Source organism: Leopardus geoffroyi, chromosome C2 (assembly GCF_018350155.1).
Source record: "Leopardus geoffroyi isolate Oge1 chromosome C2, O.geoffroyi_Oge1_pat1.0, whole genome shotgun sequence".
Lineage (NCBI taxonomy): Eukaryota > Metazoa > Chordata > Mammalia > Carnivora > Felidae > Leopardus > Leopardus geoffroyi.
Window position 1 is genome coordinate 158850953 of NC_059333.1, and position 71877 is coordinate 158922829.

At 41.9% G+C, this 71877-nt stretch overlaps 2 protein-coding genes and 1 pseudogene across 22 annotated transcripts in view; all 3 read left to right on the forward strand.

Annotated features, from left to right (window-relative positions):
* The first annotated feature begins 7850 nt into the window (after window positions 1-7850).
* Window positions 7851-41458, forward strand: LOC123575886 (zinc finger protein 660). 13 transcript variants are annotated; one of them, XM_045436816.1, is made up of 8 exons: window positions 7851-7961; window positions 8506-8587; window positions 9747-10287; window positions 14875-15043; window positions 16509-16600; window positions 16890-17016; window positions 19330-20742; window positions 36598-41458. In XM_045436816.1, exons 3-8 carry the CDS (start codon window positions 9865-9867, stop codon window positions 37446-37448), a joined length of 3075 nt encoding a protein of 1024 aa, XP_045292772.1. In that variant the 5' UTR covers window positions 7851-7961; window positions 8506-8587; window positions 9747-9864; the 3' UTR covers window positions 37449-41458. The 13 variants fall into 13 exon arrangements, with proteins under 13 accessions (XP_045292772.1, XP_045292761.1, XP_045292771.1 ...); XM_045436805.1 differs by lacking the exon at window positions 36598-41458 and having other exon boundaries at window positions 19330-19557; window positions 19881-19990; XM_045436815.1 differs by lacking the exons at window positions 19330-20742; window positions 36598-41458 and adding an exon at window positions 18119-18227.
* A 12207-nt stretch (window positions 41459-53665) lies between these two features.
* On the forward strand, window positions 53666-53780 carry LOC123576343 (annotated as a pseudogene).
* Window positions 53781-62004: 8224 nt separating this feature from the next.
* Window positions 62005-71877, forward strand: part of LOC123575887 (zinc finger protein 197) — a 23965-nt gene continuing 14092 nt past the window's right edge. The window contains exons 1-5 of one of the 9 annotated variants that reach the window (XM_045436822.1): window positions 62005-62149; window positions 69150-69628; window positions 70833-70989; window positions 71400-71491; window positions 71728-71854. In XM_045436822.1, coding sequence (XP_045292778.1) covers window positions 69230-69628; window positions 70833-70989; window positions 71400-71491; window positions 71728-71854 — 775 coding nt within the window. In that variant the 5' untranslated portion in view covers window positions 62005-62149; window positions 69150-69229. Of the gene's footprint in view, window positions 62159-69149; window positions 69629-70832; window positions 70990-71381; window positions 71492-71727; window positions 71855-71877 lie in introns of all 9 variants that reach the window. The other 8 variants (XM_045436821.1, XM_045436817.1, XM_045436818.1 and 5 more) reach the window with 8 other exon arrangements.

Below are 71877 nucleotides of genomic sequence, written 5' to 3' on the forward strand. Positions count from 1 at the left end.
TGAAAAATCTATACACTGAAAACTATAGAAACCTTATGAAAGAAATTGAAGAAGACACGCAAAAAAGGAAAAATATTCTATGCTCCTAGATAGTAAGAACAAATATTGTGAAAATGTCAATACTACCCAAAGCAATCTACATATTCAATGCAATCCCTATCAAAGTAACACCAGCATTCTTCACAGAGCTAGAACCAACTATCCTAAAATTTGTATGGAGCCACAAAAGACCCCTAATAGCCAAAGGAAACTTGAAAAAGAAAACCAAAGCAGGAGGCATCACAATCCCAAACTTCAAGCTGTATTACAAAGCTGTGATCATCAAGACAGTATGGTATTGGCACAAGAACAGACACCCAGATCAATGGAACAGAATAGAGAACCCAGAAATGGGCCCAGAAACGTATGGCCAACTAATTTTTGACAAAGCAGGAAAAAATATCCAATGGAATGAAGATAGTCTCTTCAGCAAGTGGTGCTAGGAAAACTGGACAGCGACATGCAGAAAAATGAACCTGGACCACTTTCTTACATCATACAGAAAAATAAACTCAAAATGGATGAAAGACCTCAATGTAAGACAGGAATCCATCAAAATCCTCGAGGAGAAAGCAGGCAAAAACCTCTTTGACCTCAGCTGCAGCAACTTCTAACTGAACACGTCTCCAGAGGCAAAGAAAACAAAAGCAAAAATGAAGTATTGGGACTTCGTCAAGATAAAAAAGTTTCTGCACAGTGAAGGAAACAATCAGCAAAACTAAAAGGCAACCAATGGAATGGGAGAAGATATTTGCAAATGACATATCAGATAAAGGGTTAGTACACAAAATCTAGAAAGAACTTACCAAACTCAACACCCAAAAAACAAATAATCCAGTGTAGAATTGGGCAAAAGACATGAATAGACACTTCTCTAAACAAGACATCCAGTAGGTGAACAGACACATGAAAAAATGCTCAAAATCACTCATCATCAGGAAAATATAAATCAAAACCACAATGAGATAACCACCTCACACCAGTCAGAATGGCTGAACTTAACAACTCAGGCAACAACAGATGGTGAGGATGCAGAGAAAGAGGATCTCTTTCGCACTGCTGGTGGGAATGCAAACTGGTATAGCTACTCTGGAAAACAATATGGAGGTTCCTAAAAAAATTAAAAATAGAACTACCCTACAACTCAGCAATTGCACTACTAGGTATTTATCCAAGGGATATAGGTGTGCTGTTTCAAAGGGGCACATGCACCTCAATGTTTATAGCAGCGCTATCGACAATAGCCAAAGTATGTAAAGAGTGCAAGTGTCCACTGACAGATGAATGGATAAAGAAGATGTGGTATATATATAGAATGGAGTATTACTCAGCAATCAAAAGGAATGAAAACTTGCCATTTGCAACTACCTGGATGGAACTAGAGGGTGTTATGTTAAGTGAAATTAGTCAGAGAAAGACAAATATCATAGGACTTCACTCATATGTGGAATTTAAGATATAAAACAGATGAACATAAGGGAAGGGAAGCAAAAATAATATAAAAACAAGGAGGGGGAGAAAACATAAGAGACTCTTAAATACAGAAAACAAACTAAGGGTTACTGCAGGGGTTGTGGGTGGGGGGATGGGCTAAATGGGTAAGGGGCATTAAGGAAGACAGTTGTTGGGATAAGAATTGTTTGTTATACATAGGGGATGAATCATTGGAATCTACTCCTAAAATCATTATTGCACTATATGCTAAGTAACTTGGATGTAAATTAAAAAATAAATAAACAAAAATTTAAAAATTAAAAAATATATTAAAAATAAATAAATATTAAGATATGTTTGGGCTACTGGGAACATAAACTCAGACAAAAGGGAAAATTTTGATCCAACATGTCTTTCTATTCTCAAAGGAAAAAAAAAGTGCTCTTATTGTGGTGAGCCCTCAGCAATGTATAGAAATGTTGAATCTTATATTGCATACCTGAAACTAATATAGCACTGTATGTTAATTATACTTTAATTTAAAAAAAAACTCAAAAATATTTTTTTTTAATTTTTTTTTCAACGTTTATTTATTTTTGGGACAGAGAGAGACAGAGCATGAACGGGGTAGGGGCAGAGAGAGAGGGAGACACAGAATCGGAAACAGGCTCCAGGCTCTGAGCCATCAGCCCAGAGCCCGACGCGGGGCTTGAACTCACGGACCGCGAGATCGTGACCTGGCTGAAGTCGGACGCTTAACCGACTGCGCCACCCAGGCGCCCCTCAAAAATATTTTTAAAAATATTTTTTTTTAAAAAAGAACAGGATCAAGAGACATTATATTATGGTGGTTTAGGGGCACAGAGATTTTACACATAAAAACTAGAGATTGCATCAGTTTTTTGTTAATTTTCTACAGCTTATAACAGGAAATAACCTGAATGAAAATAATGATTACCCCCCTCCTTAAAATGTGTCTCTCTCAACATTTGATCATGTTGTCTCCTCTCCCTCAACATCTGTCCAAATCCAACTTCAAGGCTCAACTCAATGCTGTTTCCTTTGAGGCTGTCTGTGATCCCTTTCAAGATCAAACCTTCCCTTGGCTCTCTGCATTTCTCCTACGTTGGGTTTCACATATTGCCTTTTGCTAGTCATCTCTATCTGCCTTGATATTTTCAAGGTCCAGTCTTACTCCCCTATCTCCCTCCTAGAATCTGACGTTTCTTACATAGATGTTTGTATAGGACATGCCAAAGCTCACAACTTACCTCGCTTAATCCTCCTAACTTGGAGATGTCAGCAGTCATCGATTTTTTTTTCCATTTCACACATAGAGACTTAAGACTAAATGGATACATAAGTTGTCACAAATCCCGGATGGTAAGTGGCAGAGCTTAGGTCCGTCATACTCACAGGGCTGGAAAGAAATTCCAGTCTATGCTTGAGACACTTCTGGAAGAACTTGGATTTCAAATCTGAGGTCCAACAAACTCAGAAACTGAAATATTATAACCAACAGTGTCAAGTTTATTATTTCCAAGACCAAATGGTGCTTCAGGAGAATCAAGGTCATGGACATTGGCTCAGAAAAAGAGACATCTTTGGAATGAGAGGCAGGAAATTTTGGCTCATATCGCTTGTGGTCCCATTTCCCCACCTGTAAAATAAGAAGGTGGTGGCCACACCCAAAAAACAAATAATCCAGTGAAGAAATGGGCAGAAAACATAGACACTTTTCCAAAGAAGACATCCAGATAGCCAACAGACACATGAAAAGATGCTGAACGTCACTGATCATCAGGGAAATACAAATAAAACCACACTGCTATACCACCTCACGCCAGTCAGAGTGGCTAAAATGAACAAATCAGGAGACAATAGATACTAGAGAGGATGTGGAGAAACAGGAACCCTCTTGCACCATTGGTGGGAATGCAAACTGGTGCAGCCACTCTGGAAAACAGTGTGGAGGTTCTTCATAAAATTAAAAATAGAACTATCTTATGACCCAGCAATAGCACTGCTAGGAATGTATCCAGGGGACACAGGAGTGCTGATGCATAGGGGCACATGTACCCCAATGTTTATAGCAGCACTTTTCAATAATAGCGAAATTATGGAAAGGGCCCAAATGTCCATCAACTGATGATTGGATAAAGAAGATGTGGTTTATATATACAATGGAATACTACTTGGCAATGAGAAAAAATGAAATCTGGCCATCTGCAGCAATGTGGATGGAACTGGAGGGTATTATGCTGAGTGAAATAAGTTGGTCGGAGAAAGACAGACACCATATGTTTTCACTCATATATGGATCTTAACAGAAGATCATGGGGGAGAGGAAGGGGAAAAAAAAGTTACAGAGAGGGAGGGAGGCAAACCGTAAGAGACTCTTAAATACTGAGAACAAACTGAGGGATGGGGGAGAGGGGAAAGTGGGTGATGGGCATTGGGGAGGGCACTTGTTGGGATGAGCACTGGGTGTTGTATGGAAACCAATTTGACAATAAATTATATTTTAAAAAACCCCACCTTTTTAATAGGGGAAAAAAAAAAAAAAAAGGTGGTGGCCAGACTACCGACTCTAAGGATCCTTCGTGCAATCCATTGGTCCTTGCCAACAACCTTGGTGGCTGGGAGCTGTGGGTAGGATGAGACCTGAAAATGCTCTTTGCACTTTGCAGATTTGCAGCAGGAAGGGCCAGAGGGTGAGCCGGAGGTAGGCTGAGAAGGCTGAGGTCAGAATGACAGGCCTGGAGCAGGGATTTAGCCAGAACAGAGTACAGGGGGTATAGCCCCTGCTCTCCTAAGACTACTGGGTTGGATTCCCAGAAAGGAAACACAGTGAGTTGGGATGGTACCAGGCATGGAGGCAGAGGTCAGCATTCCCATTAAATGCCTTTGCTAATGTGCTGGGATCCCTGGATCGTCCCCACCGCTTTCTGGGTGGGTATCCCCATCTATGTCAGTTGTGAGGGTCAATATCAGCACCAAAAATGGCGGACACAATCCAAGACTGCAGCTCCCACTGCAGGGCTCCGAAATGGCACACCCAGCCCAGCCCAGCCCAGCCCAGCCCAACCACCACACTACCAGCAGTCACCTGGTTAGAGTCCTGAACCAAGGAAGCACCGGGAAGTGATCCCTTCATGTTCTTCGGGCCCCTGAAGCAACTTCCAGTTCCATGTAGGCAGCTCAGAGACCTGCTCATCTCCTTGGTCTTCCTGCCTGGGATTTGCTTCCAGTAAGTAGGACTGTGGGCCTCCCTGAGGCCTCTACTCGAGGAAAACAGTTCATGCAGCGCCCCTGTGTCTACCTCAAAGCTATGTTTTGTTACTGTCACTGCCCCCCCGCCCCCCACCATGCTCCTAACAGGACCTGGAACTCCATTAGCAGGAAGGAATAGAGTAATAAAGAACAGGAATGAATGAGGGTCAGAGAAAGATAGCATCTTGCAATAGAAATAGGAGGGGGTGTCTATAGACCTGAATTCAAAGTCTTCCTTGCCCTTTTTAGCCGGTAAAATATTTCCCAGATAGCAGGATGTTTGCCAAGCCTCACCTGCAAACTAACGATTCTATCTTACAAAGGCACTGGAATTGCAAAGCAGATATAAGGGATGTTCCTGTCTCTTTCCCTCTAAGCCTCTCAGTATAGCTGGCAATCACAACCCAGTCCTATGATTTTCCTTCTCTGATTAAAAAGTCTTCCACAGCAAGCCAGATCAAGGACATATTTCTTAGTGGTTAGATCAGGCTCTGTGCTGGACACCGGGGAAACAAAGGTGGCCTGACCTTTTCTTCCAACCAAGAAGACAAATACTAAAACCAGCCAAGCCTGGAGTTTGTGCCTGGGGACTCAACTGTGAACATGGTATCAGCTCACATAGGGCTTACTGTACAGTGCAGGAGGCTGACAAGTAAACAGTGTTAACACAGTGTTACAAATATATGGCAGGCCATCACAGGAACACAAAGGAAGGGGCACCTAATCCAGGTGGAGAGATGGGATATAGGGGAGTCTTCCTGGAGAAAGGGACTTCTCGGGTAAGTCTTGAAGAACAAGTAGAAGTTTTCAAGGTAATAGGAGAGTCTCTCTGCTCTTGGGCCCCGTCCACTCCCATTCAAGCACAGTAGCTGGATGTTCCTGCCCATATTTCTAGGGACACACCTTATTTTTAAGATGTATAAGAGTTCTTGGCTATTGAAAAGGAGACTGTCCACATAGATAATGTGACAAGGTCTGAGCAGTTTAGGGACAGAGAATCTCCAGACCTGACTGTGCTCCTCTTTTTGTGGTCTCCTTAAATCAAAAGGTTGTTATTGTCATCGCTGTTGTTGTTGTTGTTGTTACATACAAATGGGTCAAAGACTCAGCAGGCCTTGGCAGTAATCTGGATACAGTGGATGAAGAAGTGGGAGGAAACATACTAGAAAACACCTATTATACCTACAATCTGCCAGGCACCATTCTAAGTGCTTTTTATATATTATCTCATCCAGTCCTCTTATTAACTCTATGATTTAGCTACTGTTATCTTTATTTTACAGATGAGGAAGATGCAGCACTGTAGCACAGAAAGGCTAAGTAACTTGGCTATGGTCACCCAACCCATGGTATGGCATCCAGGGTTCTGGTTTGGGGTTCTGGGTGAATGACAGTGTCTTTCACAGTGATGGGAACATGCGTGGAGCTTCAGAGATGATGAGTTCTGCTTCAAGCATCTAGAATTTGGGTTACATTTTCTGTTAGCTCTCATAACAAAGATAGTGTGATGGTTTCTCAAAGAGGTCAGGGTAGCGTTCCCTCAGATCTCCTGAGTTTTTTGGCCCAAATGCCAGTGTCCAAGATGCTACATGGGAGGCAGCATGGAGATGTCTTCCTCACTGGGATTCAATCCAGTCATGGTATATCAGTTCCACACTGCTGGCTACAGAGGGGCCTATGAAGTTTAGACACACTGCCCTGATAAAGCTGACTAGGAAAGCCAACCACCTGGGCATGAAACAGCTCTGAGGAATAAAAGAACTCAATCTTGTTTTCCAGATTCTTGAGTCTCCTACACACTCCTAAGCAGCCAGAACTGCAGGACAACACATGGTCAGGGAAACCTGAAAACTGAAGCTGACGCATTTGGTCTGGAATTAAGAAATTTCTTGTTTAAGAACCCTGAGTCTCTGAGGACTTAATGGACCAATGGGCCACATCCAATGGCAATGCCAGGCAGAAGCTAGGATGAGATGGCCAAGTCCTCCCTGTGAGGTTTCCAAATGTAGAGGATGATCTTGCTATCAGAAGGCCACTCTAGGCCAAGTGGGCAAAGACTACTTCAAAAGACTCCTTTAGACTTTGCAAAAACTCTGCAGTAGGTCTTCTGATGTCTTTTTCTGTCCTGGCTTGTTCATGGAACTGAGGGACTCATATCAAGTCCAGACATGGGCCCAGAAACTCTTGAGATATTGGTGACGCTTGGATAGCCCAGGAGCCTGTTACTTTGCACCCTGTAAATGTTACTTTGCACCTGTTGGGCTACAATAAGCTACATAAGATATAGCTAACTATATGGGAAAGGGCCTGATCTTATCTTCTGCCCCTCACCCATGGCCATTACACCTAGAGATTGTGGCTTCAGGGCCTACTCAATCATGTTAGCAGCAGGACCTGTTCACAACCTGCTTCTATATGCAAACCATTCTTCCATGTGAAGACCACCTGGGTAACTCCTGCCTCCCAGATACTAGACTAGAGAAATGCATCTATATTATGTTGTCTCCATACCTTTCCATCTTTTACCTGCTGCTCCACACTCCCTAAGGACCTTTCCATGGACATAGATTGCCAGGACTGTTTCAGGAAAGATTAACCACATCCATAGACCAAAATATCATTCACTGGGCCTGTTTCCTCATTAGTAAGATGGAGATGCCCTGTTGCTCACTTCAGTGAAACTCAGATTGGATGAAAATGCCCTGGGTATCACATATAATGTAATAATAACTGAACGCTCAGGATACGCCAGGCCGTTTGCTATGTAGTATCTGTATGTTACTCCCGTCAGCACTCCTAGCCCAGTGAGGCACACTTTACGCTCTACATTTTTCGGATGACAAAAAGTCTCAGAAGTTGGGTCTATTTCCCAAGGTCAGCAGAAGGGGAAGGGGCAGACCCGGGATGAATACTCTGAGAGGAGCAAGTGCGCAGCCTGAGCCCTCATTTGAGTCTCCGCCCTCTCTCCCTTCTAAGGTGGCCCGGCCTGGCCCGGGAGCAGCTTGTACTGGCGACCACGGTCCCGCCACGCCTCCCCCCCTCCCAGCCCCCCTTCTCCGAGGGCAGGGAAGCGGGCCCACCTTCGCCACAGAGATTTCCGGGATCCTGGAGGGGCCGGAAGTGGGCCTTGTTCTCGCTTCCGGCTCTGCCATTGTTTTCGCTTCTGCGGGCCACGGTTGTGTCCCGCACCCAGGGGTCACCGCTACACTACCCCGGTGAGCGGACCAGGGACGGGGAGGGAGGTGCTGCCCGGGCCGGGGTCGCTGGGTTGGAGCCGCGGCCGCCCGCAGCACTGATCGGCGACGCCGGCCCGGCCCACGCTTCGCCCCCGCGGCCGGCGGCGGGTCCCTGTGACGGGAAGCCGCCGGTTATAGAGCCTCCTCTTTGTCCAGTGCCCTTGATCAGCCGTGCCTGGCCAGGAGCCGGGCACCTGCCGGTACAGCGGTTGAAAAGGGCAGACGTGGCCAGGTGAGCGGCGCCGCAGAAGCCCTGGTTTAACGCGAAATGTAGGTGGATGTTTTCCCAACCCTGCATTGAAAGACAATAGGAAGCGTCAGAAGTGAGAGACAGTCTCGAAATTTCAAACGTCAAGTGACACTTGGAGACTCAAAAGTGCAGATGAGATTAGCTGCTGAGCATTCGGAACTGTTAGAGAAGGAGGAAAATGATCAGAACTTTCTACAGGTGTGGGATTTCAGAGCGGAATTAACGGATTATTTTAAAGTGTTTTGTTTGTTTGTGTTTGTTTTTTCCTTACAGGAACTGAAGCCTAGAGAGAAGTAGTTTACCGAGGTTCCTGAGTTGCATGGTGACTAGCCTAGACGCTCTGGTTACAATGAAGGTGCTGATTCTCAGAGTTTTACATATATAAACTGGATACAACTTTCCCCCCCACTTCAGTATCAGCTGAAGGAGTCACATTCATTTGTCTAGCAAATGTTTACCACTGTATGCCCTGTACGCACACCTATATACAAAGAAGACTGGGAAACAGCCTTGCCGTTTGAGTCCTTCCACAAAGTGGGGGAGACAGCAATGTAAACCACAAACACAGTGTGAGAAGTGCTCTAGCAGAGGTTTGAATGAAAAAGGTGCTGTGGGCCCACTGAGGCAATAACCACACTTAAGCCTCGAGAGATCAGGAAGGTTTTCTAGGGGAGGTGGTTGAGTAGAAAAAGGTCTGGCATTTTCTGACGCCATTCGGTTCCTTTCCTTTGGTGGCTATCTAGCAGGAGGGTGTGAGTGACGAGTTGTGCATAAACTAGTTAAAACAGCAGTGTTTCAGTGAGAAGTAGAGAGAGGGAGACTACCGGCTCTCTTCCTACAGGGGACAATCAGGAAAGCACTCAGGAGAAAATGGTATTTGTTTTGGGTCTTGACAGATGAGCAGGAGTTTATCAAAAGTTGAAGAAGAAAAATCCAATCAGGGTAAGAGTATATGTGCTTCTAGCTGTGTCTCTGGAGCGTTAGTCTCAATCTATGTTGTGCATTTCTGTCACAATAAAGAAGAGATTTGAGCATTCACTTCCAACATGGGTTTATTTACTTCCAACATAGGTTTACTTACAAATTAAATATATGTACTGTTTTGCGAATTTCAGTACACATAAGACATATGCTAAATAGGAATTAAATAGCAACTTACTATGTTCTTATATACTCTTTGCATCGCCTTGCATATTCCTCATTTGGAGATCATTACAGCCTTTCTAGTCTGGGCATTGGAGAGAGTGTTAGAGGGTGTGGCTAGAAAAGAGGCCCAAGGCCAGGTGGTAAAGGGCTGTGAATGCTAGTCATAGACATTTAGGTTTTATCCTGTAGATGATGGGAGCCACTGAAAAGTTTAAGAAGGCAAGTCACTTGGAGAGATGCTTAGAGAGACTGCCCTGATTGTGCCCTTTTTCTCACCCCGGAGCTTTGGGTTTTAACTTTGGATGGTCTGTCATCAGCCTGGGACTGAACACTTTGGGACTCTGATTTCTCTCTTGGTGTTTCTGTAGGTGACACCCCATCACCCTATTCCCCCAACTCTGAAAAACAGCTCCTGAAACCTGAATTATAGAGCATCATTTTAATTGGACAAACTGCAGCTGAAACAAGCTTCTCTTTGAGGTCACGATGGCCACCCAAGGCAGGGGAACTTTAGGCCTCATCCCTAGGGGTGCGGTTCTGCAGAAGCAGGAGTGGCGCCAGACCATGAAGCAGGAGCCAGGGAGCCAGACCTGGGGTCAGGCCTGCAATCTCCAAAAGAACCACCCTCCCGTCTGTGAAATTTTCCGGCTCCACTTCAGACAGTTATGTTATCATGAGATGTCTGGGCCTCAGGAGGCACTGAGCCGGCTCCGGGAGCTCTGCCACTGGTGGCTCATGCCAGAGGTACACACTAAGGAGCAGATTCTGGAGCTGCTGGTGCTGGAGCAGTTCCTGACCATTCTGCCTGGGGAGCTCCGGACCTGGGTGCAGCTGCATCAACCTGAGAATGGTGAGGAGGCTGTGGCTGTGGTGGAGGATTTCCAGAGACACCTCAGTGGACCAGGAGAGGTGAGCAGATGAGTCTAGAATGGCCTCTGGAACCATTCTTTAGTGCTTGGGCTAACCTGGGAATAGTAATTCTCCATTCCCTGAGATCTAGGCTGGTTTGCCCAGAGGATTCCTAAGCTAGTTCCATGGATACAGAGGAAATAGTTTTTGTGCTTCAAGCCAAAAAACAAAAATGCACATCCCGGCCAAGTTCTGTGCATCAGTTTGTGAAATACTGTGTCGTGAGCCTAGCTTCAGCCTAGAGATCCACACAGTACTCCTGGCAGGTAGAAGATCAACACGCTGGTTAGAGTGGGGGAGTGTGGTAGGGAGAGGTAGTTTTTGGGGTGTGTTGATCACATGGGCCTTCATTTGATAAGTTCTCACTGCTCACTTCCTCATACTTTTCAGAGTCTATTCTCTCTCTTGCTGTCTTTTAGGTTTCTTATCAGAGGTGATATTTCAGGGCATCATAATCATTTATTTCTTTTCTAGCTTTCCAAACCCAACTGAGGTCTCTCTCTCCTTTTTTTTTTCTTTTAATTCTAATTTTGGTTTATCCTATTTCCTAGGGTTCTTTCAAATTTAAAGCCAAGGGAATTCAAATCAGAGGAAAAGTTGGAGAGTCAGCAGTGTGTCAACAGTGGAAAATCTGGCTTCTAGGACAACAGAGGGAACTAACTCTGTGACCATGTGTATCAGTCAGGGTTTAGCCAAAGAAGCAAAACCAGTAGGAAATTATATATATTATATACTTACATTTGTGTGTATAGTTACATTATTGCCACAAAATGGCTTCTGTGGTTATGGGGACTGGCAGGCAAGTCTGAAATCAATAGAGCAGACCATCAGGAAGGGCCAGCTGGAATTCAGGCACAAGCTGAAGCTGCTGTTTACATGCAGAATTACTTTTTCATGGAACTTCTAGCTGTGATTTTAAGGTTTTGCAACTGATTGAATCAGACCCATCCAGATGATCTAGGATAATCTCCTTTACTTAGAGTAAACTGAGTATGGATTTTGATCACATGTACAGAATACCTTCACAACACCACCCAGATTATTGCTAAATTGACACATTAAAAGTGCTAAGTTGACACATGGTAAGTTAGCTCTCATGAGTCTAAAATTGCTCTTATAACTAACTGAGTAGGGTAGATTAGGTTCTCCTCTACTTTTACTCCTTTGTACTTTACCAGGGAAAACCAGTATATGAAAATTCCCAAGTACCCAGCATATCATTGTATTCATTGCTTTTTTTTTTTTTTTTTAATTTTTTTTTTCAACGTTTATTTATTTTTGGGACAGAGAGAGACAGAGCATGAACGGGGGAGGGGCAGAGAGAGAGGGAGACACAGAATCGGAAGCAGGCTCCAGGCTCTGAGCCATCAGCCCAGAGCCCGACGCGGGGCTCGAACTCATGAACCGCGAGATCGTGACCTGGCTGAAGTCGGACGCTTAACCGACTGCGCCACCCAGGCGCCCCTGTATTCATTGCTTTAAAAAAAAAAAAAAAAAATAGTTACAATATTTAGGCCTAGGGAATCAATTCCAGTTGATTGGAGTCTGAGGACTAGACTTTTTCCCAAGAGTACTGGCCATGCCCATTTGTCATTAAATCCATTGTCAACCATTATTTCTTTGGATACGGAAGTAAATGCAGGGATAAATCAGCCATCACCAGGATCTAGAGAGCAACTAGGTTCAAGCATGGGCAGAGACTAGTGGCTGAAACGTTCTGAGTGCCATTTAGTGAGGAGGGTAGAAGGAAATTTTCCCTCTTTCCCACCTTCATATGCTTAAGCTGAAGAGAATGTTCCTTCCATCAAAACTTAATCTTTTATCCAGGGAGCCTCAGAAAAAGGTGACTAAGTCAGAAACTCAAGAGAGCAACTTAGAGTTGACAGGGCAGCTGAACACTCTTGGCTCCTGCCTAGGAGTAGGCTCTTTGGACTCTTATTTCTTACAGCCATTATTGTTGGCTTGTTCTCTGACAGGGAGGACATGAAAACGGGACTGTCTTGGGGTGCCTGAGTGGCTCAGTCGGTTAAGCATCCGACTTTGGCCAGGTCATGATCTCACAGTCTGTGAGTTCGAGTCCTGCATCAGGCTCTGTGCTGACAGCTCAGAGCCTGGACCCTGCTTCAGATTCTGTGTCTCCCTCTCTGCCCCTCTCCCTCTCCCACTCATGCTCTGTCTGTCTCTCCTTCAAAAATAAATATTTAAAATTTTTTTTTTTAAAAAAGAACACGGGTCTGTCTTTCCTAGCATAGGCTCAGAAAATGTATTTATGGCTAAATGAGTAAACAAGCTTTTTCATGGCAGTTTGCCAGGAGGAGATTAAAGAATATCAGGGCAGATCAGAGTCATTCTGCTCAGCCGGAGTGGGCATGTGCAAATGTGCACTTTGAGGCTGAAGAGGGTTGTAGGGTAGTCCTTGCTGGGCTGTAGAATCATGCAATTTACAAAATGCTTCTATATCCTGTATCTTATTTCAGCTCCTAGCAGGCTTAAAAAATATGCAGAGAGTAATCATCTCCATTTGACAAGTGATGCAAGGACAGAAAAGTAATTGATTCATCTAAGATGGCAGAGTTAGTGAATGTTCTCTTTGTCCATGAGATTTAGGCGAAGTGTGGTTATTGCTAATTACCACCGAGTGTGGGAATCAGAATTTTCCAGCTCCCTAGGTTCTAAGCCACTAGTTTTTCCCTAGTATCTTGCTGTTGAATGCCATCTTAGAATGAAAATTGGAATGGGGTTTTCTTGCCTACAAAGAAAAGAAACTTAGGAGTTTCTGAGTCCTATATAATAAACAGGAACTGGACCAGCATTTAATTGTTGGTGAATTTCAAGATTGTGTTATCACAATGCAGTTAGGTTCTATCTTCTGCCAGTACTCAGCATTTGTATGTAAGAGCTGGAACTCCCATTTATAAGACTGCCCAGTGGAGAACCTGGGCACCACAGACTCCAGGGAGCCTCTTGGTTCTGTCACTATGCTGGAGAAATATACAATAAAGGAATGAGTCCCTTCATATTTCAGCAGATGTAAGCCAGTGGGGTAAGTGAAGAAGTTATTTGCACCTATGCACCCAAGCTGTACTATATGTACGTGTTAGTGCAAGCAGGTGAACCTATAAACGTTATTCATTTAGATAGTGTCTTAGGTTTTCTGCCCCAAATGCTGGTGAAAAAGTAACCGTGAGACTGTGCGGAGATGGTGTGATGACAATAAGCAAGATTTAGAAATACCTATGATCTGAGGTATTTTCAAGGTCTCTAAAGATTGGTGCTATCTGATCTTATTTGACTTTTTATATAAATTATTTTGGAGGCGTAGTACATATTGACAACTGGGTTTGCAGGTAACTTTAAAAACTAATATAGGGGCGCCTGGGTGGCGCAGTCGGTTAAGCGTCCGACTTCAGCCAGGTCACGATCTCGCGGTCCGGGAGTTCGCGCCCTGCGTCAGGCTCTGGGCTGATGGCTCAGAACCTGGAGCCTGTTTCCGATTCTGTGTCTCCCTCTCTCTCTGCCCCTACCCCGTTCATGCTCTGTCTCTCTCTGTCCCAAAAATAAATAAACGTTGAAAAAAAATAAAATAAAATAAAAACTAGTATTAAGCATTGAAAGGAAAAAAAAAAGTATTAAGAGAAGGTCAGCAAATATTAACACCAACATTAGGCCAAGAATTGTTCTAGGGGCAAGTGATCAACACAAAGTTCTTACCCTCAGACAGCTTATATTTCATTGGGGGATAAATAGGCAATAAAGGCATAAATAAGATAATTTAAGGATTAAGACATATAGAAAATGTAACCAGGTTATTTGAGAGATAGTGACTACCCTTGCTTTGTCAGTATGGTCAGAGATGGCCTCTCTAAAGAGGAAACACTTTCACTGAGAGAAATTAGAAACACTGTCGTGGTTTGTCAGCACTATTTTGGGTCATTGCTTCTGCTGTCAGCTTCAGTAGCATTATATATGCACATATATGTACATACATCTATCATTTTTTATTCTCTAGGTACTTTTTTTAAGTTTATTTGTTTATGTTGAGAGAGAGAAAGGGAGCAGGGGAGGGGCAGAAAGAGAGAGAGAGGGTCCCAAGCAGGCTCTAAGCTGTCAGTGCAGAGCCTGACGTGGGGCTCAAACTCAGAAATTGTGAGATCGTGACCTCAGCTGAAACCAAGAGTTGGACACTTAACTGACTGAGCCACCCAGCGCCCCAATTTCCTAGGTACTTCTGATTGGCCTTTTCTGTAGGCTAAGGTCACAGGGAGTGTACAGAATTACTCTCCTGGCTCCTTTTTCTAGATTGTTCTTCGTAAGCAAATTTGTGTGTGAAGAATTGACAAAATGGAAATGGTTTTATAATCTGGTCTTCAAGCTCCTACTGACAGGTTCAACAGAGGGATAGCAAGCAGAATTGCATGCTATAGATTGCGCTTTGACAATTTTTCCCCCAGAAGGCTGTACTGTTGGGGCTGGAACGACATTGGCTGTTCTTTTCCTGGCTTTCTTTTGGGGATGTTTCTTAGAGGTTTTGGGTTCCATACCTTGAGGGGCACTCTTATGAATCCAATTATAATACTTTGTTCCTAGGTTTCAACTCCTGCACAGGAACAGGAAATACATTTGGAGGAGACCACAGCCCTGGGCACATCAGAAGAATTTCTTCCTACCTCGCCCCTCAGTGAGGGTTCAGCCCCTGGAGCCCACCTGGAGCCTCCTCAGGACCCAGGGACATACCTCCTCCACAATGGGCACTCTGGTACTCAACTCCCCAGCTCTGGCCTCGAGTGCTGCCTCCCGCTTCTCCTCAAGTCTCCTTTCCGTTATCTCCCTATCTCCCACCCTGTTGGAATCCCTCAATGTCCTGCCCTCTGTCTTTCTTCCCTAGTAACTTTGTCTGTTCCTATTGCTTATTCTCCAATCATTCATGTATTTAGCAAGTTTCAGTCAAGCACATGTCATAGGTTAGGCACTGCTGGGGACCAGAGAGATAGAGCACACAGTCACTGCTTTCACAGAGCTTGTTATCCAGTTGGCAGAGAGTGAGTCATAAGTGCAAGAAGAGGCATTTTGTAAGATAACGTTGAGTGACATCTATCCCCAGGCATTTGATGCCATGAGAGTGAACATAATGGACATCATAAACATTGGGAAAAATCACTGTGGGCTGGAGCAGATAGGGGATGCTTATTGGAGAAGGAAGCAGTGGGATTGAACAATGAAAATGGGATAGCATTTGAAGGGGAGAGAAAAGTGAGAGGCACCAGAGCAGAGGATATAAACAAAAACTGTAAATGAGGGTTCCTTGGACCCCAGTGAAGTGTAATGAGGAAGGACTATTTTTCAGCGCCCAGGGTCTGCTTATACAGGACCTTAGGGTTGACGCTAGGAAAATTTTGGTGGGCAAGAGTTGATGTGTTAGAAACAGTATTTCAAGAGGACTATTCTGACATGTAACCATTGTGGATTGAATGGGAAGACCAATGGCTTAGAGCATCTGTAAGAGGCTAGTGTGCCAGAATGGATGTGAGGCAATTATTGTCTGAGCAATGTTGAGTGGAATAGAAATTGACTGATGTGACACACATATGAAGGAAGAATCCAAGAGACAGTGGAAAGGAAGAATTAGGGGGTTTGGCCAGTGTTTGGATTCATTGACAGAAAGAGGGAAGTCAGGAAAGGAAGATGGTCAGAACATCCATTTTTTATTTTGAATTTGAGGTGATGAGGGACACCCAAAGGAAACGTCCTGTAGGTAACTGGAAGCTTCTGATAGGAGTGTAGGAAAGAGCTAGGAACTGCGAAAGCAGCGTTAGAGCATTGATAGTCGGTGAGATCTCTGACAGAGCAAAAAGAGATGCTCTGAGGTCTGAGAGCCTCCAGTGTCCATAATGAGAAGGCAAGAGAAGGAAGTGAAACCAGAACGAGGGGCCAGAGATGTGAGAGGAAAAGCAGGCTGGGCTGATGCTAGGGAAGCCATGGGGAGAGAGAGCGGGCAGAAGTATAGCTTCCTTCAGAGAGGTTGAAGCGAGTGAGGGCTGGGAGGAATGGCCAGTTCTCAGTTTGACCAAGGACCCTCTGCACCCTCAGAAAAACGCCTGCCTGGAAGAGGGATGAGAGGCAGTGTGTGGAGCCGCCTGGGTTCTCTTGAATCCACTCACTGGGACACAGACCTTACTGGGGCCAAGGCAGGGCTGTCCTCATAGCTTTCTTTCCTCCGTCAGGTCAGTGTGCTTCCCCGGTGCCTGCCGTTTCCCAAGCTGGGAAGTCAGGAGACCAGGCAGCAGCAACTGTGCTTCGGATGGTCAGGCCCCAGGTGAGCTTGAGTCTGTCTTCCCTGAGTTCCCAAGTGTGTGGCGCAGGAACCGCTGGCACTCATCTCCGGGCCCTGGCCCATTCTGAAAGTGCTCCTGTGGTTTCCCAGCCTGATCGCACCCTCTGGAACTGGGTCCTGCCTGCTGAGTTCATGAACTCTGTTTCATCCCAGCTTCTCTCCCTCCGGCACCCCTTTGCCCACCAGGGCCCCACCCTGGGCTCTGGGTACCCTGATGTCTCTGCCCTTCAGGCCGGGAATATCCCTGAGCAATAGAAGCTTGTCATTCCAGGGTTCTGCAGCGTACGAGTTCCTGTCTGTGGACTATACCGAGAGGAAGTGGAAAGGTCCGGCACTCAGTCAGAGAGCCGTGTACCGGAGCCTCATGCCGGAAAATTATCGCAGAGTGGCCTCATTGGGTAATGATTCTGTTCCCCAGCAACGTAGTCTGCATTCTATAGTTTTCTTTGCTATGTGCTTCTTTTTCAAGTTTTTATTGCAAAAAGCTGCAAACGTAAGACAAAGTACAGAGAACAGTGTAATGAACTGTCACGCACCCATCACTCAGCTTTCTAATTATAAGCAGTGTCTTTATTTCATTTTTAATTGAGCTAGGTGGTTTGGTTAGAATTTGTAGTTGTAAGGAATAGGGAACCACTCATGTTATTGTAAGTCCTGAGTTGCGTTACTTCAGTAAGGCTGAAGGAATGGAAACCCTGATCAAACCTGCCAGCTAGACCATCCTTTGGGAAATGGGGCCCATGGAAACTGGGCCCTGACCCAGAGCAGCACGGGGTCCTCAGCAACAACAGCAAATAATTTTTATGCCAGGGAATGTGGTAGTTGCTCCCTGCTTACCTGTTTTCTCCTTCCACGGCTACCTATTTTCTTCACTCCGAACCTCTTGTCCTCTCATGGCATCTTCTTGATTAGACTTTCTGTTCCCTCATGCTTTTTGCATGCCGTGGCTCCTAATGGCTTGGCTTCTCTGCTTGCCTCATTTCAGCTTAGAGCTCCTACTTGTTTTTATTTTCTTTATTTTGCCCCATTTCCAGTTGCAGATTTACTTAGAGAGGGACTCCAAGGGTGGTTCAGCCATTAAGTATCATCTCTATTTGGGCAAACTTTGCTCCTGGCCACAGCAGAGGCTGATGTGTAAGGTACAGAGAAGCTACCCTTGGGCCTGGTGCCCTGGTCAGTCGTGGTCTGAGATGTAATGAGACCAGTTGTCATGAGGCACAAAGCATGGCTGCCTCAGCTTCCCCTTCAGGAACGACGGAGGCGGGACAGCTTCCTGGAGGGGGATGTTTTGGGGGCAGGTTCTCTGGATGGCAAGTCTAGGACAGTAGCCAAATCTGAAGAGGGTGGGTGGGCTTAGGAGCCAAGGAGCCCGATATCTATAACTTTCCATGTGCTAAAATGCCATGATGGGTTGTGGCCCTGCTTAAGATGTGATTAAAAGGAACCAACATTTTTGTGTTTAGCCATGACTGATTGCCTGCTTCTTCCCATCTTTTCTAGCTTCCAAAGGAAAGATTGAACTGTTCAGTTTCCTATGATTCCAGATGACCAAGATACCAAAGACATATTTTGAGTCATATTTCAAATTATCGATCCCTTTCTTAATTTTTTTAAAATTTTTTTTTTTTCCAACGTTTATTTTATTTTTTTGGGACAGAGAGAGACAGAGCATGAACGGGGGAGGGGCAGAGAGAGAGGGAGACACAGAATCGGAAACAGGCTCCAGGCTCTGAGCCATCAGCCCAGAGCCTGACGCGGGGCTCGAACTCACGGACCGCGAGATCGTGACCTGGCTGAAGTCGGACGCTTAACCGACTGCGCCACCCAGGCGCCCCAATCCCTTTCTTAATTTTTGTAGGAATGCAGTACTGCCTTCTACCAGTTCAGTGCCCCAGGGACTAGAGGACCCCCACTTTTAGAGCTCTGCTGTCCCCTGCATGCTTTTCTGAACCCATGGCTTCTCTGAATCTTGTCATTGTCCTCACACGTGAGAATCACTTTTTTTGGTCCGTTTTTTTCCTAATTGTGCTTGCCTACACTGTTTCTCATATTTGACTTGAGGTATCTGCCACTCCTCTCTCCCCTCAATATCTTTGCTGAGAACCGTGGAAGCAGACAATGGCATGGTTGGAAAGGATGTTAGAGTTCATCATTTTACTACGTGACTTCTGTAAGATCACCCGTCTGTACAGTCTGTTCTCTTGCCCTCCAGTTGCTCTTTTTTTTTTTTTCCTTTTAAGTTTATTTATTTATTTTGAGAGAGAGAGAGAACACAAGTTGGGGAGGGGCAGAGAGAGAGGGAGAGAGCATCCCAAGCAGTCTCTGCTCGGCGTGGAGCCCAACACATGGCTCGATCCCACGACTGCAAGATCACGACCTGAACCAATATCAAGAGTCAGATGCCTAACCGACTGAGCCACTCAGGTGCCCCTAATTGCTCTTTTGAATTGGGTAATTAATTGGAGCAATTAAGAGCTATCAGGACAGAGCTCTGTCCACTCTCTTCCCCCCCCATCGTCCTTCCCCTCTTCATCTTTCTGTCCATGAAGAAAAACTTGAGCTAGTTCCCGCTTTTGTCCTGTTCTTACTGTGTCGCCTCTTAATGTGTCCCCTAATGTGAAGGTTTTTTCAGATACGTAGGCTCCTGATGATTCTGTTTCCTTAACAGGATGCAAAATGAATAAAAGTTGTTTTCTTCTCTCTTTTGGCAGCAAATGAGACTAGGATGGAGTGTCCAGATTTGCCTGCAAAGCAGGAAGTTTCTAAAGGACTGGGGTCATCTGATGGGACATCAGGAGGCCTCTGTGGGATGGTTTCTGGGGAACCAGAAGCACGAACTGCCTGTGAAGGTGCTTTAGAGAAGCTGGAAGGGCAACCCTCAGATGAGGAAGGGAGCAGACTGGAAAGTGATTTCTTCAAACTAACACACAAGGATAAAGGTAAATCCACAAAAGATGGATGTGATGAATATAAGGATCCAAATCTGTCCTCTAGTGCTACAGAACATCAGAGAGTTCTCAAGGGACAGAAATTTTACCAGTGTGATGAATGTGGTAAAGCTTTCAATCGGAATTCGCACTTCATTGGGCACCAGAGAATCCATACTGGAGAGAAACCCTACGAGTGTAATGAGTGTGGGAAAACTTTCAGGCAGACCTCTCAGCTCATAGTTCATCTCAGAACCCATACAGGGGAAAAACCCTATGAGTGCAGTGAGTGTGGAAAGACTTACCGACACAGCTCCCATCTTATTCAACACCAGAGACTCCATAATGGCGAGAAACCATATAAATGCAATGAATGTGCTAAAGCCTTCACTCAGAGTTCCCAACTAATTGACCACCAGAGAACCCATACTGGAGAGAAACCTTATGAATGCAATGAGTGTGGTGAGGCCTTTATTCGGAGTAAAAGTCTCGTTCGACATCAGGTACTTCATACTGGTAAGAAACCTTACAAGTGTAGTGAATGTGGGAAAGCTTTCTGTTCTAATAGAAATCTTACTGATCATCAGAGAATCCATACTGGCGAAAAGCCTTATGAGTGTAATGAATGTGGCAAGGCCTTCAGTCGGAGTAAATGTCTTATTCGACATCAGAGTCTCCACACTGGGGAAAAACCATACCAATGTAGTGAATGTGGGAAAGCCTTTAATCAGAACTCTCAGCTTGTTGATCATGAGCGAATTCATACTGGAGAAAAACCTTTTGAATGTAATGAATGTGGTAAGGCGTTCAGTCTCAGTAAATGTCTTATTCGACATCAGAGACTTCACACAGGTGAAAAGCCCTATAAATGCAACGAGTGTGGAAAATCCTTCAATCAAAACTCACACCTCATTATACACCAAAGAATTCACACTGGTGAGAAGCCTTATGAATGTAATGAGTGTGGGAAGGTCTTTAGTTATAGCTCCAGTCTCATGGTACATCAAAGAACCCATACTGGGGAGAAACCCTATAAATGTAGTGATTGTGGGAAAGCCTTTAGTGACAGCTCACAGCTCATTGTACATCAGAGAGTTCACACTGGAGAGAAGCCCTACGAGTGTATTGAGTGTGGGAAAGCTTTCAGTCAGCGTTCCACTTTCAATCACCACCAGCGAACTCACATCGGAGACAAACATTCAGGTCTGGCTCGCTCAGTTTCTTAAGGCATGATTTTCCAAGGAACTTTGAATTAAGCTTTTTTTTATAAGAAGGATGCTCATCCCGATCTCTTAAAACTGCCATTCTCTGCATACTTTCTGGTGGGTCATGAAGGTAGGAAAGTGGGAGTCACAGTGCAATCCTTTCTCAGTCTTGGTAAAGTAAGGACTACACATTTCATGTACTTATAAGTTCATTTATTCGTTTGTCCATTCTTTCATTGGATTTGTTGAGAAATCCAGTTGCTTAGTTACGTATCCCATAATCAGATTGTGTGCTTCTCAAGGACAGAGATTCTGTGTTTCTTAGCGTGCTCCATCTCCTCCATTTTACCATCTGCATAAGTCACTTTCCAAGTCAGATTCATCTTTTCCTTTACTCTTGGCAAAGGCTCTCCCTGTATAGATTTTAATTTTTTTAATGTTTATTTATTTTTGAAGGAGAGAGACAGGGCATGAGAAGGAAAGGGAGAGGGGCAGAGAGAAAGGGAGACACAGAATCTGAAGCAGGCTCCAGGCTCCGAGCTGTCAGCACAGAGCCTGACGCAGGGCTCAAATTCACGAGCTGTGAGATCATGACCTGAACCGAAGTCGGTGTTTAAGCAACTGAGCCACCCACGTGCCCCATCCCTATAGATTTTAAACTTCCACAATAATCCAGACCTTCATCACCTGTGTTCTCTATCTATAAAACCTTTTCTTCCTGTTTGCTAATGTATTTCCCTTAGATCCTTTCAGATCCCTCTAATCACTAAAAGGCTTTCTTGAAATCCTCTGTCATCCTTCTTAAACATCTATTTTTTTGACCTTACTGCTTCCAATTAGCTGGTGCTACAGCTGGTGCAACTATTGTTAAACTACCTTGTCAATTATTCTCAGTGTGTATGTGTATACTTTCATATCAACTTATTGTAGGCCCTTTGAGGCTAGATATGATATGTATTTCTTTTAGCATATAGATAATTTTCAGATAGTAGTTGTTGAATAAATAATTTTTAAAAACTCTGTTCTCTAGGTGGACCATCCTTAAATTGGGCCTGATATCCCTGTTCTCACCCCAACTAGAGTAGAAGCTTCTAAAGATGGAAGCAGCATCTCATTGTAGAATATCACATTTGGGGGCCTTATTGAGAACTTCCCCATGTATTCTGGACATCTCACCACCATTACTTCCTTGTTGGTTTCTGGTACTTTATTGTGTTAAGGAAGTTTCCTTCTATTCCTGTTTTTAGAAGAAGCAAGATAGTACAGTAGTTAAGAACACTGATTTTGTGCCTAGTATCCTAACTCAAATCCTGGCTTACCACTCATCTAGGGTATGTGGCCCTGGCCAAGTCACTTAGCTTCCTTGTGTGTCAGTCCTTCCATCTGTAAACTAAAGCTATGGTTGTGAAGATAAAATTAGTTCATTAGTAAGTATAAGGCATTTAGAACAGCGCTTGGCACATAGTACCCACTATAGCAATGATTACACTTAGAGTTGCTAAATTCTATCAAGTTTTTAAAAAATGTGTTGGTGTATGTCATCTATTCTTTTTGTAATTCATATTTTTTTGACGACCTTCCAAATAATTGAAGTTTCCTGGAAGTCCTGGAATAAAATCCATTTGTTTGTGATGATTTTTTTTTTTTTTTTTTTTTTATGTAGAGAACTAGATTTAATTTACTACGGTTTGGCTGGCTTTCCAAAATGTATATGGAAAGTTTATTTCTCTTTTGTTTTCTGAAATAGTTTGCATAATGTGGGAATTATTCATTGAAGTCTAAAAATAGTGGCCAGATCCTTTTTTGAGGAGGAGGTAATTGGGAGGGACATATCTTTAGCAACATTTTGATTCTTCAGTGGTTGTACTCTTTAGATTTCTCCCTCTGTAAATTTTGGTAATATATATCCAGAAATCATTTTTACTGGACTGTTAAGTAGTGGCATAAAGGACCCCCACTTTATTTTTTAAAATTAGTGTGAATTTATACCCAGGAGATAGTTTAAGTGGTCAGATATGACAGTAAAGGTGCTAGGAGCTGGACACTTAATTGTCTTACCTCATATGCACATTATCCTCTTACCTCTTATGCACAGAAAGGAAATATTCCACACCTATACTCTACATCCCCAACCCTAATTGTTCCGCTTTTAAATCTAGTAGGAAAGGTCAAGAGACTATGGGTACTAAAAAGTTACTGAGTTAGACAATACTCAGTACCCATTTCTGTACTAAATGGGAAACATTTCTGTCAAGGCATTGACCTCCTGCTATGAAGGATACTTTCATGAAAACTTTCACTTCATGAAAACCTCTAGTTGTTAGGGACAAATTGTGAGTATTCACAAGGTAGCTTTTGCTTAATGGAAAATATCATCCTCTGACTCTAACGTTAGGACATTTTCTAGCCTGATGAGGCCTCATGGAAGCACTTGTTCCAGCTGTATAAAGAGAAGGTGTCATGTCAGCTGGCTCCAGGTAACTAATGGTACAACTATTTGATCTAGAATAGGACAATGTAGATATTCCTCACTGAACCACAATAGTCTTTCCACTAATGTATGCACAGGGCTACGTAAGATGAGGTACAGACCCCCTGTTAAAGCATGTGAATGCTTTACGTGAAACCACAGTAGGAAAGAACTGTATGATGACCCACCCCTTTTCTGACCTGTGGGTCTTCCTCAAGTGTTGCTTGGTTAGGAATTGTTGGCTCATTAAAAACAATGATAATCTGATAATCTAACAGGCTTTTCCCCCCAGATCCCTTCCAGTTGCATTGTCTTCTATATGGATGATATATTTACAGATACTCAGTTTCCCAACTGAATGCCAACTTGGTGCCATATGGATTGTGGATGGAGATGAACAGAGTCAATAGTTATCCAATATTTGGCTATGGTGAGATTATTAGACAAAGTAATCACAGGACAGTATATATTCCCCTTAGACTGAAGAGGGAGTGGTAACCATAGCTGCATGCTCAGGGCCATGGGGCACAAATGTACATGGTCAGCCTTTAGATTGTATACATTAATTATATACTTTGAGTCCCATTTTGGAAAAAAATTGAAAAATGTTATATCCCCTTACTGAGACTCTATGTTGCTGTCTATGTCTGTGACTGTCTATGTTGCTTCCCAAGGGTGGAGGGGCCAAAACAAATGCAATTACATCATAACTGTAGCGGCCCTGGCAAGTCATAGAGCATGTCCTGATGTCAAGAAGACACCACCAGTGAAACTCTCCAGTCAGCATTCAGGCTGCTTTGGCAGTGAGCAAAAATTGGTGACACTCAAGCTTTTCCTTGGGAACCACCACACTGTGCCCTTAGCATTTGGGATGTATGCGGTCTATTGCAGGGGCCATTTATGGAAAAGGTGGTCATGGCAGCTGCCATGGTGCTAAATATTAAACCACTAACAACTGTATTCTCTGAGCTGTATGTTTAGTATGGACATCTATCCTAGTGAGGAGCACTGGAGCAATGATAGTTGTGGTTTTTCTTTAAGAGACCTTAGAGAGCCACGTGGGAAAAACTAGACAATTCACCTCGTCTCAGGGGTTCCCTAAGTTTTCTTCTGAGAGTGAACATGTGGGATACTTGAACAGTAGGATCAGGAACAGCTGGGCAATTCCCAACCGTCTGCAGGAATAAGAGAAGTTGCACATCTGGTCAGGGGCCTCTGATTTGTCCAGAGCAATATGCTAGAGTCAAAGTTAATGAACAGCTTGTATTGGGGCAGAGGTAAAGGTGTGCCCCTACCTGCCCTGTCCCAAACAAGAATCTTTATGCATTCATCTATCAATAGCACGTTTATTTATTCATCTATCAATGGACACAGATTGCTTCCATATCTTGGCTATTGTATATAATGCTACCATTAACATAGGGGTGCATATATCACTCTAAGTGAAGTATCTTGATCCTTTCTAACAGCCTGAGACACCTATATTCAAATAGGCTGAATTTCCAAAGGTAAGCATTGCATTATCACTATTTTGACCAATAAAGTAAGACCTGAATAATTGGATATTGACTTCATTTACCCAAATATGAGTTGGAATTTCTTTTTTTTTTTTTTTATTTTTTATTTATTTTTTTTTTTAAATTTTTTTTTTCAACGTTTATTTATTTTTGGGACAGAGAGAGACAGAGCATGAACGGGGGAGGGGCAGAGAGAGAGGGAGACACAGAATCGGAAACAGGCTCCAGGCTCTGAGCCATCAGCCCAGAGCCCGACGCGGGGCTCGAACTCAAGGACCGCGAGATCGTGACCTGGCTGAAGTCGGGCGCTTAACCGACTGCGCCACCCAGGCGCCCCGAGTTGGAATTTCTTTAGCTGGCAAATGTCATGATAAAGATGGAAATGCTGAATATTTAGGCAATTGTAACCCTCAAAATACCCTGATTCTGAACAGTGAAGTCATTTTGGACTGAGTGAATAGATTTTTGTCGGAAAAAAAGAATACGCTTATAGATAAAGGCAACAAATTGAATGAGGGGCACTGAAATTTGTATTTAAGTTTATCTAAGAGAGCACACACTAGCAGGGGAGGATCAGAGAGAGAGAGAATCACAGCCAGGCTCCACAGTGACAGTACAGAGCCCAAGGTGGGGCTTGATCTCATGAACTGTGAGATCATGACCTGAGCTGAAATCAAGAGTCAGATGCTTGGGGTGCCTGGGTGGCTCAGTTGGTTAAGCATCCAACTTTGGCTCAGATCATGATCTCATGGTTCATGAGTTCAAGCCCTGCATCAGGCTGCCTGCTGTCAGCACAGAGCCCACTTCAGATCCCCTGTCCCCCTACTTCTCAAAAATAAACATAAAAAAAAAAAAAGATGCTTAACTGATGGAGCCACCCAGGCATCCCTGGAACTTGTATTTTTAACATGGGTCCAACTGATTCTTATGCTTTCTAAAATTTGAGAACAACTGGGCTAGAATATTAAGGAGTAATCATTACCTCCTGGGACCAAATGTAGAGTTACCATGTTGAATCAGAATTAATGACCCCTCCCTCAAAAGAATACATGAAAAGTTAGACTTAATTGGTCATAACTGTCTTAGTGTACATGAATATTTTTCTTAAGTGTTTCTTGATATTGTGACAATAGTGTCATGGACCTGAGTTTTACGTCCAGGATCAACTAGGGGGCATGAACTTGTGTAAGTCTTATCATTTCTCTGAATCTCTGTTTCTCAGTCTCCTTCTTGAAACATGGCAGAGTTGCTGTTTCACCTACATGAGCTAATGGATAAGAGAGCTCCTGGTACACTCTTATTCCAACTGTCTGTTTGACATTTTCACTTGGATGTCTAGTTGACATCTTTCACTTAACACATCCTAAATAAAACTATTGATCCTTTTCCCTAAAACCATTCTTCTTTCAGTCTACGCTATTTCTAAAAGGCAAACTTACTCTGGTTGCTCACATCAGTGACTGTAGAGTCATCCTTAACCAACAACCAATTCATTAGCAGATCATGTTGACCATGCCTTCAAAATATAGTTGACCCTTGAACAACACAGGTTGGAATGGGTCCATTTATATGTGTGTGTGTGTGTTTTTTTTTTTCCCAGTAAATTTACTGGAAAAACTTGGGAGATGTGGGCAATTTGAGAAAACTCACAGAAGAACTGTGTAGCCTGGGAATACAAAAAAATTTTAGGAAAAAATTGGTATTATTGTAAGAATTCAGTACATAATACATATAACCTACGGAAGTATGAATTGACTTATCTGTAAGGCTTCTGGTCAACAGGCTTAACACTAGCTAAGTCTGGGGGGAGTCGAAAGTGATATGTGGATTTTTTACTGCACAGGGTCAGTGACCCTAACCCCTGCATTGTTCAACTTTATACGCAGCTTTATACGCAGAAGCATTTCTCATCACCTCTATCATTTCTAAACTAATCCAAGCCTTCATCGTTTCTCATCTGGAATACTACAATAGCCTCAACCTCCCAGCTTCTACTCTCACCCGCCTACAGACTGTTCTCAACAGAGCAGCTAAAGCAAAATTTTAAAACGTTATGTCATCTAGCGAAATGTCCATGTCAGGTTTTTGTCAGAATGACCAGGGACTACCAGCAAGAAATTTGCTGAATTTGTGGGAACAAGTTTCTTGGCTTCTTTTGTACCTAATAGCTAATAAACCTTGAATATGTGGCAAGAAAAGAAGAAGGTAAGATCATGTCACTCCTTGGTTCCCAAACCCTCCAATATTATTTGTGACACATCCAAAGGCCTTATGGTCTATAAGGACTGAAATGTGTGCCCCACCTCCCTCCTGATTACAAGGCCTTTGCTCCTGATTGGTCCCTTTGTTAGGAATACTCTTCCCCAGAGGTGTTTATTTATCATTGCATCCCTTGACTCGAAAGTAAGCCTCACGAGGCAGCGAGTTCATTTTCTTCACTACCTCATCTGCAGCGTCTAAAACAGTGACACAGTAGGCACGCAATACGTATTTTTATACGCTGCGGGTAAGCGGCAACTGCACCTGGCTTTGAGGCGGAAAGGCACGGGATCTGTGCGAGGAAAGACGAATGTGACTTCAGGGAGCCTCTCGGCTACAGAAGGGCTTCCCAGTTGATTGGTTCCTCTTCCCGCCCTAACCAAGTCGCTCCCTGGCTCCACCCCTTTTGGGGCCCTCGAGAGTTAATCTTCCGCACTCCCCCAGCCCTTTCATCCTCCCAGCCAATGCCCGGGCAAAAACTGCGGGAGGCGGGGCAAGAGGTCTCCTGAGGGGGCGGGAGGCTCCAGCCTCCGGGACACAGAGATGCGGAAACCTCCAGATGCCTAGAAGGGCCGGAGGGTGAGGATGGGGGTTAGTGGGGAGTCCGTGACGCAGTTCCTTCTCCGCTGTGTTCCAAGATGTGGGTCGGGCGCTTTCGGTGAGGGGTATGTGGCAGGCTGGCGTGGGGGCTCGGTCCGCGTTCTGGGAGTGGGTGGGGCCACCGCCCGGGAGCCGGGCCTCCTTGAGGGCAGCACGCTCGGCGACAGGGAGGAGGTGTCTACTTGGGTAGTCGTGGGCCTCTCCGTGGGCCTCTCCCTCCCCGCGTTCGGTGCTGCCCCTTTGTCCGGGGTCTCCTTTCTCACTCCGCGTAGCTGCTCGCTCTGACAGAGCTGATAGTGGTGACAGAACTTTGTCATCCCCGCCCCTAGTCAGCAGGCTGCCCTGGTCACAGCAGTCGAGATCCCAGCCAGGCTCAAAGGACTCCACAACCCGTCTTCAACACCGGTTTGAATCGGAACACCGGTCCGTTCCCGCTGTGTTCCCAGGAAGGAAAGGAACTCAGGAGGACAGGGTTTTCCCAAAGGTTGCTCGCTCATTCGTTCATTCATTCATTCATTCATTCATTAAACAAATCCTCATTGAGTACCTACCACGAGATGCGAGGTCCTGTGGTTACAGTTGTGTACAAAACAGAGGTATTTTCTGGTAGGGAAGAGATGGAATAAGCTTGAAGGGTTAGAAGCAGAGTCTGGGAATCTGGAGAGGTTGAAAACACAAAACGAATTGTGAGGGCCAGTAACTCTCAGAAATAGGTGATTGTTAAAAAAACAAGAAACAAGAAAACATTCTCCTCTTATCCTCCCTTTAAGGGCTTAGTTTTCTCTTGAAAGATACTTGACTCAGCCAGGTTCCCTTCTCATCCCTCTGCTGCAGACGTCTGCTGGGAAAAGTTGGATTGCAGTTGGCATTTATTTTGCGGTTAGAGAAGAATATGGGAATTGTTAGATATCAAACAGAACAAGTGAAAAGGAGCAACTGTAGTTTGATAGGATGAGGATTACCTTCAGACACAGATTTGTCTCTCACCTGCTGCACAACCTTTGTCAAGTCACTCAACCTCTGGGAGCTTCATTTCCTCATCTTCAGAGTGGGAATTATCACCCTTACTGCTCACAGTTGTTTGGGAAAGGAAGGTGCCCAGTATGTGACACTGCCCTGAGTGTCCACTGGGAGTTGAGCTCTCCGAGAACTCAATCATTTCTGTCTGTTTACAGTGATTCAGCATCCCATTAGGAACTTCCACACCAAACTCAAGGAAGAGATCAGGCAAGATTTGTGCTGGGCAGATCTTTGGAGTGAGGCTGTCTGTGCTGGGCAGGTGAGACCTATGCTGTGAAATTTGTTATCTGGGGACAGGAATCCTACATGCTAGAGAAAGGGGACCACAGCTGAAAGGGAGCATTTCTGGATGGCTATTTACTGAGGAGGAAAGAAGCAGAGAAGTGGGAGTGGGGCCTCTGAACCTTGAGGAATAGAGTTTGGGGATGCGAGGAAAGGTAATATAGTGGAACTCAAATTTGGGTGTCAGGAGACTTGGACTTGAGCCGCAGCTTTCCTCTAAGTTTCGGTCTCCCCATCACGACATTTTAATATAGGACACCAGGAGGTCTGGACGATCTGTTCTAGCTCTGACATTCTGAGAATCTCTGACTAGGTCAGTTTCTCAGGGAACCGGGGCCCCTGCATGGCCCCATTGCGACAGCATTGCTGAGATTGCAAATATACCGTCACGGTGTTCAGACAAGTATGAAGCACTAAAGGGACGAACAAGTGGAGGTCAGATGCGATTCTCACCGTCCCTACACCCAGATTGAATTAAAATCTTAAATTTGTTTGACATTTCAAATCGTACAACATTTACTTCGCCCTCTTTGTGCTAGGAACTTTGTGGGATCCACATATGAATACCATGGGCCTTGCTCTTTGGGGCTTAGAGCTGAGTGTGTGCTTGTGAGGCAGAGTGACACAGACATACACCCAATTAATTCTAGTATAAAGCAACTCTAGTTTATATTACAGATTCGTTAAGGTGTTTCCTTGAAGGACAGAGATTTCTATATGGTAAAATCTATCCAGTTTGGTCATGACGTCAGGCTTTGTTTTATGTTTAAGGCACAGGCCTTTTTCTTCCTGAGGTCAAGTAGTTCCTCTGATATTTTCTCCCAGTTCTTTTATTTTTTTTCCTTTCAGTTAAAAAAAAAATTGTTTTATTTATTTTTGAGAGAGAGAGAGAGTGGGGGAGGGGCAGGGCAGAGGAGGACAGAGGATCTGAAGCAGGCTCTGTGCTGACAGCAGTGAGCCTAACGCGGGGCTCAAACTCACAAACCATGAGATCATGACCTGAGCTGAAGTTGGACGCTCAACTGACTGAGCCCCCAGGTGCTCCTTCCTTTCGGTTTTTTTGAAATTTATTTATTTATTTATTTATTTATTTATTTGAGAGAGAGGGTGCAAGTGAGTGAGAGGCAGAAAGAGAGAGGGAGAAAGAGCTAGACAGAGAGACCCATGAAGGGCAGAGAGAGAGATGGGGGGGGGGGGTGGGGAAGCAGGGCTCACCTGAAGTGGGGCTTGAGCTCACTGGATGTGGGACTTGAATTCATGAACCGTGACACCATGACCTGAGCTGAAGTCAGATGCTTAACTGACTGAGCCACCCAGGCACCCTCATTTTTATCTTTCATTCATCTGTCTGTCTGTAATATTCAGGTGTTCCCTCTTATTCCTCACCCCATTGCAGCCAATCAGTAACCAAGGGCCATGTGACCACTGCTCGGAGGGACCTGAACAGGCAGGTGATGTGGTGAATTAAGGGAATACAACATCCCAAGGTCAAACCTCTTTCTCTTTCTCTTTCTGCTCTTTGTGAGTTTCTCACAGCCTGAACTGAATGGTGGTCCTGAGATCAGAACACTCACCCATCCATCTCAGAGATTTGTGGGTCAGAAATCTGGGGGGCCTCATTGGTTCTCATCCGTTTACCAGTTGTCTGAGAGTGTGCTTTTATGCACAGTTGCTTGGGTATCTCTAGTGTCCTGCTGGCTCTGTGGTCTCGTCTATCCCTGCTCCTACTTCTTCAGCCAAGAGTTCACTTTCCCTCCTAGTGCCTGGGAATTCTTCGAGGTTTTCTGAGGGAATTTTCCATCCAGTCAGGCAGAGGACACATAGTTAGCTTTCCATTTGACCAGTTTCTCCTCGGATTGGCCCTCCCTGATCTGATAAGTCTTGCTTCCTTCTCCGGTCCCCCAGAACTGCCCTGGGTTTCCTTATGCACATCCTTGTGCATTTCTCTTTCTCCCTTCCTACTCTTCTAACCCAAATCTCCATCTCAGTGAGCTTATACTTTCTCATGACTTCCTCTGTCACCTCTTATTCTTAAATTTGCATTCCTGACATATTCTTCCTTTTCTTTCTTTTTTTTTTTTTCTTTTATTTTTGGGACAGAGAGAGACAGAGCATGAACGGGGGAGGGACAGAGAGAGAGGGAGACACAGAATCGGAAACAGGCTCCAGGCTCCGAGCCATCAGCCCAGAGCCCGACGCGGGGCTCGAACTCACGGACCGCGAGATCGTGCCCTGGCTGAAGTCGGACGCTTAACCGACTGCGCCACCCAGGCACCCCTATTCTTCCTTTTCTTATCTGAAGTGTTTTCCTACATCTTCATCTTTCTCAGTGACACTACCGTTACAGATATTTAGACCTGGATCTGATAACCTTGAATTCTTTCTTTTAGTCATCCTCTGTATCTGGTCTGATAAAAGTGTATGCTTTCCTGGAAACAGCTGGACTTCATTGTTCTCTATCCTGTATTTATCCTGGACTGGGATCTGACTATCTCATTCATTTGTTCATTCATTCAACAAACATTTATTGGGCACCTAGAAAGTGGCAGACCCTCTAATGGTCACCCATACTGCATTCCTAAAGTTGTCTCTCAACTCATTTCCCTTCCTCCATTCCTTTTTTTCACCTCTAACCCATCCAGGCTAATCTTCCTAAAGCATTTTTTTTTTTAAGATTTTTATTTGAAGTGTAGTTGACATACAATATTATACCCTAAAGCATTCTATTCCCAATTTCACTTTTATGTAGGATGATAGAAAACTTACTGTTCAAACTTGGTATACTTTTGTTAGTTAAGGGGGCTGCCGTTAATGATGCTGGCATAGCAAGTATAAACCAGCACTTTCTGGGACAACCAGGATATATGAGCACCCTACTCCTAGGTAGTGTCTCTTGGATTATTTCTTTTTATATCCCTCAAATGCGACTCATAGGATACCCAGCTGCCTGTCTCCAGTTTTCTACTTCATGATGCTGAGAGAAATATTAATGTGCTGGGATGTGGAGGGAAGTATGGGGACGAGGGACAATGAATGATAATGCTTGAAAAACTGTATTCTTGGGGCGCCTGGGTGGCGCAGTCGGTTAAGCGTCCGACTTCAGCCAGGTCACGATCTCGCGGTCCGTGAGTTCGAGCCCCGCGTCGGGCTCTGGGCTGATGGCTCGGAGCCTGGAGCCTGTTTCCGATTCTGTGTCTCCCTCTCTCTCTGCCCCTCCCCCGTTCATGCTCTGTCTCTCTCTGTCCCCAAAATAAATAAACGTTGAAAAAAAAAATTAAAAAAAAAAAAAAAAAAGAAAAACTGTATTCTTGACAAGTGAGAGTGAGAGAGAACAGCAAGGTAGAAAAAGAATATAGAATCGGGTAAGAAAATGAGAATGGTTGGTACTCGTTTCAAATTATATATCAAATATATAATATATATTAAATTATATCTATATATGCCCCATAATTTCAGTGTTCAGGCTCATATGACTTCAGGCAACGTAATTTTTTCATTCCTTTATTTGTTCATGAAAAAAATTTTTTTTTAGTGCCTGCTATATGCCTGGAACTGTGCTAGATGCTGGGAAGACAAAGGTGAACAAAATGGACAGAATTCCCGCCATCATGAAGCTATGTGATAGCGTAATCTCCCACTTATTTCTAAGTACACTGGCCCTGTGCAAATCATTTCCCATTTCCTTCTGAGGAAACAATTCCTTCCTCTTCTGGGGCTCAGCCAAAGGTTTGCCTTTTTAAGGCACCTTTCTCCGAGCATTCCTGGCCCCAGTAATCACTCCCTTTGTAATGCCTGAAGTTCCAAAACCTCCCACAAAAGACCACCAGAGTTGTAAGTCAAAGCCAAGCGGCAAGGGCCGTTTATTGCAGGTTTGAACCTGGACCTCTGCGCACTCGTTGCCGGTGATGCTAAGAGGCCCCGATCAGGGTTGGTACGGCGTTTTTATAGACAGAGACAAACAAAAAAGGGGAAGGGGGAAAGGGGAAGGGGGAAGAGGGAAGGGGGAAGGGGAGGAATGTGTTAAGCAAGCAGGTTTACAAAAGCGAGAAATGCCGGTTAGTTCATGTGCTATCACTTATTACTACATTTAAGAAGTTTCACAACTTACTCTATTATATAGTGGGTTACATTCAGGAAAGGTTTCACAACGCTCGTAGCAAACAGCAAGCAAAACAGACTTCTCCGCAATTGTATTTTTTATCAAAGATCCATAATAAGCAGAAAAGAGAACTTAGCTTTAAACTAAGGCAGGGCTGTCATTTGGATTTAAAGCTGTCCTTTTCACCTTCCCTAGCCCCCTTCACCTCCTAATTGGGTACTTCATAAATTTTAATTTGGTCTCTTAGTTTTTTGCCATTTATTCTATTGTAAGCTCCTTAAAGGTAGGTGTGATACTTTATGCTTATATTAGTGTGCCCAAGCTGCTGTAACAAAATTCCATAGACTGGGTAATTTAAACAACAGACATTCCTTTTCTCACAGTTCTGGAGCCTGGAAGCCTAAGATTAAGGTGATCACCTGATTCAGTTTCTGGTAAGGACTTAGGACTCTCTTTCTGGCTTATAGATGGCCACCTTCTTACTGTGTGCTCATATGGCTGTCCTCAGTTTGTTGGGGGGAGGGGAGGCAGGAGTGGAAACAAAAGCGAGCTCTCTCGCATGTCTTATTGAAAGGACACACTAATCCTGTCAGATCAAGGTTCCACTCTTATGATCTCATGTAACCTTAATTACCTCCTTAGAGGTCACATCTTCTAATACAGTCATATTGGGGATTAGCCATGTAAATACCTGGCTATTAACATTTTCCATGGATACCTCTTTCTTGAAAGCCACAACAAGATCTTTTCCATAGCAGCCTTGAGCAATAGAATAGTTATGTCACTAGCTAACTGGGAAGCTTCAGATCAGTCATGCCTAGAAATGAGACATACTGGCTTCAAGGCATTGTCTCATTCTGAATCTCTAAAATCCTTTGTTCTAGTAGTTATGGGAATCCATTCCTCTAAAGTCATTTCCCAACTTTTCCTAAGTAATACTTAGAAAAAGAATTAAAAAATATAAGTTAGCAGAACACGGTTTGCTTAGCAAGATTAGAGCCCTCAATAACAGTAAGTATATAAACTTACCCACTTTTTCATCCATCCATTCATTCATACTACCGAGAGTGTGTATTTTCTACTTTTAGTTTGTATTTTTCTCCTTTTCTGCAATAATACTTTTAAAAATTTTCCCTGTTAGATCCAAAACATAGATTTGTACAAAGTAGAATGCTCAGTAATTACTACTTTAAAGCGTGTATGAAGAAAAGTTTCAGAGAAGATTACAAATGAAAAAACAACTCAAAAAGAACCATCAACTTTCTCAGAGAGAATTTTGGAAGTGGCTTCACTTACTGCCCGACTCTGCTTTGCAGGCCCCTAGCTTCTTACTGATTTTCTTCCTGTTTGATTAGGAGGGGTAGCGGCAGCTGGATGTGAGTGTGCTTCAGGATCCTGACAAGAGTCCGCTCCCTTACCATCATTTTCTCTGCCTCCCCCTTATATCATCGGCACAAGTTCGTATGTATGTGTCCCTGTATGGCATCAGTGGCACCTATGTTCCTGAGATATGAACTCTAACCTCAGTTGGAGGTTCTCTTCCTTCCTCGCTGGTCTTGAGCACTCACCATTGGACATGCTTCTCCTTCAGAGAGTGTGACTCAGTTTATCACAAAGCTATGAGACAATGGAAACTGGTCAAACTTTTATGAAAGGCAAAGGCAGTACTGCAAAACAATTTCATTTCTTCCGACTCAATAACTCACTTGTAGAGCTTTTATCCTAGGAATATATTTCAGTAGGAAGAAAACTTTGTTTAAGTGATCATGATAGGGGCTCCTGGGTGGCTCAGTCGGTTAAGGGTCCGACTCTTGGTTTCTGCTCAGGTCGTGATCTCACGATTTGTGGGATTGAGCCCCAAGTTGGGCTTTGTGCTGACAGCGTGGGACCTGCTTCAGATTCTCTCTCTCCCTTACTCTCTGCCCCTTCCCCATGCTTTCTTTTTCTCTCTCAAAAATAAATTAATAGACTTAAAAAAAAGTGATCATGATAGCATTATTGACAGTGGTTAAACCTCAGGGAGCAACAGAAATGTCTGACACTAGCAAAATTGTAGGTAAATGATAATGAATTCAGTTGGCAGTGTATTATATAGTCATAAAATGATCTTATGATTAAATAGCAATGTGGAAGATTACATATGAAAACTTGGAGAAGTAGGATACAAAATTATATCTACCATATATTTGTGATTATATGACTATAAATATGGACAAGTCTGGAAAGGAACATAGTAAAAGGAACATTAATTATGTGTTCGTATCATGCAGTCATCTTTCTGTTTTCTTTTTATGACCCAATCTTCTCCATATTTGAGATATGCAAGGATTACCTGTATGTCCCAAGTTTCATGTTAAATTCTTTGGGAAGTTCCTGCTCATTCCTGACATGGGTTTCATGTATTGGCCCCTTTTGGTTGTGCCGTCTCCTACTTTCACCCTTTTGCCACTATTAGATACTTTACCATTGTATCATGCAAGGTCTTATCAGAGTTTCCCGTGCCATATTTTAGCTAATCCTGTTCCCCCCCTCAGCCTCTGAGTTTCACACTGTAGATTTAGTGATAGCTTGTCAGAGTGGTAGCTTGATGAGAAGCGGAATGAGCACATGTGGCTAGATTCAGCTACAGAGCAATCCCTACAAAGTAGGCTATGGTGTGACTAGACTCCAGTAGGCTCTGTATTGGAAGAACTGTGTTACCCCTTATTAAGACAGGTCTTAAGAACAGAGATGTGTATAGGGGCCTCATACCTGGACTTGGAGCAAAAGATGAAATCTTAGTCATACCCCAAGACAATCTCAGTTGCTGATCATTGAAACAATTCTTGAGCATCTGTTTTGTGCCAGCCACTATATCATTGGTATTAGGGGAATCAGTCAGCAAGAACTAAAAGCCAAACTATTTTGAAGAGCTGGTGAACTAAGGATCTTTCAGTTCATTTTGTCTAGGGACCAGATGAGGAGTTAGTTAAATGACTCCAATTCTGGGAGTAGAGTATAAGATAGGAGGAAACCAGGGTGGATTTTATATTACTCATTGCTGATCCTGATCCTGGACCTGTTGGGTTCCTGTCCTGTCTTCCCTTAAGCCTTTACCTCGGCCTCTGGGTCTACCCTTATTTTTCTCATCTTATTTGTAATCAGTTCTCTCTGACTTTGAACACTTCCGCTTCCTTGTAAGGCCCTGTGATCTACCACATCTTGTTATCTTTGGATAATTCTCCTTCCTCTAGTGTAGAGAATGGGTGATATGTGCAATTTCTCTTTCTTCTGTCAGATGGTGAAACTGGGACTGAGGAGGTGTTGATTCCAAAGTATCATTCCTGAAAAGTCAGAATCTCACACTTTGAAGAGAACTCCACAGAGGTGTTGCCAGGGAAGTCAAAATTTAGAAAGCTCCTCTGAAAGGAAAGAGAAGACTCAAGAGGCCAATGTGATGCTTCAGGCAAGAGAAAATGAGGAGAAAGACCAGAAACTTCAGACATAAGACAGTTAAAGACAATAAAACACTTACAGAAGTGAGTGAGCAAGAATCTGAAAAAGATGGTAGTCAGTGCTTGGATACTGCAACAAACATGAAAATTCATGCTGGAAAGAGACAGTATGTATGTACTGAGTGTGGGAAAGCCTTTAGTCAGAGTGCAAACCTTACCGTACATGAGAGAATCCACACAGGGGAGAAACCCTATAAGTGTAAAGAGTGTGGAAAAGCCTTCAGTCATAGCTCCAACCTTGTGGTTCATCGGAGAATCCACACTGGACTGAAGCCCTACACATGCGGTGAATGTGGGAAATCTTTCAGTGGTAAGTCACACCTCATTCGGCACCAGGGAATCCATAGTGGGGAGAAAACTTACGAATGTAAGGAGTGTGGGAAAGCCTTTAGTCGGAGTTCAGGTCTTATTTCACATCACAGAGTTCATACTGGGGAGAAGCCCTACACTTGTATCGAGTGTGGGAAAGCCTTTAGCCGTAGTTCAAACCTTACTCAACATCAGAGAATGCACAAAGGAAAAAAAGTTTACAAGTGTAAGGAGTGTGGGAAAATATGTGTCTCTAATACAAAGATTATGGACCATCAAAGAATTCACACAGGAGAGAAGCCTTACGAATGTGATGAATGTGGAAAAGCTTTCATTTTAAGGAAGACCCTTACTGAACATCAGAGACTTCACCGCAGAGAGAAACCTTACAAGTGTAATGAATGTGGGAAAGCTTTTACTTCTAATCGAAACCTGATTGATCATCAGAGAGTTCACACTGGCGAGAAACCCTATGAATGTAATGAATGTGGAAAAACCTTCAGACAGACTTCTCAAGTTATTCTACATTTGAGAACCCACACTAAGGAGAAACCCTATAAATGTTGTGAATGTGGGAAAGCCTACCGCTATAGCTCACAGCTTATTCAACACCAGAGAAAACATAATGAGGAGAAGGAAACCTCATAAATGACATGTATTGTGGATAGTAGGCCCAACTGCTACTTTTTGGAAAAACCGGCTTTCATTATTATCAACCTTAATTCAATTTCTGAGACTCCATACAGGGGAAGTTACCAGAAGTAGACAAAGTTTAACAAAGGGATATTCATGCCAGCATCATATATAACTGAAGGAAGAGAACTAGATTTTCAGTAACACTGGGTTTAAATGAATAATGGTCTATCCACATGATGGTTTTGCAGCCATTATAAACATTTTTAAAGAATATTTAATGCCATGGGGGAAATTATTTGTATAAAATGGAAGATAAAGAAAAAACAAGTTTGATCCAAATTAAAAAAAAAAAAATTTACGTATAGGAGAAAAATGAGAATGAAATAATACCAAACCAAAATGTTAACTGTGATTACCATTGGGTGATAGAATTATAGGCGAATTCTATTTTCTTCCATATACTTTTCTATGCTTCTTAAAGACTTTTGTACAATGAGAATGTACTACTTTTATATTCAGGAAAGTACAGTATTTTTTTAATTGCAATGAGTGTACATGCTCATTTTCATTCAGCAGTGTTATGAAGGTGTGTAGAACATAGACCCTAAACTCATGGGATTCCACCTTAATACTGGCCCTTAGTAGCAGTGGAACCATGAGGAGGTCATTTCCTTTTAGAGCCTATTTCCTGTTTATTAAGTCATAAACACTAGTTATTGATCTTTTGCAGTTTTAGAATAAGCTGACTTTACAGGCTGTCAACATGATGTAAAATCCACTTAATCACTGTTAGGTTAAAAGAACAGCAAAAATTCACTATATTCTCTCCCACAGTTGTTGAAGGATCTGCAGATAATAGAGGCTTCATTTTTTCAACATATGTCTACAAAACCAGAAAAAAATGTCCTCTTCTGAAACTGAAATTGCAAATTGCAGGTTCCTAACCTGTAAAGATGCAGTCAGCATAATCTAAAACTAGGGAAAGACACTGCCTTCTCACGTTATGTACAATTTAGTAGTTAAAAGCACGGACTTTGGGATCAGAGACATGTTCTGATCCCAGATTTGCCACATACTAGCTTGTCAATTTTGGACAAGTCATTTAACTGCTCTGAGCCTTCAACTTATCTGTAAAAAGGGAATAACTACCTATCTCACAGAGTTGTGATGATTTAATGAGATAATGCACGTACTGTGTGACAAGGCTAGCACATAGTAAATGAAAATAGCTTAAGTATGGGACATTGGAGCAGTGTTTCTAAACACGTAGAGCGATTCAGGAAAACCCTTACGTAAGGTAGCATTTAGGACATTTTTGGGTGTAATGGACACAGTAACAAGTACTAGTAGCGAAAACCTTAAGAACATTGATTGTTTACTTATGGGGAAGGCTAGAGGTAAGCAGTTCCAAGTTTGGTTTGGCAACTGAGCAATTCACTAAACTTAAGTCTTAACTCCATAATTTTCAGCACATTGGCTTTCATTTTTGGAGCCTCCTGGTAGTAAGATGTTGGCTATAGCTACAAGCTCTTCTCTTCACACAACTCTGTTTCAAAGTCAGGAAGTGAGGAAAGGAACTGAGGTTTTCTGACCTGTTTGCTTTCTTCCTTTTATCACCGAGAAAAACCTTTCTCAAAAGAAGGGCGGGATGCTATGCAGTCAGTACTACAGGCGCTTGCTAGCTTCCTCTGCCTTTCTTTATGTCTGGTCCTTTGAGAAGGCCTTAACCCATTTTCAACCAATATATACACCTTTAAGTCCTTAGCTCAAAATCCATCTGGGAATGCTTGGAATCTGCTCATTCTTAAATGTGGTCCTCCTCTTTCTCTGTATGCAGTGAATCCCTAAGCCTAATGCCACTTGTCTTGTGCACATAGTGAAGTATTGTTATCCCATAACATTTGTACAAGAAAATTGAGACTCAGTGAGGTTAGGTGACTGCTAGTTAGTGATTGGAATGAGGATTTGAACTCAGATCTGAGTGTTAAGTCCACGCTTTCTTCATTATACCAAAGTACCTCTGCCTGCCATGGTGGTTCTGTACATGAGTGGGAGGCCAGTTGGGATTCTCCTGAGTGAAAGGTAATTGTATCTGGATAGTTATTTGCCCATGGTTTCATGAGGAAGATGCTATCTATCTCCTCTGAGTTTGATTTATGGTTTATCTCTGCACCTTGTAATTTAGTTTAATGATTATATATTTCTGCCTTTCTCTTACTGGAGAAAAAGAAGCAAAAGGTTGTGAAGGGTATAGTTGTGTGAAAATGGATTGTTTGGTTTTGTCCTATTTTGATAGGATAGTGGCTTATGTGCAATTATGTGATGTAATTGTCCCTCTTTGCACAGTTATTCAAAGCAAGGTTTGGAGGCTCTGGAATGGATTTGCTGCATTCCAGGGATAGAACTGTTGTATCACCATTGGGTAGGCACTTCCCTGAGGGTCTGGGCGGACACAAGAGTAGGGTAACCTACATAGAGCAGTGAGTTACACTACTATAGCAGTAAGGGTCCTTCCATCATTTTTCCCTTGTCACATGTCCTTTTAATATTAAAGAAGGTGTTTGTAATTAGTATACTTTGCCTTTTGTCACGTCAGCCATCCTCACCTGCTGATTACCTATGTGGAAACTCCCCGTGACTAATGTCTATTGGCTGTCGAAACTAAGAAAACAGGCAGTTGGCTTCTTGTGTGCCTGTCAGAGGTTATTTTTTGAGCACTAATTATTACTGAGCAGAGTTGTTGATGCTTTTTATATGTTACTGAGCAGGTAACCTCTGACCAAAAACATTTTCCTATTACTGTGTCATAGTGCCTGAGATTTTTTCGTCCAATAGGCTTTCTTTTTCATCTTAAAAGACTTGTGATCTTCAAGAGTAAATGCCTTCTGGAAGGATACTGTGTCATCTCAAACCCAGCAATCTGAATACAGATCTTCACATTTCTTGTCCCAGGCAAGCTACAAGAATAGACCCTCACCCATTTTCTAGGCTGATACTTGTCTTAGGCTGCAGGAGTACATGTTGCTAAGCGGTCCCCATACCCTTTCAGATAAATATTCTGCAATATAATCTGAACTGATAATCCACCTTCCTCCAGGGACTTTTTCAAGACTGTCAGCTGTTTATTTCAGTCAGAGTTTAATTATGAAGTTCTTACCACACTTTCAGGCCTTTTCATGATACACTCTAGATTCAGGGTCTGTTTGTGTTTTTTCCAGCTTCCGGTACTAATGGAAACCTAGTTGTTGCTTAATAGCAGTGCTTCCTCTGCAGCCCCTCCATTGTTAGTTTTTGTCTCCCTCAATCCATTTACCTGTCTTTACTGCATTTCTTCTCTATTCTCCATAAAAAAAAAAAAAAACCCAGCTGTTTTGAAATATACATCATTAGACTACTGTGTATTACCCATCCCTGTTTTTATTACCTACTGGCTTCCTGTGCACTCATACTTATGTGTTTAGTATCCAGAATATTCCTGAGGAATATGAAGAGGTGATATTTTTAGCCACAGACATCCAAGTTGCGTAGAATTGCTCTTGTGTGGAATAGAAATATATGTGTCTCCTTTTAGTTGAGGAAGTATGGAAATAAAGTTTCATTTTATATAGCCTTGATTAAAGGGAAATGTGAAAGATAAAGAATTCTGCATACAGAGGAGAGAATCTCCCTAGGCTTAGAGATATTTTTTATTGATGGTGTATACTATATCAGGGCTTACTTGGAACAGAGAAGAAAATCAAAACCCAAAACAGCTTTAAATAACTGAACAATTCTGTTGCATTTAAATCTCATAACACCAAATTTCATGTTTGCTCTATATTTTCAGTGATAAACTTCCTTTTAAAAAAATTTTTCCACTTAATATAAACAATTCCATTTAATATAAATAAAATAGTACGCTCATATTATTAGATTGTTTTTAGAAACTAGACTGTCTTTAATCACCTCTGATGTTAGAAAACTTTTTGCAGGACATACTTATAATTCCTCCAATAAATCTGTTGTTACTTACTTGTTTTAAATATCACTGATTTTTTTTTTCGTGTTGTTTCCTTTGTTCAGAGTGGGAAGAAAACAGTTCAGTTTGCTTTTCTAAGCATCTGTTTTTGGAATGAAGTGATTTGACTTGTGTCTGATTTAAACACAACATGAAGCTTATTATTTTCATACTCATATTACAGAAATGAGAGCTCTCTAGCCAATATAAAGTGTCCTTTCTCTGGCCTCATCTGTGTTTCAAATCTGTACTATTATGTAGACCTCACATGGGTGTATAAAACCAGCTATGTTCCTTGAAGTCCATTTCTGCTCCAGAAAATAGGCTCATGAGGGGGTAAAAAGGTGATAGCAGACTCCTTTCTGGACAACACAGATGCAGGACCTGACTAGTTCCCACTCCTACTGACCGTGTAAATGCACATGGCACAATTTGACCACAGGGATTGTGGACATGCAAAAGGTGTAACCAGTCTCTGAAACTAAGGCCAGTGAATTCCAAATCCGGGAGTTAACATGAGTTAACAGCACACATACAGATCAGTGTCCCAGGCCCACCAAATCTGGAGCAGAGTCCAGGAATCTATAGGAAATAACACTTTCACAGTGGGAATTGAAAATTTTTTCATTAGGAGCCTTGACTCTTTACATGACTACTTTTATAATGATTGTCCATTTTTCCTTCAGAAGAACCTATAAATTACACAATGGTTGAGAAATATACCAATGTTTGTATGATCATGACAAATTAGCAACCAGTTTACTGAGTATGAAATAAAATGCTGTCACATTTGCAGTGTTTGTTTTACCACAGAATTGAGCAGAGATTCATGTCTTTAAAAAGTATAATAGAACAGTATGGCAAACCAGATAATCATAAAGCCCTTTGGCTACAAAACAAAACCTAGAAATTCTGGGTAAAATTTAAACATCCTTTTAAAGGGCTTTCAAGAAGGTGAGATAAATCCACAGAGCCTAAAATGAAGAGGAAGTGGAAGCCAGAAAAATAAATGGGTGATGATACCTTGGGTGCTGTGAGGCAGTTTGGTGACATCAAGGAATGTAGATTTTTATCTGGTTTAAGGGTGCAATTTGAATCTGTGGGGTTGTAAGAGGTGGAGAATTGGCACAGATTTCCATAGGAAGCCCAGATGTTTATAAGTGTACACCCTCAGTGAAAGCATGCGTTAGAAGTCATGCAGGAGTAGAGGGGCGCCTGCGTGGCTCAGTGGGTTAAGTGTCCAACTTTAGCTCAGTCATAGTGTCGGGGTTCACGAGTTTGAGCCCCACATCAGGCTCTGTGCTGACAGCTCAAGAGCCTGGGACCTGCTTCAGATTGTGTGTCTCCCTCTCTGTCTGCCCCTACCCTTCTCATGCTCTCTCTCTCTCTTTCTCAAAAATAACATGAAAAAAAAAATCAACCAGGAGCAGAGAAAAACATAAGTTGTGAGACTTGTCATGGGCTTTAAGTGGAAAATAAAAGTCTCCCTAGGGGCCCCTGGGTGGCTCAGTCGGTTAAGTGTCTGACTTAGGCTCAGGTCATAATCTCACAGTTTGTGGGTTCGAGCCCTGCATCAGGCTCTGTGCTGACAGCTCGGAGCCGGCTTCAGATTCTGTGTCTCCCTCTCTCTTTGCCCTTCCCCAGCTCACATTCTATCTCTCTCTCTCAAAAATAAATAAACATTAAACAAACAAATAAAAAAGTCAGGAGTCGGTCCTCATGGTAATTTAGGGTTCAAATTTGGGAAACACCAAACCAAGAAAGTAATATAAAATTAGATATGTGCTTTTCCAAGTATTCATGGAACAGTTATTTAAAAATTAACAAATTTTTAAAAAATGAGTTATGTGATTGTTACAGGTTGAGCCTTTTAGGAAGTATACATAGACAGAGAATAACATGCAGCAAATTTGTTGGAGAGTGTTATTGGGATTAACACCCAATAGAAAAGGAGAAGAGAGAGGGGAAAGTAGAGAGAGGGGAGAAAACCAGATTAGTAGTAGGAGAAGTCATCTATGTTGCAGATGCAGTTACCTGTGTTGCCTTATTGCCTTCAGATTTAGACTGGGCTGGCCTTTCAGAATGGTCCAGACCTAAGGTGAGAGGTCTGGGCCCTTGTACCCCTTCATCAACAAATCACTGAGTACAAGCCCCATCACACCATCCTAATGGGAACCATGATCTTCAGTGAGGTATATTTCTTTAGCTGAGGATAGTTGCTGAAGAGAACTGACAGTTGAGGACTTTTAGCCTGCCCCTCTAGTGAGCTGGAGGGCAAGGGGACAATCCAGGGAAATACAGACAGTTCAACAAAATGTCTTCTACACTGGTCATAATGCAACTAGAATAGAAATTAACAAAACCATGTACACTTGGGACTTAAACACAGCATTTCTAAATAATTCATGAGTTAAAGAAGAAAACTTAATGAAAATGAGAAAATACCTAGACATGAATAAAACTAAAGGAGAGACTCTCTCTTCTGGCCATATTGGAGTTATAGGGACCAGAATTGCATTCTCACCTGACACAAAAACCCCAGATAAAATATATGAAACAATAATTTTTTAAAAGTTTATTTATTTTGACAGAGAGCCAGCATGAGCAGGGGAGAGGCAGGCAGAGAGAGAGAGAGAGAGAGAATCCAAAGCAGGTTCCACGCTGTCAGTGAGGAGCCTAATGTGGGTCTAAATCCCATGAGATCATGACCTGAGCTGAAATCAAGAGTCAGATGCTTAGCTGACTGAGCCACCCAGGCACCCAATGAGACAATGATTTTTTTTTTAAATTTTTTTTTTCAACGTTTATTTATTTTTGGGACAGAGAGAGACAGAGCATGAACGGGGGAGGGGCAGAGAGAGAGGGAGACACAGAATCGGAAACAGGCTCCAGGCTCTGAGCCATCAGCCCAGAGCCCGACGCGGGGCTCGAACTCACGGACCGTGAGATCGTGACCTGGCTGAAGTCGGACGCTTAACCGACTGTGCCACTCAGGCGCCCCGAGACAATGATTTTTAAGACATTGACCTCAGCAACAAAAAACAATGATCCCTGATAGATGGAAACAAGTGAGGTGAGTCCTTATGTGCCCCAGTTTATTGCCTTAAGAAAGTCCACAGGCAGTGACATAGGGAGAGAGAACCAGGTGAAGTCTGGTGAAATTGTTGAGTTGAAGAGAGCTGAGGATCCAAGGAGACTAAGGCAGGTAGGGTTCACAAGATAGTACTGGAGGAGAGAGAACTACACAGAATTTTGGGGATCTGTGAATGGTCCCTGCAGGATATTCAGCAAAGTACTGAATGAAGAAACATCTAAGGTTGGGGGGGGGGCATTCCATAGGATTTATGTGAACACTTCTACACACAAAAACAAGACCAGGAATAGTGTCTTCCCACAAACCAGACTGAAAAAAAGCAATTCCTTTGTGCATTGGATAAAGTACTTGAAGGGGCTTACCTCAGCAGTAGAAAATAAACCATAGAATAAATCTGAAGAAAACTACTCCAAGGTACATCATAAATTGCTTAAAACCAGTCAAGAAGAGAAAAATTATAAAAACAGCCAGAGGAAAAAAACACATGTGCACAGGAAGAAGATAGGGATTACAACAGATTTCTCATTGTACTCCATGCAAACATGAGGACAATTGAGCAACATCTTTAAAGCACTGAAAGAAAAACTTGCCATCCTGGAATTCTAGACCAGTCAATATATTATTCAAACACAAACCAAAACACATCTTCAGACATTAAAAAGCTAAAAGAACTCATTAGTAGCAGATCTGCACAAGAAATGTTAAAGTAAGTCCTTCAAGAATAAGAAAAATGACATCAGATGGAAATATGGATTTTTCAACCTTTGTCTTACATTTTCTTAAACTTTATTTAAGTAATCTCTACACCAAACATGGGGCTCAAACAATCCCAAGATGAAGAGCTGCACACTTCCAACTGAGCCAGCCAGGTGCTTCTCTCTTACTGACATTTTGGACTGGAAAAGTCACTTTTAGGTTGTCCTGTGCATTATAGGACATTTAGCAGCATCCATGGCTTCTAGATGCCATTTGTTTCAAGCATCCATGGCTTCTAGATGCCCTCAGTTGTTTCAAAAATATCTGTATCTATAGACAGTGCCCCCAGGGGAGAACCCCTACTAAACAAGTTGAGAACCACTGTTATACAGAAAGTGGTATAATATCACTTGAAGGTAGACTCATAAAGATACATACTATAAATCCCAAAGCAATCATTAAAATGACAAAACAAAGTTATAGTTAATAACAAGTTAAAGTTGCATAGAATCATATGCCCACAAATTAGTATATACAAAATTGGTGAAGTCTGAATAAGCTCTGTGGATTGTAACATACAATTTATGTGGTTGTGATGTTGTGCTCTGGTTATGCAAGATGTGACCACTGGGGGAAACTGGGTGAAAGGTACACAGGAACTCACTGTTTGTTTGTTTTTTTTTTTAACTTCCTGTTATCCCCCTCCCCAAAAAAAAGTTCAGCAAAGAAAAGAACTAAATAAGACTGATTGCAATTTAATTCCATCCTATATATGTTATGAGCATATATAATTCTACATTGAAAAAAAGCTATTTGGGAAGGTGGAGTGGCATGGAAGTTTTTTTGTTTGTTTTGGTTTTTGCCTCTCTCATCCCTGAAATGCAGCTAGGTAAACACCAAACCATCTTTCACACCTAGAAAACTGATCTGAGGATTAACACAGTAATCCGCACAACTTGAGCCACAGAACTCAGCAGGTACACAGTATGGAGAGGTGAACTGGGGGAGAGAGAGGCTGTGGAGGGCAGGGAACTATTTTTGCTTGCAGAGAGGAGGGAGATGGGAGAGTACAGGAAAAGCACCCCCTTGAAAGCAGCTGAAGAAAAAGAGTGGAAACACCTGCAAGGGACTGAAAGAAAGGGAGAAAAGAGAAAGGAGAGGGTTTAAATACCGTTAATGACTCTATGAACAGGGGAGTGCAGAGTCTGAAACCCCGCAGCTTGATACCTGGCAGAGCTCCAGTGGGAAGGGCAAATCCCTAGGAGCAGAGTGAGATCTGAGGGGTCCTTGGACCACACAGAGAGAGGCAGCTCCCCTGCTGGGAGGACATTTGGTAGAGACTGTGCAGCCTCCCCACAGGCAAAAGTCTCAGCAGACCCCAGAGTATAGCCATGTTCACTGATGTTGGAACCAGGATGTTGAGGGTGAAGCCTGGTGCCAGATGTGTATTGTGATTTACCATAGTCCCTGAAATGCTGCTGCTACATGATTGCGTGAACTTTTTCAGGGGTGGGTTGGTACCCAGCTGCAGTCTCTAGGTATCTGCAAAGGTGCACTCATGCGAACCTTCCTGGGAGCAGGTCACCACCCGGCCTCAACCAGAGGGTCTGAGTGGGTCAAAGATGCAGGCCCCTCAGAAGTGAGGGGTTTGGAAAGACAGCCCCATCTGAGATAAAACTCAGGAGGGAGGTGCTGCCTGGCAGGCTGACGGCTCGGTCATGGACAGCACAGAAGCAGGCAGTGGATGGAAGCCAGAGACAAAGGAGCGGTGCTTGATTGCCAGTTGGGGAGAGCATGGAGTTCTGACACTAGAGACTGGGTAGCTGGGTGATTCCATTTTCACCCCTTCCATGCATGCGCATACATGCCAACAAATGCCACAACGATCCACCCCAGTAACTACGCAGTGCCATCTAGTGGAGAACGGAGACATTACACCAAGTCCCATCCAGCAGGGCCAACCATGCTCTAGAGGAACACCAGAAATTTCTCTGCCTGCTTAGTTTACAGGCTATAACGTGCTTCATAGTTTGACTTCTAGGGGAAACTGGATATAATTTCAAGAGGAATACCAGAAATTTCTCTGCCTGCTTAGTTTACAGACTATAAAGTGCTTCATAGTTTGACTTCTAGGGGAAACTGGATGTAATTTCAATCGTATTTCATTCTGTTTACTGGTCTACCTATTCAAGTTTTTTCTTTTTCTTTTCTTATCTTATTCTTGAATACAGAAAGAAAAAAACTTCTTATTTTCCGTTTTTATAAAAAAGATTTTTCTTTAATTTTTTCTACTATATTTTTTACTTTTTTGTAATTTTTTTAAATTCTATTTTACTTTCATCACTTATTTTTATTCTATTTTATTGTATTCATTTTTAAATTTTTTCAAACAATTTCACTTCCCTCCTTTTATTCTTTTTTTCTATTCCCTTTTTTCTGTATTCTATCAAACTTCTTTCAACAACCAGACCAAAAAACACCTAGGATCTAGCACCCTTTATTTGATTTTTTGTGTTGTTTATAATTTTTAAATTTTTAGTTATTTTTTTATTTTATTAATTCTTTTTCTTCCTTCAAAATGACAAAACTAAGGAATTCACCCCAAAAGAAAGAACAGGAAGAATGACAGCCAGGGACTTAATCAACACATACAGGCAAGATGTGTGAACCAGAATTTAGAATCATGATAATAAGAATACTAGCTGAGGTTGAAAAAAGCATAGAACCCCTTTCTGCAGAGATAAAAGAAGTAAAATCTAGTCAGGACGAAATTAAAAATGCTATAACTGAGATGCAATCTCAAATGGCTGCCATGGCTGCAAGGATTGATGAAGCAGAGCAGCGAATCAACAATATAGAAGAAAAAATTATGGAGACTAATGAAGTAGAAAAAAAAGAAAGAAAGCAAGGCAAAGGAGGATGATATAAGAATTAGAGAACTCAGTGACTCATTAAAAAGGAATAACATCTGAATCATAGGGGTCCCAGAAGATGAAGAAAGAGAAAAAAGGGTAGAAGGTTTATGTGAGCAAATCATAGCAGAAAATTTTCCTACCTGGGGAAAGATACAGGCATAAAAATCCAGGAAGCACAGAGAACTTCCATTAGATTCAACAAACACTGACCATCAACAAAGCATATCATAGTCAAATTCACAAAGTACACAGACAAGGAAAGAATTATGAAAGCAAAAAGGAAAAAGAGTCCGTAACCTACAAGGAAAGACAGATTGGATTTGCATCATACCTATGCACAGAAACTTGGCAGGCCAGAAAAGAGTGGCAGGATGTATTCAATCTGCTGAATCAGAAAAATATGCAACCAAGAATTCTTTATCCAGCAAGGCTGTCATTCAAAATAGAAGGAGAGATAAAAGTTTCCCAGACAAACAAAAACTGAAGGAGTTCATGACCACTAAACCAGCCCTGCAAGAAATTTTAAGGGGGACTCTCTGAGGGGAGAAAAGATGAAAACAAAACAGAACAAAACAAAACAAAACAGACCAAAAGCAACAAACACTAGAAAGGACCAGAGACCACCAGAAACTCCAACTCTACAGGCAACCTAATAGCAACAAATTAATATCTTTCAGTACTCACTCTAAATGTCAATGAACTAAATGCTCCAATCAAAAGACATAGGGCAGGGGCACCTGCGTGCCTCAGTCGGTTGGGTGTCTGACTTCTGCTCAGGTCATGATCTCGTGGTTTACCAGTTCAAGCTCTGCAGAATCATCTATCATGCTAATGGTTGCCAAAAGAAAGCTGGAGCAGCCATACTCATATCAGGTGATTTAGATTTTATAACTAGATTGAGTAATTACTAGAAATAAACACTGTAACAAGAAATGAAGAAGGGCATTATATCATAATTAAGGGTTTCACCACCAAGAAGATCTAACAATTGTAAACATTTACACTCCAAACGTGGAATAACCCAAATATATAAATCAGTTAATCACAAACATACAGAAATTCATTGATAATAATACCATAATCATAGGGGACTTCAACACCCCACTTACAACAATAGACAGATAATTTAAACAGAAAATCAACAAGGAAACAATGGCTGGACCAGATGGACTTAACAGATACACTCAAAACATTTCATCCTAAAGCAGCAGAATGCACATTCTTCTCACGTGCACATAGAACAGTCTCCAGAATAGATCACATACTGGTAAACAAATCAGCCCTCAACAAGCCCAAAAAGATCAAGATCATACCGTTCATATTTTCAGACCACCATGCCATGAAACTTGAAATCAACCACAAGAAAAAATTTGGGAAGACAACAAATACCTGAAGATTAAAGAACATCCCACTAAAGAATGAATGGGGTAAAAAACAAAACAAAACAAAACAAAACAAAACAAACAAAAAAAAAAAAAACGGATGAGGGTAACCTAGAAGATAAAGAGGAAATTAAACAGTACAAGAGGAAATTAAACCGAAGAAAATAATAATACTACAGCCCCAAACCTCTGGAAGGCAGCAAAGGTAGTCATAAGGGGAAAGTATATAGCAATCCCATAAAAGGGAAGTATATAGGCCTTCCTAAGGAAGGAAGAAAGGTCTGAGATACGCAACCCAACCTTACACCTTAAAGAGCTGGAAAAAGAACAGCAAATAAAACCCAAAACCAGCAGAAGATGGGAAATGAAAGATTAGAGCAGAAATCAATGCTATAGAACCCAAAACAAACCAAAACAAAGAAAAACAAAAACAAAACAAAGAAAGCAAAAAACAAAAACAGTAGAACAGATCAATGAAACCAGGAGCTAGTTCTTTGAAAGAATTAACAAGATTGATAAACTCCTAGCCAGTTTGATCAAAAAGAAAAAGTAAAGGACCCAAATAAAATCAAGAATGAAAGAGGAGAGGTCACAACTAACACTGCTGAAATACAAACAATAATAATAGAATATTATGAGCAATTATACACCAATAAATTGGGCAATCTGGAAGAAATGGATGGATTCCTAGAAACATATAAACTACCAAAACTGAAACAGGAAGAAATAGAAAATTTGAACAGACCCATAACCAGTAAACCAAATTAGTAATCCAAAATCTCCCAAAAAAACAAGTGTCCAGGGCCAGATCGCTTTCTAGGGGAATTCTACCAAATATTTAAGGAAGAGTTAACACCTATTCTTTTGAAGCTGTTCCAAAAAATAGAAATGGAAGGAAAACTTCCAAACCCATTCCATGAAGCCAGCATTACCTTGATTCCAAAACCAAAGACCCCACTAAAAAGGAAAACTATAGAGCAATTTTCCTGATGAACATGAATCCAGAAATCCTCAACAAGATACTAACCAGCCGGATCCAACAATACATTAAGGGGCGCCTGGGTGGCGCAGTCGGTTAAGCGTCCGACTTCAGCCAGGTCACGATCTCGTGGTCCGTGAGTTCGAGCCCCGCGTCGGGCTCTGGGCTGATGGCTCGGAGCCTGGAGCCTGTTTCCGATTCTCTGTCTCCCTCTCTCTCTGCCCCTCCCCCGTTCATGCTCTGTCTCTCTCTGTCCCCAAAAAAATAAATAAACGTTGAAAAAAAAAAAAAAAGAATTACTCACCATGACCAAGTGGGATTTATACCTGGGATGCAGGGCTGGTTCAACATCTGCAAAACAATCAATGTGATACATCACATCAATAAAAGAAAGGACAAGAACCACATGATCCTCTCAATAGATGCAGAGAAAGCATTTGACAAAATACAGCATCCTTTCTTGATAAAAACCCTCAAGAAAGTAGGGATAGAAGGATCATACCTCGAGATAATAAAAGCCATATATGAAAGACCCAACGCTAATATCATCCTCAATGGGGAAAAACTGGGAGCTTTCACCTTAAGGTCAGGAACACGACAGGGATGTCCACTCTCACCATTGTTATTTAACATAGTATTGGAAGTCCTAGCCTCAGCAATCAGACAACACAAAGAAATAAAAGGCATCCAAACCAGTCAGGAGGAGGTCAAACTTCCACTCTTCGCAGATGACATGATACTCTATATGGAAAACCCAAAAGATTCCACCAAAAATCTGTTAGAGCTGATCCATGAATTCAACAGTTGCAGGATATAAAATCAATGCACAGAGGTCAGTTGCATTCCTATATATCAATAATGAAGTCACAGAGAAATCAAGGAATTGATCTCATTTACAATTGCACCCAAACCCATAAAATACCTAGGAATAAGCCTAACCAAAGAGGTGAAAAATCTATACACTGGAAACTATAGAAAGTGTATGAAAGAAATTGAAGAAGACACACAAAAAATGGAAAAATATTCCAAAGTCATGAAATGGAAGAACAATATTGTTAAAATGTCGATACTACCCAAAGCAATCTACATATTCAAGGCAATCCCTATCAAAATAACACCAGCATTCTTCACAGAGCTAGAACTAACAATCCTGAAATTTGTATGGAACCAGAAAAGACCCCGAAGAGCCAAAGCAATCCAGAAAAAGAAAACCAAAGCTGGAGACATCACAATCCCAGACTTCAAGATGTGTTACAAAGCTGTAATCATCAAGACAGTATGGTACTGGCACAAGAACAGACATTCAAATCAGTGGAACAGAATATAGAACCTAGAAATGGACGCAGAAAAGTATGGCCAACTAATCTTTGACAAAGCAGGAAAGAATATCCAATGGAATGAAAACAATCTCTTCAGCAAATCGTGCTGGGAAAACTGGACAGCGACAAGCAGAAAAATGAACCTGGGCCATTTTCTTACACCATACACAAAAATAAACTCAAAATGGATGAAAGACCTAAATGTAAGACAGGAAGCCATCAAAATCCTAGAGGAGAAAGCAGGCAAAAACCACTTTGGCCTCAGCTGCAGCGACTTCTTACTGAACACATCTCCAGAGGCAAAGGAAACAAAAGCAAAAATGAACTATTGAGATCTCATCAAGATAAAAAGCTTCTGCACAGTGAAGGAAACAGTCAGCAAAACTAAAAGGCAACCGATGGAATGGGAGAAGATATTTGCAAATGACATATCAGATAAAGGGTTAGTATACAAAATCTAGAAAGAACTTAGCAAACTCAACACCCAAAAACCAAATTAACCCAGTGTAGAATTGGGCAAAAGACACGAATAGACACTTCTCCAAACAAAGCATCCAGTAGGTGAACAGACACATGAAAAAATGCTCAACATCAGGGAAATACAAATTAAAACATCACTCATCATCAGGGAAATACAAATTAAAACCACAATGAGATACCACCTGATACAAGTCAGTATGGCTAAAATTAACAACTCAGGCAGCAACAGATGTTGGTGAGGATGCAGAGAAAGAGGATCTCTTTAAACTGCTGGTGGGAATGCAAACTGGTGCAGCCACTGGGAAACAGCGTGGAGATTGCTCAAAAACTTAAAAATAAAACTAACCTATGACCCAGCAATTGCACAAGTATTTATTTATCCCAGGGATATAGATGTGCTGTTTCAAAGGGGCACATGCACCACAATGTTTATAGCAGCACTATCAACAATAGCCAAAGTATGGGAAGATCCCAAATGTCCATCAACAGATGAATGGTTAAAGAAGATGTGGTATATGTATATACAATGAAGTATTACTCGGGAATCAAAAAGAATGAAATCTTGCCATTTGCAACTACATGGATGGAACTAGAAGGTATTATGCTAAGTGAAATCAGTCTGTCATTGAAAGATAAATATCACATGACTTCACTCATATGAGGACTTTAAGATACAAAACAGATGAACATAAGGGAAGGGAAGCAAAAATAATATAAAATCAAGGAGGGGGACAAAGTGTAAGAGACTCTTAAATACAGAGAGAACAGATGGGCAGATGGGCTAAATAGATAAGGGGCATTAAGGAAGACACTTATTGGGATGAGCACTGGGTGTTATACATAGGCGATAAATCACTGGAATCTACTCCTGAAATTATTATTGCACTGTATGCTAACTAACTTGGATGTAAATTAAAAAATAAATGAATACATACATAGAATTAACCACAAAAAATGCTATTTGGTAATGGAAAGTTTTTGGTATCTATAGTGGTCATTTGGGGTGCCTGGGTGGCTCAGTCGGTTAAGCGTCCGACTTTGACTCAGGTCATGATTTGGAGGTCCGTGAGTTTGAGTCCCATATTGGGCTCTGTGTTGACAGCTCGGAGCCTGGAGTCTGGTTTGGATCCTGTGTCTCCCTCTCTCTGCCCCTCCCTTACTCAAGCTCTGGCTCTCTCTCTCAAAAATAAGTAAACATTAAAAAATTATAAAATAAAGTGCTCATAAAGATTATTCCATATTACATTCCATATTAATTATTCCATATTACATTCCATATTAATTATTCCATTATTACATTATTCCATGTAAATCCAAAACAAGTTAATGAAGTTAGTTTTTTCCATGCTATCATAATGAGTTAATAAAGCTTTGCGCAGTGGCAGTATCGTAGCCAATGAGGTTTATCCGAGGCGCGATTATTGCTAATTGAAAACTTTTCCCATAATGAGTTAATAAAATGTATGGTTTATACACAAATAGGTCATTTCCTAATGAAAAGGGGTCAGTCAGTTCATCAAGAAGACATGATCTTAAACACTTATACACCTAAAAACAGTTTTAACATACATGAAGTGAAAACTGATCCAGCTGTAAGTAGAAATAGGCAAACCCACATGCATAGTTGATTTCAATACATCTCTCTCAATAGATGATTGAATAAGTAGAGAGAAAACAAGGATAAAGAAAATTTGAGCAATACTACCAACCAAGTGACCAACAGACACTTAAAGAACACTCTAGCCAGCAACAACAGAACATACCACAATGGAATTAAAATTGAATCAATAATAGAAAGACCCCTGTAAATCCTCAAATATTGAAACTAAACACACTTTTTTTAAAATTTTTTTTTAACGTTTATTTATTTTTGAGACAGAGAGAGACAGCATGAACAGAGGAGGGTCAGAGAGAGGGAGACACAGAATCTGAAACAGGCTCCAGGCTCTGAGCTGTCAGCACAGAGCCCGACGTGGGGCTCGAACTCACGGACCGCGAGATCATGACCTGAGCCGTAGTCAGCTGCTTAACCGACTGAGCCACCCAGGTGCCCCAAAACACACTTTTAAATAAAAAATGAAATCTTTATTTCAAACATAATATAAAAAGTATATTAGAAAGTATTTTGAATTGACTCAGAAAATCAAAATTTATGGAGAGTTGTTAAAGCAGTATTTAGAGGGAAATTATAGCACTAAATGTGTATATTAGAAAGGAGGAGGGGTGCCTGGGTGGCCCAGTCGGTTAAGCATCCAACTTTGGCTCAGGTCATGATCTCTCGGTCCATGAGTTCGAGCCCCGCGTCGGGCTCTGCTGACAGTCACAGCCTGGAGCCTGTTGCAGATTCTGTATCTCCCTCTCTCTCTGACCCTCCCCCATTCATGCTCTGTCTCTGTCTCAAAAATAAATCAACGTTAAAATTTTTTTTTTTTAAAAAGAGGAAAGTTTAAGAAACTAGAATCAGAAGAGCAAATGAGGGTCAAAATAGGAAGAAATGAAATAATATGGTCAAAGTGGAAAACTAGAAAACAAACAGGAAAAGTATAGAGAAAATCAATGAAACCCAAAGTGGTTATTTTAGTTTAGTTTAGTTTAGTTTATTCATTTTGAGAGAGAGAGAGAGCATGCAAAGAGGGGAGGGGCAGAGAGAGAGGAGAGAGCAGCAAAATCCTAAGCAGTTTCTGTGCACTGTCAGTGCAGAGCCCAATGCAGGGCTGGATCTCACAACCATGATATCATGACCTGAGCCAAAATCAAAAGTCAGATGCTTAACTAACTGAGCCACCCAGGTGGCCTCCAAAGTAGTTATTTCAGAAATATCAATAAAATTTATAAGACTTAGTAAAGATGAAAAGAAGACAGAAAGTACCTACATCAGGATTGAATGAGATGATGTTAATTAGATGAGATTCCACATCAATTAAAGGGATAAACTGTTGTGATGGTTAACTTTATATTGAACCTGACTAGGCTAAGAGATACCAGATAGTTGATAAGATATTATTTCTGGGTGTGTCTGTGAAGTTATTTCTAGAAGAGTTTATAATTTGAATTGGTAAACTCTGGGAGTTTGTTTGATTGACTGGCTGAAACACAAACCAAAAGATAGCCCCCTGGGAGTGAATTGGAAATTCCCAATCTCCCTTTGTTTAATTTAGAGAAAGGATTTTTTTTTTTTTAAATGTAGGCTCCAACTCCACATGGAACCCAATGTGGGGCTGGAACTCACAACCCTGAGATCAAGACATGAGCTGATATCAAGAGTTGGATGCTTGGGGCGCCTGGGTGGCTCAGTTGGTTAAGCGTCTGACTTCTGCTTGGGGTCATGATTTCACCACGTCAGGCTCTGGGCTGACAGCAAGAACCCTGTTTCGGATCCTCTGTCTCCCTCTCTGTGTGCCCCTCCACTGCGCGCTCTCTCTCTCTCTCTCTCTCATGTGCACGTGCACTCTTTCAAAAATAAACATTAAAAAAAAAACCCAAAACAAAACAAAAACGAGTTGGATACTTAACTGACTGAGGTGCCACTAGAGGAAAGGAATTTAAAGGCTTAGAGAGATTGCAATGTTCAGAGTGAATTTTTCATTTAAGATGTACTCACTGTAAGGGTTAAATTGTAGTGTAGGGCTAACCTGTAGCCTTGAGAAATAACAGCTTTGTTTTGACACCGTAGGCTAAGAGATAACAGCCTTGTTTTAAAAGTGGCACCAGAGGCAGGGTCAAGGAGGTCAACTGGTTGCTGTGGCAGAACTGTTTCCACCCCCATCTGGGAACTATTTCTTTGTTCTGTTCCCAGGTGATGACAAGATGATGTGGTTGACTATAAAAACTCCATACCCGGCTGTTCGAGGCCACACTCTGATCAAGAGCGTCGGCCCGATTGGTCGGCCTTGCCTTTCGTTGCAATAAACTTTGCTGTGACTGTCACTGGTGCCGTAGCATTCTGTTTCAGGACTTGTGTGGATGCAACACTTACCCACCCTGGGAGGATCCACAAGACATACTTGCTGTCTTTCAGCTTCTTTAAAAGACATAAAATTACATAAGGGTATAATTATAATAATAATAGCACAAAAATGGGGGAAAGAAAAGAGAGATATGCAGGAACTACACAGTTTTGTATCTCACTGGAAGTTAGTATAAATCTGAATTAGATTCTCATCACTTAAGATATACATTAAGAACAAGAACTAAGTAATAATGTAAAAAATACAGTGAAAAAAATCATTAAAGGAATTAACATATTATATTACAATATTCACTTAATGCAAAAGAAAGAAGTAAAGGAGGACAAGGCATGAGATGTATGAAAAACAAAAGGTAAATGGCAAACATAAATCAAACTACACCAATAATCACATTAAATGTGAATGGGTTAAGAAATCAAATAAAAAGCAGAGATGCTCAGACCGGATAAAGAAACAACATACAACTATATATTTCTATAGGAGACACACTTTAGTTTCAAAGATACAAATAGATCAAAAGTAAAAGGATGGGGTGCCTGGGTGGCACAGCTGGTTAAGTGTCTGACTCTTGATTTCAGCCCAGGTCATGATCTCATGGTTGGTGGGATTGAGCCCTCAGTCAGGCTCCGCACTAGTAGCACAGAGCCTGCTTGGGATTCTCTCTCTTCCTCTCTCTGTCTTCCCCTCCCCTGCTCACACTCTCTCTCTCAAAGTAAATAAATAAACATTTTTTTAAAGTAAAAGGATAGAAAAAGATATATCATGCAAACAGCAACCATAACAAAGCTGGAATGGTTATACTAATATCAGACAAAATAGATTTTGAAACAGGAAAAAAGTCATTAGCGATAAAGAGGTACATCTCATAATGATATGAAATGGGATGAGTTAATCCATCAGGAAGATGAAACGATTATATATGCATCTAATCAAACACCCCCAGGGATGCCTGGGTGGCCAAGTTGGTTGGGCATCTGACTCTTGGTTTTGACTCAGTCTATAATCTCACAGTTGATGAGTTCAAGCCCTGCATCGGGCTCTGTGCTGACAGTGTGGGCCTACTTAGGATTCTTTCTCCCTCTCTCTCTGGCCCTCCCCTGCTTATGTGCTCTCTCTCTGTCTCTCAAAATAAATAAATAAATAAACAAACAAACTTAAAAAAAGACCCCCAAAATATATGAAGGAAAAAAACGACAGAAATGAAAGGAGAAATAGACATTTTAACAATAGTTGGAAACATCAATACCCTATTTTCAAGAATAGATAGATAAATCAGGGTTGCCTGGGTGGCTCAGTTGGTTAAGTGTCCGACTCTTGGTTTTGGCTCAGGTCATGATCTCATGGTTCGTGAGTTCGAGCCCTGCATTGGGCTGACAGTGTGGAGCCTGCTTGGGATTCTCTTTTTCTCTCCCTCTATCTCTGCCCTACCCCTGCTCATGCTTTCTCTCTCTCTCTCAAAAATAAATAAACATTAAAAATTAAAAAAAAAATAGAAAAATCAGAGATTAACAAAGAAATAGAGGACTTGAACACTTTTAACCAAAGAGACCTAATGTACATCTCTAGGACACTGAACCTAAGAACAGCATAATATACATTTCTCTCAAGTGCATATGGAATATTCTCCAGGATAGACCATATAGTAGATGATAAAACAAACCTCAATACTTTTAAAAGTATTGAAAGAATGCAAAGCATGTTCTCTGACCATAATGTAATTACCTGTATAACTCTCTAAAAAAAGCTCAAGAATATTCATAGGAACAAAATATATCCAGACCCCAACAAAGTAAAAATCAAAATATCTGGCATACACTTAGTATCAGGCATGCAAACAAACAGGAATTACAACCTGTATTTATAGATATACACAATCAGTCAATCAAAACTGACCCAGAACTGATATAGATATTAGAATTAACCAACAAGGATATTAAAACAATTATTATAACTATATATCACATAATCAAAAACTTAGAGGAAAGATTGAACTTTCAGACATGGAAGAAATAAAACCACCCAAATTGAACCTCTAAAATTATAATGTCTGAGATAAATATACATTGGATGGAAAGTTCTGCCTGACGGTTTTACCACACTCATTACACTCTTTTTAAAAAAATTTTTTTTTCAACGTTTATTTATTTTTGGGACAGAGAGAGACAGAGCATGAACGGGGGAGGGGCAGAGAGAGAGGGAGACACAGAATCGGAAACAGGCTCCAGGCTCCGAGCCATCAGCCCAGAGCCTGACGCGGGGCTCAAACTCATGGACCGCGAGATCGTGACCTGGCTGAAGTCGGACGCTTAACCGACTGCGCCACCCAGGCGCCCCACACTCATTACACTCTTAAGGCTTCTCTCCAGTGTGGATTCTCTGATGCCCATTGAGGGATAAGCTCTGATTGACAGATCTGCCACATTTACCACATTGATAGAATTTCTGTTCCTTCAGAACTCCTTGATGTTCAGAAGGACATATTAGGATGTTCCTTATGTTCAGCATATCCATCTTTTTTGTGTGTTTTAAACATTCCTTGTTTATTACTCCCAAGAAATCACTTTCCAATTTACCTCCTTCTCCATGTGAGGGTTGGCCTTTTAGTTCCTCTGAAGTATCTTTACAGGCCTATAGCTTCTGATCCCTCAGGAACCACCACACAGGATCCTCCTGATGTCCCATTCGGTGATTCTGACCTTTTAGAAATTTCCTTCTTTGGAGTCAACTCTGAACTCTGCATCCCTGTTCTTATCGTCTGCCAAAATAAAGAAGAAAACTGATTTTACTAGTTTATTTTCCTGTGGTTGAAACAGAATCTCTAAGAAACCTATACCTCAAAACAAAAACAAAAACAACAAAACCCTTCACATATGGGTAAGGAATGAGGTGACACATTGAAAACAGGAGGGGAAATTGGAAATAGCTCATTTTTTTTCTTCAGGGACAGAAAAAAAATAGAGAAGAGGAAGTTGATAAATTCAGGAGAGTAGAAGAGATACCAGGACAGACAAATGGTGAACCATCATAGTCAAGTTAGAAGGGCAGTTGAAAAGCAGACAACTTTGTGGTATGATCTTACAGAAATAAGATCCTTAGTAAAATGATTAACTCTAAGGTCCTTTCCAACCATCACATTGTTTGGTACCATGGCTCGTGGAGAAGATGTTGAGGAGACAAAGAGGTGGCAAGCACCTCAAATCAAATATGGGAGAAGACGGAATAATCATGATCATGATTGCTAAACATGAAAATGTTGATTACTTTCAATCAAGTTGTAACCAGGGCCACAAACTATCATGCCATTTTAGTATGTGAGAAGTTGAAGATGTCAGAGTTCCTGACTTTTAAGCCCACCTTTTCCATAGTTGACTACTGTCCTAGCCTAGTCAATCACAGAACCTGCCTTGCCAAAATCATCTTCCAGGAGGCTTCCCTGATCCAGTTTTGGCTGAGAGGGAAGCTGAGGTAACCATATTTTGTTCCAAGTGACCCTACTTAGTCCATAATGGACTACAGGTGATTGGACCAGGGTCAGGCACTTGACCCATGTGAAGCTTATCTCTAGGTTAATTATCAACCTCTGCTATGACTTGGGTGGGGCAAAAGCTCTGCCCAAACAGAGATGATATTTAATGGCTGATCCAACTGGAATACCTCTCTATGGAAATTTTCAATTGGAAACAGGACAAAAATAAGGCAGTTAAAAGCAGGAACTGAAGATGAAATGATGTATGGAAAGAGCATTAGGAGCCACAGCAAATAAAGTATGAGAGAACAGAAACTAAAATGAAGAAGCTATAAGGGGGACAGATGATTCTTCTTCACAGCTGAGCAGCAGTGGAAAAAGTAGAGAGAAAACAGATATACAGGAAGCAACTGAGTTACATTCACAGTGAAACACTAGGGTAAAGATTCATTTATTTTTGTTGTTGAGGCTCCCAGACTGTCATCCATCAAGGTACATTCTCCATGAGGACCTGTTTCTCATAGTCTCTTCTAGCTAGTTGGGCTTGGATCCCTTTCCATGTGGTAAGAAATTTTAACCATAGACCCCTCTTTAACCAGGGATGCTTCCTTTTCCTCACTACTGTACCATTCAGGAGGATGAGATGTGTTAAAGCTTGCTAATCCATGTCCCTATAAAAGTCCTATCTAACCTAGAAGTTAAAGAATTAGCTCCTGGATCCTCTGGAACAAGATAATTAGTCTCCAGCCAGACTGATACATGGGTTTTCACAAAATTGGGCATTGGTGAAGGCACATTTTTATTTGAATCTAAATTGTTGATTATAAGTTTAGGTTTCTCCAATAGCATAACTTGAGATAAGGACTTAGGGATAGGTAGATAACTTGTGGGGGGGGGGATCCCAAGAAGCAGAAGAGAGAAGCAGGGAGAATAAGACAGACAATAGAGGAAAAGCCAATAAAGTGTGAGATATTGAGTGGTTCCAGTCTGAGCAACTAAGGCTCAAACTCACTTGGGGCCCCCTAAGAACCCATGTGGGACATAGCTGAGAATTTTTTTGTCAAAGCACAGGAAGCTTGGGTATTTATGCACCAGTTCTTATTTGTCATTCTTCTGGGTTGCCCTTGGGGCTGTTATTCTCACCACTTCTTCCAGGCAGTACCTGAGACGGGCTGGAAGAGAAAGCCCTGAGGCAAAATAACCAGAGATGTCATGGTGCCCACTGGAGATGGAAGAATGTTAAGATGGATAGAACCATTCCTCAAGAGTTGCACAAAATTCACAGGTAGGCCAAAGTGATTATGGTATATAGAGAACAGATGGCATATACTTCAGGTCACAAGCAGAAGGTGCTTTTAATACCTGACTCAAATAATTTAGTATGTAGAAATAATCTCTTCATCTGCGTAGTAACTACTAACATTTTTCAGTACCCAAAAGTATCTGCACAATCTCTTGGACTGGGAAGGGCCTGAGTTACATTTTGTTCTGCTCTCCAGCCACTTTTTTTTTTTAATGTTTATTTATTAATTTTAATTTTTTTAACGTTTTTATTTATTTTTGAGACAGAGAGAGACAGAGCATGAACAGGGGAGGGGCAGAGAGAGAGGGAGACACAGAATCGGAAGCAGGCTCCAGGCTCTGAGCCATCGGCACAGAGCCCCACGCGGGGCTCGAATTCACGGACCATGAGATCGTGACCTGAGCTGAAGTCGGACGCTTAACCGACTGAGCCACCCAGGCGCCCCTTTAATGTTTATTTTTGAGAGGGAGAGTGCAAGCGGGAGAGGGGCACAGAGAGAGGGAGACACAGAATTCAAAGCTGTCAGCACAGAGCCCCACTCTGGCCTGGAACCCATGAACTCCGAGATCATTACCTGAGCCGAAGTCTGACGCTTAACCGACTGAGCTACCCTGGAGCCCCTCCCCAGTCATTTCTAAGGCTAGGAGACACTAGATTGATTTCAGGACTACCGCTTTTGGGTCTCTCCAAAGCACAGTGTATTTCAAGAGCTATGACCTTCTTTATACAAGTCCAGGTGGTATAAGCTAAGATGGTAGGTTCAGCTCCTTTAGGAGCCAACAAGTGTCCCGAGGGCCTGGGCCATATTATTCACCGTCGCATCCTTTACGTGTGGGATGCAACAGCTTCCATCAGTTCGTTCGGAGTAATGGAAACCCAAGCGCCCGGAAGCTCTGCCGGCCTCTTCTACTCTGGCGAAAACAAATCATAGAGATACGGCTTGCCAGAGAGCCAGGGATGGGAGGGGCTGGTGAGCAACCGGAAGTAGCGGTACGAGCGGGTCAGCCATTATTCTGGTCCTCGGCCGCAGTTGCGTCCTGTTCCCGTGTCATCTCTTGGAGTTCTGGTGCCCAGGCGGCGGTACCTAAGGCCGGAAGCGCAGCGGGAATCCCGGGTGAGCGGGGTAAGCTGGGGTCGGGTGGGCGGCCGGAGAAGCGGGCATGAGCTCCCTAGGGCAGCGCACACCTAGCCGACCCCTCCTGGCCACTGGCCCCCAGCACAGCCCCTGCTGAGTTCCGTGTTGGCGTGGACGCCGTGGCTTGGACTGGGCAGATGGCGGCGTGGGGAAGGTAGTGAAGACAGCACCTCTGAGTCTTTGTGTGTCTGTGGTGCTCGAGTCAAACAATGAGGACAGCTGCCTCAGTAGCCGGGCCTTCCTGCTTTTCCCCAGTCTTTTCTGAGGCTGGTAGAGACAGCTTGGGAGTTCCTAGAGCCGTGGCAACCAGACTCCTGGGGACTTTTTTTGTTTTTTGGTAGGGATGGATTAATTTTTATCTTTTAATTTTGTGTTATAATGGTGTTTAAAAAGCATACTTACACCACCCATGCCGCCATTATTTAATATATATATTCATTCATTTATTTTGAGAGAGAGAGAATCCCAAGCAGGCTCTGCTCTGCGTTGTCAGCGCAGAGCCGGATGCAGTGCTCCATCTCAACAACCGTGAGTGAGATCATGACCTTAAATGAAATCACGAGTCTGTTGGCTAGCCCACTGAGCCACCCAGGTGCCCCAAAGGAATATATTTTAAAGCTAAGTACTGACACTGTAAGCTCGGAATAAATGCCATCCTTTGCAAGAAAGGTCGTTGCCAACCTCTGTTAGTCGTTGTGTATAGTTACTGTATTTTTTGTTTTACAGTTTGCCAGATTAAATCTTTGTAATGAACTGGTGTTTGGAAACTTTTGCTTTAGAATGGATGTTGTTTGGCTTTCAGAAGTCTTTCAGATGGAAGTATTTTGGACTTTTGGAATTAAAATCCCTGATTTCAGGATTTACTCCCACATATAATCAGTCAAATGGCCTTGAGTCAATTACTTAGCTCTTCTGAGCCTTCTCTTATTCTTTTTTAACTCAGAGCTCACAAATGTTTTGTGGGAAGTAAACAAAATGTATGTTGTAAGATTTATTTGTATCTGTGAAGGAAGAGTAGAGTTCTAATAATTTACTGTAGAAGATCCTTTTTTCCCCTTTTATTTATTTTTCCCAAAATAAACTTTAGTTTTAGAGCAGTTTTAGTTTCACACCCAAAGTGAGCAGAAAGAACAGAGATTTTCCATATACTTCTCTCGTTCATGCACAGCTTCCCCCACTTATAACATCCCCCATAGACTGGTACATTTGTTGAAATCGATGAAACTACATTGTCATGTCACAATCACCCAAATTCTATCGTCATTACATTAGGGTTCACTCTCGGTGGTATACATTCTATGGGTTTGGATAAATGTAAAATGACATATATAATGTATCCACCATTATGGTATCGTGCAGAGTGGTTTCACTGCCCTAAAAATCCTCTCTGCTCTGCCTGTTCATCCCTCTCTTCTCCCACCCCCTGGCAACCATTGATATTTTTACTGACTCTGTAGTTTTACCTTTTTTTGAATGCCATGTATTTGGAATTGTACAGTAGATTGTCTCTTCAGATTGGTTTCTTTCACTTAGTAATGGGCATTTTAAGATTCCTCCACATCTTTTCATGGCTCGATAGCTCATTTCTTTTTGGTGCTGAATAATATTCCGTTGTTGCAATGTATCACATTTATCCATTCACCTTGTGAAGGACATCTCAGTTGCTTCCAGATTTTGGCAATTATTTATAATGCTGCTATGAACATTTGTGTGCAGATTTTTGTGTGGACATATGTTTTTAACTCCTTTCAATAAATACCAAAGGGCATGACTGCTGGATTGTATGTTAAAGAGTATGTTTAGTTTTGCAAGAAACTGCCAAAACAGTCTTCCAAAGTTGGCTGTACCATTTTGCATTCCCACCAGTAATGAATGAGAATTCCTGTTACTTCACATCCTCACCAGCTTTTGGTGGGGTTAGTATTCTGGATTTTGGCCGTGTTAATAGGTGTGTAATGGTATTTCACTGTTGTTTTGACTTTCATTTCCCTGGTGGCATATGATGTGGAGCATCTTTGTATATTCTTGTTTAGAATGTGTATATCTTCTTTGGTGAGGTGTTGGTTAAGGTCTTTGGGCCATTTTTTAATTGAGTTGTTTGTTTTCTTATTGTTGAGTTTTAAGAGTTCTTTGTATAATGTATAAAAAGGTTAACAGTCCTTTATCAGATTAAGTGTGTCTTTTGCAAATATTTTTCCCAGTCTATGGCTTGTTATCTCACTCTCTTGACATTGTCTTTCACAGTGCAGAAGTTTTTAAATTTTATCAAAGTTCAGTTTATTATTTTTTTTCACGAATCACACTTTTGTGTTGCATCTAAAGAGTCATCACTAGGGGCGCCTGGGTGGCGCAGTCGGTTAAGCGTCCGACTTCAGCCAGGTCACGATCTCGCGGTCCGTGAGTTCGAGCCCCGCGTCGGGCTCTGGGCTGATGGCTCAGAGCCTGGAGCCGGTTTCCGATTCTGTGTCTCCCTCTCTCTCTGCCCCTCCCCCGTTCATGCTCTGTCTCTCTCTGTCCCAAAAATAAATAAACGTTGAAAAAAAAATTAAAAAAAAAATACCTATAGGTATTTTTAAAGAAAAAAATAAAAAAATTAAAAAAAAAATAAAGAGTCATCACTATACCCAAGATCATTTAGGTTTTTTCTGTTATCTTCTAGGAGTTTCATAGTTTTGCATTTCACATTAAAAAAAATTTTTTTTTGGATGTTTATTTATTTTTGAGAGAGAGGGAGAGACAGAGCACGAGCAAGGGAGGGGCAGAGAGAGAGGGAGACACAGAATCCAAAGAAGGCTCCAGGCCCCCAACTTTCAGCAGAGAGCCTGACATGGGGCTCGAACTCACGAACTGTGAGATCATGACTTGAGCTGAAGTCAGATGCTTAACCAACTGAGCCACCCAGGTGCCTCTTGCATTTCACATTTAGATCCGTTTTGAGTTATTTTTGTGAAGGGTGTAAGATTTGTGTCTAAGTTATTTATTTATTTACTTATTTACTTAGTTAGTAAGTCAGTAAGTAAGTATGTGGATGTCCAGTTGTCTTCGTACCGTTTGTTGAAAAGACTATCTTTATTCCATTGTATTTCCTCTGCTCCTTTATCAAATAACAGTTGACTATATTTATGTGGATCTATTTATGGGCTCTCTATTCTGTTCCATTAATTTGTTCTTTCACCAATACCACACTGTCTTCATTACTTCATGTTGTGTGGTGTCAGTCCTTCTACTTTGTCCTTTCTTTTGAATGTTTTATTGGTTATTCTGGGTCTTTTGCTTCTTGTATAAACTTCAGAGTGAGTTTGTTGGTGTCCACAAAATAACTTGCTGAGATTTTGATTGGCATTGCATTGAATCTGTAGATAAATTGGAAAGAACTGGCACTTTGGCAATATTGAATCTTTCGGTCTGTGAACATGGAATAGAAATCCTTTTTGAAAGTTCCTTTCCATCACCCACACCCAGATCAATTGCCAAGAACTGCTCAGTTTTTCTCAATTGTTTTATCCTTACTGCTGATTAGTGTAGAATTTCATCATTTGTTTAGACTATTGCAAAAACTTTACTGGCCTTTCTAAGATCCAGTCCTCCCTCCCCCATCATTCCTCCTATATAGATTTCTGACCTTGTTAGTTAGTAGTTCCTTCACACTTAGAGTGGGAAAATCCTTTCTAACTCTGACACAAAACCCAGAGCCATAAAAAAAAAAAAAAAAAAAAAAAAAAAAAAGAATGATTGCATGGTGAAACAAATATAAAGAAAGTCACATGAGATATATGGCAAAGACATGACAAAGGAAAAATTTGCCACTCCTATCATAACAAAGGACTAATTTTCCTTTTAAAAATACACTCATTTACTCAAAATGCAAGTTAGATTTGGTGAAGGAGTGAGGAAAAAGGTACTCCCATATTGCTCATGCTGGAAGTGTAAACTGTAAATTAGTCCAGGCCCAATGAAGGACTAATTGGCAATATCAAAATTATAAAGTCACATAAATTTTGATCCAGCAATTCTGCTTCGAGGAACTTTTCACGTGTATGCCTACCCACATGCAAACTGATAGATGCCCAGAGTTTTTCATGAGAATATTGTTAGTTAGAAAAGATTAAAAACTGCCCATCTGTGATAGAGTGGGTAAATAAATTATGATACACCCATACAGCGATACTATGCATCGGTAAAAAGACAGGAGGAGCTCTGTGTGATAGGAAAGATCTCTAGGATACATTTTTTTTTTTAACAGATTTTATTTTTAAGTAATCTTAGGTAATCTACATCCAGCCTGGGGCTTGAACTCACAACCCCAAGATCAAGAGTTGCATGCTGCACTGACTGAGGCAGCCAGGCATCCCTAAGATACATTGTTAATTGAGAAAAGGAAGATGCAGTACATGACTCATGGTGTCCTATCGTTTATGAAAAAATATATATATTATACATTGTTTTATATATATATATATATATATATATATATGCACATATACACATAATAACTGTAAAGATACATAAGATACATAAGAAACTAATGGGAAGAGGGAAACTTTACACAGTATGCATTTTATAATTTAAAACTTTGAATCAGTATTACCTATTTTAAAAAATAACAAAATATATAAAGTCAAGTCTCCCTATTGGTTGCTTATCACATAAGTATGTGATCACCTCTTTGTTCTGCCTCTTAAGAGCCTTTAGAATTTGACTTCTGTTTACTTCTCGACTCTACTCCCATGGCCTTACCTCCAGAGTTTACGTTACTTCTCTGGTTTGCAAAGTACATTTTTTGTTTTGTTTTGTTTTGTTTTTCCTCTTTCTTTTTTCTTTTTTTTTTCAAAGCACATTTGTAATAGAGCTATACTGTCATCCCCATGCTTTTGAGAATATAGTTTCTTTATTCCTGGAATGGCTTGCCTAATACTCCAGTGGTCTTTATTTTTCTTTAAAGCCCAATCCAAAATTACCTTCCATGAATTCTTTCTGTGCTTGTATGACCTCCTATTAATTTTACTTATACATTATATTGAAATTGTGTTTACATTTCTGCCTCCTCTGTTCAGTTATATACATGCTCCTTAAGGGTCCGAGTGTTAAATAAAATTAGTGAGAGTGCTTTCGTATGTCATTGATAGTGTTTTAACCATTATGACTTTAAAAGCTTAAAACTATTCTCATCTTCCAGCCCAACAGTTTTTTTTTTTTTTCTGGGAATTTTTTCTGAAAAAATAAGCAGAGGTATAACCAAAAATTCATCAGCAAAGATGTTCATTGTGGCCTAATTTATAATAAGAGGAAATTATAAATAATTTAATTGTTTAACAATAGGGGACTACTTAAGTATGCATAGTCTCATGTGCTCCTAAAATAATGATAAAGACTATGTGATGTCATGTTCATGAGATAACATGTGAGAAGCAAGTTACAGAGCTGTACTATTGGTTCCAATCATGTGATCCAAATCGGTCCAGGGAGAAATGATCAGAAGAATATAGTACAAAACAATAGCAGTGATTATTCTCTGGTTTTGTATGTCTTTTCTGATTTTACAAATTTTATGTTTTGTAATGAGAACAATAAATGTTATTTCTAAAAAAAGAAGATATTTAGAGAGCAGCAAGCCTGTTTTGTATAATAAAAGTTAAATGTATCCAAATATTTTGATTAATGGATAAACAATTTTCAGAGAATCCAAAGTATGTACAGTACTTTGTTAATTGAGAAGGTGTTAGGGTTTTGTCTTCTGTGTATCAGGATTAAGACCATACTTGTTAGGGGCGCCTGGGTGGCTCAGTTGGTTGAACGTCCACCTTCTGCTCAGGTCATGATCTTGTGGTTTGTGGGTTCAAGCCCTGCATTGGGCTCTGTGCTGACAGTTCAGAGCCTGGAGCCTGCTTTAGATTCTGTGTCTCCTTCTCTCTGTGCCCTCCCCTACTTGTGCTCTCTCTGTCTCAAAATAAACATTAAAAAAAAAAAAAAAAGGAAGACCATACTTGTTGACTGCACAGAACATAGGAAAGAGTGCTAATTAAAGAAGGATAGTAACTAATTTTTGAGTCCATATACCAGGCACTGTCCAAAACTTGAAATGCATGTAGATATCAAATTCTCACACAAGCCTCTGAGATAGGAACTGTTATTACCCCTATTTTGCTGGTTAAGAAACTGAGACTCAAAGGGGCGCCTGGGTGACTCAGTTGGTTAAGCGTCTGACTCTTGGTTTCAGCTCGGGTCATGATCTCACGGTTCGTAGGCTCAAGCCCTGTGTCGGGCTCCGTGCTGACAGTGTGGAGCCTGCTTGGGATTTTCTCTCCATCTCTCTTTGCCCCTCACCTGCTTGTGCGTGCTCTCTCTCACTCGCTCTCTCTCAAAATAAATAAGCTTAAAAAAAAAAAAAAAAGAACTAAAACTCGGAAGTGAGGTAACTTATTCAGGGTCACACAGGAGTAGCCAGGATGCCCATTGTTAGAGTGGTAGATAAAGGATTTATTGTAATTAGGTGGAGGAGACACTGTGAATGCAGACTAAAGGAATTTGGGGGCATGTGGGTGGCTCATTCGGTTAAGCATGTGGACTCAAGTCATGATCTCAGGGTTTGTGAGTTCAAGCCCCGCATGGAGTTCTGCACTGTAAGCAGAGCCTGCTTGGGATTCTCTTTCTCCCTCTCTGCTCTTCCCCTGCTCGTGTGTGCGCGCACGCGCTCCCTCTCAAAATAAATAAATAAACATTAAAAAAAAGACTCTCTCTCAAAATAAATAAATAAACATTAAAAAAAAGACTAAAGGAATTTCATGTCTTTGGTTGTAGCAGTGGTCTGGGTAACATGAGTGTCTGTGTCTTCAGAGCCTTGGGCAGGGGCTTCTGTCAGAGGAAGCACTGCTCAGCACCTAGAAACTTGTGTTCAGGGAGGTTCTCTTCCATCACTAGAAACTGGGGGCTCGAAAACTTGGTTGTTCCTTTGGGTTAATGTTATCAATGACTTCTTGAGGTCTTCTAGATGATGTTCTCCAAGCTTTAAGGAAGAAATCAAGCAAGGATCGAGGGGACCTGGAGAGGAGCCTTTCTTAAATGACAACAATGACAAGAGAAAATTGGGGCCACAGTGCTCTGAGACAAGAGGGTCTTGTTAAAGGGAAGGATGATACTTGGAAATGGGGAACCAGCTTTCAAGGAAGCAGCTCCTCTGTTTGGGAGACCTCCCACCTGCACTTTAGACAGTTACGTTACCATGAGACATCTGGACCCCAGGAGGCACTGATCCGGCTCCGGGAGCTCTGTCGCCGGTGGCTGAGGCCAGAAGCACGTACCAAGGCCCAGATCCTGGAGCTGCTGGTCCTGGAGCAGTTCCTGAGCATCTTGCCTGGGGAGATTCGGACCTGGGTGCAGATCCATCGCCCTGGGAGTGGTGAGGAGGCCGTGGCCCTGGTAGAGGAGCTACAGCAAGACCTCGATGGACCAGCACTGAAAGTGAGAAGGGGGGAGGGGAGAGAGTTTGGGATGGAAGGCAGGAGAGAATTGAGCCAGGGCAAGCTGTGCCGGAGGGTGATCCTGTGATTTTCATAAATAATTAATAGCACATTAGCCACCCTAATGCTTATTACAGCAGGTTCATGAGCTATTTCACATCATGGCATATCTGCAGAGAAGTGGATTTATGACTGGGGCCTTGGTCCCAATTCAGAAGTAGCACAAAGGCATTAGCTGTGCTTTGTCCTTCTGGGTGATGCTTGCTAATGCTGAGGTTTGGTTCAGTAATCTGAAAAACATAATGTTTCTAAGTATTTCCCTAAACAGAAGCATATGTATTGTTTGTATTAAGTCTGGAAAGGCAAGGGGGAGCAAGACTGAAGCTTTCTTAATCTGGCAGGATCTCCCTATGTGTGCCCCTAGGGATTCTCTGACCCAGGGAATCTTACTTCTGGAAAGATTTTATATTCTTGACCATTAAATTGGGATCTTAATATATTTCCTAGTGTGTGTTAGATCTCTTTCTGTCAATCTGTAGTCCACTAGAAACATTTGTACATAAGGAAGTCTGAACTTAAGTTCAGACTTAAGTTAACGTAACTTAAACTTGGGAATGGCGCCAGGGATGGGCTTGTTTATTTTAATCATAAAAATGAAGAATTTTAGAGCTAAATATTTCATTATAAAGCACTAATCCATCCTCATTTAAGAGGTAAAAAAATGGAGACAGAAAAAGTTTCACTCGATTGCATTATGTCAGATAGCTAGCTAGCAACAAAACCATGTGTCGACTCTAGTGTTCCTTCTCTTGGGGCAAGAAGGGATAACAAAGGGGTAAATAGGTAGAAGAGTATATTGAACCTAAGTCTGATCTAAAACCAGGTCTAGAGCTAAAACCGGTTCCTTTGTGACTTGTTACTTCCCATTTGATTCTTAGCCCACACCCAGGTGTGGCTTTGTTTCCACCATTCTGTTCAGTGTCAGTGGGGGAGAGGTCACCAGTGCCATGAGTGGAGCTAGAGGGCCAGCTCCATTGTTCTCAAGGCAAAACTTTACTGCTGTTTTGATGCTCCGTACTTGAGGTGGGTCTGTGATCTCATAGTTCTTTCTAGACTGTGGGCAGAAAGAGGTCCATGGTGGTTAGGTGAGTCCATTTTCTGGGGGTACAAGAAGAGTTGGCTTATTTTGTTTTGCTTATTCTCAGGTTCCAGTTCTTGTTCAGGACCAGGACATTCTCCAGGAGGGGATGAATACTCCAGGAGCAGCAGTTCCTCATGCACCCAATGGCAGCCACATAGCTGAAATTTGCCAAAATCCTTTTACTGACCCAGTGGTGTTCAATCTCCAGGATCCTCAACATGGTACTTGGTGGCCCTGGCTTTGGACTTTCTCAGAATCTTTATTATGGCTCATCCCTGTACTCCCAGTTAGTTGCTTCCTCTCCTGTCTTGTATATGAAACCCTTGTGGTACCAAGTTCTTTCTGCTCTTCCCTACCTGTCCTTTCCTGGGTCCCTCTTACCTTTAATTTTTTTTTTAATGTTTATTTTTTTTGAGAGAGGGAGAGAGACAGAGTGCAAGCAGGGGAGGGGCAGAGAGAGAGAGGGAGACACAGGGTCACTCAAAAGGTTTGTAAGTCATTTTATAGCCATCATTGTGTAGACCTGGGAGTTCTGGGTCTTTCTGAATTCTTTGTTTGTCGAAGATACAGGACTTGGAGTAGTGGGCAGGAACAGCAGTAACTTCACATGTAGCTTTTTCTCCTTCCTCAGATTCTCCTGCCCCTGAAGCTTCTGCCCTTTCCCAGGAAGAGAATCCAAGAAATCAATTAATGGCCCTCATGCTCCTAACAGCCCAGCCCCAGGTAAGGTTTGCATTCTCTTTCCTTCCTAAGGCCCTCTCTGCACTACCAAACTGGCTGAGGTGCCCTCTGTCATCCTAATGTTTGGGGCCCAGTCAGTTCTTATCTCTAAATCACAGTCCAAGCGTTTGGAGGGTAGACTTTATGTGGGGTTTCATTAGGACTCTTTGATCGTTCTTGTCCATCTCAGTAGGGGAGCTCCAGGGCACGGAGAATCTCACATACGCCTGTTATTTCAGGAGTTGGTGATGTTTGAGGAGGTGTCAGTATGCTTCACTTCAGAGGAATGGGAGTGTCTGGGCCCAATTCAGAGGGCCTTGTACTGGGATGTGATGCTGGAGAATTATGGAAATGTGACCTCCCTAGGTAAGGACTCTTTCTTCCCATCA

Coding starts and splice junctions, on each gene's coding strand:
- LOC123575886 (XM_045436816.1), top strand. CDS start 9,865: ATGGCCACCCAAGGCAGGGGAACTTTAGGCCTCATCCCTAGGGGTGCG. Junction 16,601..16,889: donor TTCGGATGGTCAGGCCCCAG/GTGAGCTTGAGT, acceptor TTGTCATTCCAG/GGTTCTGCAGCGTACGAGTT. Junction 17,017..19,329: donor TCGCAGAGTGGCCTCATTGG/GTAATGATTCTG, acceptor CTCTTTTGGCAG/CAAATGAGACTAGGATGGAG.